At 37.9% G+C, this 72,089-nt stretch overlaps 5 protein-coding genes across 13 annotated transcripts in view; 1 reads left to right on the plus strand and 4 right to left on the minus strand.

Annotated features, from left to right (window-relative positions):
- The window catches only part of LOC143881081 (uncharacterized), a 3,093-nt gene extending 676 nt beyond the window's left edge, over positions 1-2,417 (minus strand). The window contains exons 1-2 of the mRNA XM_077384078.1: positions 2,249-2,417; positions 1-142 (exon numbers count right to left, since the gene is read on the minus strand). The exon at positions 1-142 is cut by the window's left edge and continues 676 nt beyond it. Coding sequence (XP_077240193.1) covers positions 1-142; positions 2,249-2,398 — 292 coding nt within the window. The 5' untranslated portion in view covers positions 2,399-2,417. The remainder of the gene's footprint in view (positions 143-2,248) is intronic.
- Positions 2,418-15,949: 13,532 nt separating this feature from the next.
- LOC143882123 (mitochondrial fission 1 protein A-like) lies at positions 15,950-32,001 on the minus strand. 2 transcript variants are annotated; one of them, XR_013252115.1, is made up of 6 exons: positions 31,816-32,001; positions 22,882-23,020; positions 22,576-22,697; positions 18,465-18,528; positions 16,254-16,409; positions 15,950-16,143 (listed from the first exon to the last, which is right to left on the minus strand). XR_013252115.1 is itself a non-coding variant. In XM_077385546.1 (5 exons), the coding sequence occupies exons 1-5, from the start codon at positions 31,906-31,908 to the stop codon at positions 16,315-16,317; spliced, it is 513 nt and encodes a 170-aa protein (XP_077241661.1). In that variant the 5' UTR covers positions 31,909-32,001; the 3' UTR covers positions 15,950-16,314. The 2 variants fall into 2 exon arrangements, 1 of the variants encoding a protein (XP_077241661.1); XM_077385546.1 differs by having other exon boundaries at positions 15,950-16,409.
- A 3,684-nt stretch (positions 32,002-35,685) lies between these two features.
- LOC143882124 (integrator complex subunit) lies at positions 35,686-52,815 on the minus strand. Its single transcript, XM_077385547.1, has 11 exons — positions 52,699-52,815; positions 52,083-52,469; positions 51,541-51,755; positions 45,483-45,839; positions 44,800-45,010; positions 43,131-43,223; positions 42,682-42,773; positions 39,699-39,816; positions 39,460-39,545; positions 36,627-36,678; positions 35,686-36,525 (listed from the first exon to the last, which is right to left on the minus strand). Exons 1-11 carry the CDS (start codon positions 52,705-52,707, stop codon positions 36,016-36,018), a joined length of 2,130 nt encoding a protein of 709 aa, XP_077241662.1. The 5' UTR covers positions 52,708-52,815; the 3' UTR covers positions 35,686-36,015.
- A 6,221-nt stretch (positions 52,816-59,036) lies between these two features.
- Positions 59,037-61,747, minus strand: LOC143881082 (annexin-like protein RJ4). Its single transcript, XM_077384080.1, has 6 exons — positions 61,590-61,747; positions 60,595-60,740; positions 60,269-60,487; positions 59,758-59,970; positions 59,514-59,603; positions 59,037-59,407 (listed from the first exon to the last, which is right to left on the minus strand). Exons 1-6 carry the CDS (start codon positions 61,663-61,665, stop codon positions 59,210-59,212), a joined length of 942 nt encoding a protein of 313 aa, XP_077240195.1. The 5' UTR covers positions 61,666-61,747; the 3' UTR covers positions 59,037-59,209.
- A 4,056-nt stretch (positions 61,748-65,803) lies between these two features.
- LOC143882125 (protein LNK2-like) overlaps positions 65,804-72,089 on the plus strand; it is a 20,841-nt gene continuing 14,555 nt past the window's right edge. For 7 of the 8 annotated variants that reach the window (XR_013252116.1, XM_077385549.1, XM_077385550.1 and 4 more), the window contains exons 1-3: positions 65,804-65,986; positions 66,128-66,265; positions 68,570-68,915. Coding sequence is in view for 7 of the 8 variants with exons in the window: in XM_077385549.1 (XP_077241664.1) it covers positions 68,780-68,915 (136 nt within the window). In the remaining variant the exon portion in view is untranslated. The remainder of the gene's footprint in view (positions 65,987-66,127; positions 66,266-68,569; positions 68,916-72,089) is intronic. The other variant, XM_077385551.1, reaches the window with a different exon arrangement.

Here is a 72,089-nt window from a genome sequence, read left to right on the forward strand (position 1 = left end):
GTGGAGCTATGTCATGTTCGACCTCTTCTATAGTCATGGTGGAAGGAGTGTGATGGTACCGAATGCTCGGGAGCTTAGATGCATGAGCCAGTTGCTCGGCGCTTGCGTCTGTGGCTATCACGTTCTTGTAAATCTTGGCGAGCTGCAAATTTGAGCCAGGAAAGAAGAAATAATCAATGGGAATGGAGACTGATTTTTTCAAACTTGCAACCAATTACTCCAAAAGCTTAAGCTGTTAAGAGTAGTGTTATTTAATCATATTTATACTTCAACACTCCTCCTTACGTGTGGCCCCTCTTTTTTAGGTTGACCGTACACATGGATTTTTATTATTGAGTTGTTGGGTTTTGAACCCATTACCTGTCATGAGGCAACAGCTCTGATACCAAGTGAAACAACCAATTACTCTAAAAGATTACACCAATAAATTGCTTTGCACTACTACTTGTGAAACAACCAGTAACTCGAAAAGCTTAAGCTGTTGGAGATGGCGTTAGTTGATCTTTTATACTTTCACACACCCCTCATGCGTGGCCCCACTTTTTAGGACTGGCCTACACATGTCACATGTGGCCCCTCTTTTAGGTTGGCCATTACATGTGGATTTTTAATATCAAGGAGTTTTGAACCCATGACCTTTAATCTAGTTGCTTAATCTAACTAGGTTACCTCATTTAAACCACTTCCCTAATCTACCACCAAGATGATCCAACGGTGAATCTCAACCCAATCCAACGGTGAGATCTCACATATGCTGATACTACTAATTAATACATAATTAATACATCCGAGTATATGATGTCTTATGATTCAAGCAAAAATCACAAGAAAATCAAGAAAAGCCTCACATGGTATCCTCATGGCATTTAGGCAAGAAATCAAAAGAAACCCCAAGGGGAAATGATATTTCTACCCTTGTATGTCTTTTCTTGAAAATGACTACATATTTAGAAAAAGACAAACAAAAGAGGGAAGAAATGCAATTATTGTTAGGAAAAGGAAAGCAAAATAGGTGGAGATGCTTGAAAAGGGGGTGAAATGTCATTCCCAGTCCGAAAAGTATAAAGGAAACGTATCTCTACAGGTGTTCGTTTCAAAAGAAAATTTCCATCAAGCTTTTATTGAGTCATTGGTAACTTAGAGTTAATTGACTCACCTTCAATACAAGTTTTGAGTTGTCTAGTTTTCAAGTTGCTTGGCAGAATCTTACAAAGACGGTTAGGCTCAGGTTAGGAGGATCCTAAAATATCTTTCAAGTACTTTCGAATTAGTGGCCTTGTATTTATGTTGATTACTTCATTGGAGCAGTAATTTCTCAATGGTTTGTAGCTTTGCCGTGTGTTTAGTTGCACAAATTAAAGCCAAGATGGCTTAGGGGTTTTGCTTGGCATTTAGGTGCCATATCATCAAAATCCCTTATAGCATATAAATTCCGGGAGACTACCAGGGATGTCTCCTAGTAAATAATTGCATGTCTGCTGATGTGTTATCCTTGTCTCCTTCCTATAAAATCCAAGCCAAATTCCACAAAAAAAGGTGGAATTTTACTTGGATTTCTTAGGAATGGTGATTTTCCTCTCTTTTCTCTCTTCCCTCTCTATATATTTATAATGACATCCACTGCCACTACTAGGCTGATAACCAAACACTACCACTATTCTACTTGACTACTTATACCATTACTCTACAAGGTAAATTCTTGAAACCAAAACAGATTGAAAAGCAATCCGAAGAAAAACTTGGCCATCTGCTTATTTCCATTCTCGTAGCTCCTTAATTTTTGTTAAAGTATAAAAAATTAAATAACACCATCTCCAATTGCTTAAGCTTTTGGAGTAATTGGTTTTTTCACATGGTATTAGAGCTAAGGTCCTGAGTTCAAAACTCATTGATATTAAAAATACAGATGTAATGGCCAACCCAAAAGAGGAGCCACATGTGCCATGTGTAGACGAACCCTAAAATGAGGGGCCACACGCAGGGGGGGATGGAGACTAATTTACACTTGCCTGAACTGGTCATTGGGGGGCCATGGCCACTAAGCATGCATGTAAAGCCACTAAACTAGCTAAACATGCATGTAGGGTCATAAGCCATGATAGGGATTTTACAATTCATTAGGGGGCATAGCCCCCTCATGCTATATGTGCCTCCTCCTACACGTGAGGGGAGTGTTAAAGAATAAAAGATTAAATAACGGAACAATTTTATCATCATGAAAGATAGCATAAATAGAGAGGGCGCTTACGGATAGTGCAGCTTGGCCGCTTCCAGTGCCAACATCCCAAGCAAGATCATGGTTGGGCGTCTTCGAGGCTATGAACTCGAACAGTTCTGGTGTGTAACTCGGCCGAGCTTTTACATACAACTCAGCTTGTTTTTTGAATAACTCAGCCATTCCTCTCTCTCTCTCTCTCTCTCTCTCTCTCTCAACTGGTTTTCGTTTCTCATTTTGTAAGTCTTATATAGAGAGCAATTTGTGTAGGGAGCTGATATTTTACGCATTTGCCTCCTTGTAACGTGATTTGACGTAAAAAAGCGTTAAAGTTGCCCACTGTTCACGTTATAAGGGGGCGAATGCCTACTGGAGAGGGGTGAAAATATCATCTCCCCTGCATAGTGTCTACATTTACGTGGGACCCAGCTAAAAGATGGCCCAACAACAAGCCCAAAAGTGGTACTGATTGGAGAATCATAGCCGTCTATTTGTAGATCAAGCATAGCTATGAGGAACATGAGACACATGTACGGTGATCAAGTTCATCTATCAAGCTATTAAGTATTCTAATCCTTTCGTGATCAGAAAAGCAATCTCTTTAGACGGCTTCTTTAAAAGAAAAAAGTACGGAATGTGCTTAAAATTTTCAAGAAATTACAGATTTCGGTACTTTTTAAAACTAGCATCAAATATGGGCGATTCTTCAAAATCGGGTGGTAAAAAGACCTTGATACCCTTCAGACATGATCAGAGTCCTCGTATGTTGCCCTTCCTGATGGATGAGAACGTCAATCATTATCTATAAAAAAAATTTAAAATGAGAACGTCAATATAGGGGGAGTGAAAATATCATCAAAAAGCATTAAAGTTGCCCACTTTTTCACGTCAAATCAGGTACTTCTCTTTTAGCTTAGAACAGCGACATTACAGAACATTTTATTATTTTCCACGTCTCTTTTGGCTTAGAACACCATCGGATTCTTGAGTATGCCGCCAGATTCAAAAAAACATCCATCGTTCAAATATATCAAGTACGCCGCTGAAATATCGAGTACGCTGCCGGATTTCTGAGTTCAAACATGTGTTCCAAACGTATCAAGTACGCCGCCGGAACATCGAATACGCTGCCGGTTCTAGAGTACACCGCTGGAATATCAAGAGGTACGCCGCGGTAATTGGGTGTATGCGGAAATAGAGTGTACGCTGGCGGGGATTCTAGATAATGCCACCGGAATATCAAGGGGTGCGCCGGAGTGTAAGCGAAAATAGAGTGTATGCCGGCGGAAATAATGGGTACGCCGGCAGAATCTCATACAGAAAGACGGTATTATTAGAAGATGCCATCGTTCAATGTTGATGTCCACGTGTCGTAGATCCGACCGTCTATGCATATTGGCGACGGCCAAGATTTAAACGAACCCAAGGAACTCTGGGTTCAAAGAAAGATTTCAAATCCAAACCAAACCGGCTGTGTATAGAGGCGCCAGCGTTCCAAAAGGTTTTTCAACACGTGTTAAGCATCCATCCGTCTCTAATTACTTCTTATGGCTAAGATAGAAACGAACCCAAGCTTCTGTCGGTTCAAAAACACATTCAGACGAACCAAAAGAAGCCTTGTGAAGCGCGCCAATTTAATGCGCAGTAATGAAAAAGGAGATTTATATTGATGTCAGAAGGGTATCAGGGTTTTTTTCCACTAGATTTTGAAAAATCACCCATATTTTATGCTAGTTTTAAAATTACCCGAAATCTGTAATTTCTCGAAACTTTTACCCACATTCAGTACTTTTCTCTAATCTCTAGGGATTTCATTCCTCTAATGCCGAGGTTTTTGATGATGTGACACTTAAAACCCAATCAAGGTTTTTAATTTGGACCAAAATTCGAATTTTTGAGTTTTGGTATGGTCAACCCAGAAACAGAAATTGGGTAAACTCGAAACCTTAAAAAAATTTGGTTGAAAATTTATTTTTCCCTGATTTAAAGAAAATCTTCAAAATATCTGGATTTTATTCTTTATTTAATATTTTCCCGAAATTTCAGCCAAAATTTATTTTGTGTTTTGGCAAAGCTTGAACCAAGTAAAACCCCAACAAAAGACTGGCTTTTGTGCAACCAAACAAATCTAAGAGTGAGAACAAGGAATGCTAGCACCAGTCTCAAAGAATAGTTGGTGTTGTGTATACACTGCCTAATGTATGGTGGGACCCATCTAATTATCTCTCCAATGTGAGCTTAAGTCATATAAGAACGTGCCACATTTATTAAATGAGATTAAATAATTAAATACAGAATAGTACACCGAAGCTTGGGTGTAAAGCTAAAGAATCAGATATTTATTTCAAGGCGTGTGGGGTCCACATCAAAAAGCTTCTAGAATGTTACTATAAAATTAAGTGTTTTGCTAACGAGTGCCCTAAACTTGAATTTATACATACTTTTAGACTTTTACATATGTTTTGAGATTTCCCCCCCAAAGTATGTATAAATTCAAGATCCACTGGCAATTAAATTATGCTTAACAAGTACCCTAAGGGCACCCGTTAGCAAAACCCTAAAATTAAATAAAATCACCAGACAGCTGGAACATTTATTTTGAGTTGTCAAAAGAGGCGACTCATCTGACGGTCAAGATCTATTGACTTTATTAATTGGGTTTCGTTAAGGTTAAGGAGCATTTAAAACCTAAGGGCACGTTCGGCAAGGCTTCTCATTCTCCCGCGATTAAACGGGCGAGAAACGGAGTGATGAGAAACTTTAGAAACGGTTATTTATCACTTTAGAAACGGTTATTTATCACTTCGTAGAATCCCAGCCGAACAAGTTTTTTTGCTTTCTTCATTCTACACCCGTAAAAAGGGAGAAAATCCAGGAAAAGAATAGTTGTCGAACACGCCCTAAATCTACATATTCTTCGAGAAAAAAGACTCAAAAATTATGTAAAACTCTTACATTTTGTGTAAATTTATGGTTTATTTAAGTTTTCAGTACACCTTAACGAGTGCCCCTGGGGCACTGACCTTGCATAATATTTTTGTCCAAAAATTTATACTTTTTATCTTCTTTCAAAAACTTCAACCATTTAAGAGAATCATTAAAGCTAACGCCGGATGGGCGTGCGATCGATAATGGCGATGACAATCCGAAAAAATAAAATAACAAAAGATAACTGTGGTGCTCAAAAGCTAACCCACGTTGGAGGGAAACTCCAAGGAAGAAGTGTAAAAAACACCTTTTCTCCACAAGAAAAGAACACTTTTCATTCAATACTTTAATTGTCAAAAAACCAAGCTCTTCTCCATTACATTGAGTTTAAATAGGGTAATGAGATTCTTATTCTAACTTCGGAAACTAAAAACAAACAAAGTAGCAACTCTAATCTAGGTGTAAAGATCTTACACAATTTTGCATTGAAAAAATAAATAGAAAATAAAAGCTGTTTTAGGTCTCATTCGGGTACTAATTAAAAAGTAATTTATTACTATTTAGCTAGACTTAAGAAAGGAATCTACTAAATTATTAAACTAAGAAAGGCTAGTTTCCTAAATCTATATCCCACGGAATGGAACTTGTCGCCATGGTTGGTAACTTGGTAAAATGAAACTGATATCCTTTAGGTAATAATTCAAATGGTAACTTCCTAATACCGAATGGTAAAATTGGAAAGCAAGATGCCCTGCACCAAAGGCCCTATTTGTTTTGGATTTTAAGAACCGATGGTGAGTACAAAATTGATTAATGGACTCAAAATTACATTTAGAACTAGTTTGTTTCAGATTTTGATAATCAATTTTGTAATCTTGAGTCCAACAATCAAATGTTACACTCAAAATCGGTCCTCAAAATCCAAAACAAGTAGACCTTAATTTTGAGTTCAATAGTCAGTTTGGGCTCAAAATAGGTTCTCAAAATCCAAAACAAATAGGGCCTTAATATTTACTACTATAATCAGTTTTGAGCTGACAATCAATTCTCAAAGTCCAAAACAAACAATGCCTGAGACCCAAAAAAAAAAAGGACAAAAAACCTTGATTTTGGAAATCCTTAGAAAGGCCTTTCATCAACCATTTAGGATCGTCTTAGAAATATATTTAGGGATTTGCTAGGGACCATCGCAGAAGGGATTTTTTTTGTTTGTGCCTGTGTATTTGTTGGGGTGAAGTCCTACGCAAAAGATCATGGTTACTCGGAGGGTTGATATTGTTTGTATGACATGGGACAAGCTTACGTGCAACTAGTAGCTGGGCCACCAATTCAATCAAAAGCTTATATGCAGGAAAACAGAGGGGTAAGGTCCTTCAAATTGAACAACCAGAGGTGGGTTGTGGTGAGTTCTCATGGAATTCATTTCTTCATTTTTGTTATACGAATAAAATGAAGCATTGCTAATCGCTCAAGATATCATCTCGCTAATGTGAAAAACAAGCATGGTTTGTGCATGACATTGGCTATCAATAAAACATGATTTTAGACAATTGGTCGAATTGATCTGTTCTCATGGTGTAAACCATTTATCCATATATGATGGGAAAAATTGAAGGATCTAGACCATTCAATATGAGAAAAAATGAAATAAAAATTCGGCCTACCATGTGCCATGGATTTTGATGAACGTTTCGTGAGTTTGGAACTTCCACTTCTAGCCATTTCAAATTCCAGAAGAAGCAGTGGAAGCAGTGTCTTGGCCTTCTCTTCCCTCACACAACTCTTGGTGATGGATCTCCTTTAAGTTATTGTGCAAACAAAACTTTATCAAGCTTGTTTTTCAGATGGTGGAAGCAGAACCTTATGAGCTTGAATAGACTGAATAGAAGAGGTTTCCATCGTCCCTCTTCAACCCAAAACTACCTCTTAATCCACATCTCCATGCACTTAAACTCAGCACGTGCCTAAGCTTGAAACTGATAAAAAAATGGCATACAAATTCAACGATCTTACATTAGTACTATCTCTGCAAGGGAATCTAAGAAAGTAAATACCTATCTTACATTCTCTCGTTTAGCATGCATGGGTCTGCCTCAATCCAATACGGTCAGCACGCAATAATGTGACCAGTCAATATCCAATTATCTCAATAACTATTTCGTTGAATGAAGTTACAACAGAATTTAGGGCTGCAACTCGGGTCGGGTCGGGCGGGTCGGGTTTTGGAGAACCCAACCCTACCCGAGAACGAGAAATATCTCGGGTCGGGTCGGGTTTTTTTTCGGAAAACCCACGATTCCCAAACCCGGCCCTACCCATGATAAATCTCGGTCGGGTCGGGTTTTTTCATGTTGACGCAATTTTTTAAGGAAAACTCTTGTTTGGCAAGGCAACTCAACTCATAGAAGTAGAAATTACACTCACATCAAACAATGATGTAATTACACTCACATTACACTTGAATCAAACAATGCTGTAATCAAACAATGTTGTAATTACAATCAAACAATGCTGAATCAAACACTTGAATCAACTCAACTCATAGAAGCAGAAATTACACTCACATATAATAACAGTGGGTGCGTGGGTTTTCACTTTTAACTTTTAACTAACAATAGAAAAAAATGCACATACTATAACTTATGTAACTCGGGTCGGGTCGGATCGGGCCCCTTCAAACCCGGCTCGACCCGAGATTCATGCAGGCTTTTGAATGCTCAACCCGGCTCGACCCGAAACCCATGAAACCTAAACCCAACCCAGGCTATTTTCGGGTCGGGTCGATGCAGGTCAGGTAAAACCCGGCTCGAGTTGCAGCCCTACAACAGATCGTGTAGTCATTGGGTTATTGATTCACTTAATGCCTTTTAATGATATTATGCTTCTTACAAACATTCATTCGTGTGCACAAAATAATAATTGAACATCAAATAAAAATAAACATACTATAATGTAATCACAATACAAATGACTGAACCTTATGCAAATTCCCACTATTCAACATAAGGAGATTGATCCACCAATCCATCTGCACAACATACTTGTGTTGCGTATGCCTTCTCCAGACGCAGCTTGATTATATTGAATCATTTGCCTCACAACAACAAACTCAATATCGATATTCTTTAAACCTTCACTTGATTTATTGTTCTTAGCAAAGGAAAGCACATTGGAATTGTCACAATAAATTCTGAGTGTTTTTTTTTTTTTTTAATTGACAAATATATTCATACTAGCAAAATTTACAGTGGGACCAGTAGTCCCACCAAATTTACATAGTATGAATTGCTCATGAGCAATCTCCTTGGCCCAAAAGAAAAGCCCATTACCCCTCATACTACCCCTTATATTACCCGATAGCCTCCATTGTAACGAATCCAACAAAAAATGCCATATTGTGGGGCCCACCAAGTCAAGATCGTGACCTACCACGTCACACAAACTTCTCCAGCACATTCCGAATTCGATTTTCAAAAATCCTGCTCGAAGCCCAAGAGTTATTGTGCGCCCCTAACCGTGCACGATAGCCAACCACCCAACATCACCGTCGGTTCTCCGGCGGCCTCCACCTCGTACCACCACCAAAATCCGACGGGTCATCTTCCAATCCCTTCTACGTCTCCTCCACAAAAGTCAACTCCGCCGGGGGAGTCTCAGCTACCACCATCGTCATCAAGCTATAGTTGGCCTTCCACGGCTCCAGTTCCAGCACCCCACGGCCTTTCACGGCCTCCAGCAACCTCCATGGTTTTCCTCGGTTCCAGATCCAGCTTCACGGCCTCCACGGCTCCCAATCTAGCCTCCACAACCCTAGATCTAGCCACTACGGAAGAGCCATGCTCCAGATCTAACCTCCACAGTTCCCAAGAAGGCCTCCACTAGCCATCGCACCCGTCCTCAGGCCACCCACGATCTTGATTCAGAAGACCACACCCTCCTACGGTCAAACCCAGCAACCCCATTGCTAAGTCCGTCGATCCACAGCCTCCCAGGTCCCCCATGTCCTCCAGATCCGATAATCCACGGCCTCTACGGCCTCGCACCGCCTATAGCTGGTCTTCCACTGCTCCAGGTCCAGCACCCCACGGCCTTTCATGGCCTCCAGCAACCTCCACGGTTTTTTCCGGCTCCAGATCCAGCTTCACGGCTTCCATGCCTTCAGATCCAACCTCCACGGCTCCCAATCCAGCCTCCACGGCTCCCAATCCAGCCTCCACGGCTCCCAATCCAGCCTCCACGGCCCCAGGTCCTACCTCCACAGCCCTAGATCTAGCCACCACGGAAGATCCATGCTCCAGATCTGGCCTCCACGGTTCCTGATTCGCCCTCTGCGGCTCATCTTTTGCCAACAATGGGAAAGACGGGAAAAAGATGGCAAGACTAAAAAAAACAGCAATGGGGAGAAAAGAGAGGGCGAGATTCCAAAAAGAGCATGGGAAAGGGAGACGAGAGAGAGAGAGGGGATGAGAGAGAGAGAGGGAGACGAGAGGGAGAAACAGCCTCTCTCCCTAGGCGGAAGCCCTGGGGAGAGAGCTTTTTTTGTTGCTTTTTTCCAGAGACAATCCCAAGATCTTTGGTTTCACTCTTTCTCCATAAATTCTGAGTGTTTTGTTAACAGTACAAACAATCTAAAGCCCTGAGATAACATTTCACAACCATAGTACATGAGTTGAAGCCTAGAACATACTATAAATTTGGCCTCCATAGTGGAAGAAGCTATCATCCTTGCTTCGCATTTGTCCACAATAACAAACCTCATACAATCATGAAAAATATATCACGATATAGGCCTCCTAGTGTCCCAACAACTAGCATAGTCAGAATCACTAATGAAGCATTCCTGCGATTGTCTAAGAATACCTATATTCTAAAAAAGTCATATCTAAGCAAATCTCAATTCTTATCATGTAGGATGCTTTACCAAGATCATTCATATCAAAATTCCTATATAGAAATTATTTGGTCTCAAACATCATGCCCAAATTACTACTAGCAAGCAGTATGTCATCTAGTATCTACTATGACATATAGTACTAGGAAGATGAATTTGGTCTCACTGACCTTAAGATATAAACATTTATCTACAACAATTTCTTTAAAATTAAAGTCAAGAGATTTTTCAAAAAAAAATTTAAGTACTATAGCCATTAGACCTCCTGTAAATCATATGTAATCCTTTTGAGTCTACAAATTATATGTTCCTTGTCTTCAACCTAAAAAACCATAGGTTTTGTCATATAGAGAAATCCATGCATGTCAACATTCAGAAAAGCAGTTTTGACATATATCTCGCACAACTCAAGTCAAAATGAGCTACTAATGCCATGATTTTTCAAAAGGATTCTTTGAAACTACAGAGAAAATTGTAATCAGTCTCTCTTTACACTATATGCCCTCTTTTGGAGAGAAACCTTTGTAATCAGTCTTACCTTATATCTCTCAATACCACCATTGGAGTTGCGTTTGATTTTGAATACCCATTTACATCCAACTGGCTTGATTTCCTTTGATAACTCACCAAGTTCCCAAACATGAGTTATTTCTATTAAGAGTAATGCTTCATTCATGCCTTCAGACCACTAAGTAGATTGATTGCTCATTATGACTTGATTGAAGGAAATGAGATCGATATTCATTTCTTCATCATAATTATAGTAATTCTGATAGACAAACATAGTCATAGAGAATGGCCAAGCTTCTTTCTCTATGACCTTTGTAGATGTTGCTCAGTAGTGGTTTTCACAGAAACATCTTTAATGTCAGGTGCCATATCAGATGTGCCATTTAGTTTTGGTGCACTAATGTGCTCAGGAACGGATATTGGTGCCACTCTCTCTCTTAGATTACCAGTATTGGAACCATAACTTGATTATCACTACAGACAAAATTTTTTTCTAGGATTTGCACTCCCACTAAGGTTGCCATCCTCTAGAAACTCGGAATTCCTATTCTCGATAATACAAGTATTACGAGTAGGACAATAGTACCTAAACCTTTTAGACCTTTTAAGATAACAAATAATGAACTGGCTAATCATTTTTTGGTCTAATTTCCTTATTGGCGAGTTATAAATGTTGCTTCAACTAAACAACTCCATATGAACAAGTATGTCAGCTTCACTTCTTTACAACTCAAGGGGTCATAAGTACAGCCTTACTTGGGACACGATTCAAAATATGCATTGTCGTTTTTAAGGTTTCATCACGCAAGAACTCAAGCAACGATGAGATTCATAACATGCTCCTTGCCATATCCATGAGAGTACAATTTTGCCTCTTAGTTATACCAATATTCTCAAGTATAGCCGACATTGTATACTAAGCTATGATAACGTTCTTCAACAGATATCAGGCGAATGACCCTATATTCTCAAGTATAGCCAACATTGTATACTAAGCTATGATAACGTTCTTCAACAGACATCAGGCGAATGACCCTATATTGTGTCTTACTTCAGAGTATTTGGCATAATACTCCCTGCCTCTATTGGACCTCACAGTTTTAATCTTCAAGTTGAGTTAGTTTTTGGCTTCATCTTTATAAATTTTAAATATATCCAAGGAGTTAGAATTTTCATAAAGAAGATACATATAGCTGTAGTATAAAAATTAATTGATAAAGGTAATCAAATATTTTGGCCGAGCTAACCGTCAGAGTAAAAAAAATGTCCATAGATGTTAGTGGGAATAGCTTTCAAAAGACTTGTACTCCTAGCTAGTGACACACCTTATCTTAGTTAAAAAATATTTGCAAATATTATAGATTAAAAAATATTTGCAATCTATGCAAATATTATAGTTAAAAAACAGTGGAGGCATCCCAACCCTACGATTTGTGGAGGTAAAATGGATGTCTTTAAACCTTCACAAATTAGTCCATTTTTTGCCTCCACAGTTCGAATGGTTAGGATGATCCTATGGATCTGATTTTTTGTGGACACCCTATCTATGTGAGGGCCTTAAAAATGAATGGTTTGGATCACCCAAATAATGTGGTCCCCAGTGTATTTTAAGCTAGTGTGCAGTAGGAACCGTTTTCTCTAAAAAATATTAAGTAAATCTAGAACTTTATCCTTAACCAATCATTAGTCATTTATGCTCTAGATTGAAAGAGTTCTCATCTACTCAATTTCGTTAACTATCAATATTTTGACTAGATCATCAGCATGCAAAGAAAGTAAAGTCTAAGCATAAGAGGGGTCTAATTTTTACTCATATAGACTGCCCTATGGTATACAGGACTCAACATATGAGATTGATGGCCCCAACTTAAATTTATATCGATAGGAAGCAAGTTTTGAAACTAAAATTCGTATTATAGTAGGAATAAAAATAGTATGTACTTAATCTAACAAGAAAGCAGTATCCAAAATACTACAAAGTATCCCATGGCCTCAACATCAACCTTTATTCCATCCCCGACATTAAATAGTTGAATAGCTAAATAAGTATCCAGCCATCTAGTGTTTCTAGGAACATCTACTAAATTTGATTTGTAGCACACAAGGGTTTTGGGTTTACCTTTCTTGTCAAATCATTTCTTGTATTTGGAGCATTATTTCTTTATGTGTTCACTTTCCTTGCAACAGTAGCACTCGATGCCAACCTTTAACTCACTCGACTGAACCTGCTGGGTTGACATGTCTGTAGTTCTCCATTTATTTCTTTTATTAAAATCCTTCCCTCTTTTTTCTTGAAGTATCCCTTCGATGGATCATGGGTGGTGAAATGAGCTTTCTCTGGTATTTCATTCATCCTCTCTTCTTCCTAGACATGCATGGCAATCAACTCGCTCATTTGCCACTTCTCTTTCTAGGTGTTGTAATTTTTCTTGAATGGATTGAACTATATGGGAAGAGAAATCATAATGAAATGAACAAAAGAAATCTCATGGATCTCCATGTCCATCCTTTTTCAGTTGAGAGACTATGTCATTCATAATTATAATGTGCTGCTCCAAACCATTGTCCGTTATAATTCATGGTTATCATTTTCATCGTCAGGCTACTAGCAAGTGCTTTTGAAGATCCTCTAAATTATTCTTCACAGGGTACTTTGTTATCCAAATCTGTAATCACACATTGGATAGCGTTCAAAATAATACTTTTTAAGATCATTAGACTCATGTGATTAGATAGCTCCGCCACTTCTCATACACATGGGGTGAGTTTTCAACTATAGCTTTAATAGGTTCATCTTTGAAAAATGCAGTGTAAGTCATGCGGCTAACAACTATATAGATTTGTTCCTCCCACTTGTCAAAGTTCGACCCACTCAACTACTCTATACTCCTCGATTATAAAATCTATCTATCGAACCCAAAACGGCCTAATAGGTATCTAAAAAGAGAAATAGGGTCCATTGTTGTAATCATAACCTTGCAGTAACCATTACAATCCCTCAGTTGGGTCGAGCCAGTAACATACTAAATAGTTCTCCTGGATTACACCATGCAAAACTAGACAACCCAGTACCATACGTGTTCATCAGTTTTGGGTTAAAAACCCCTCAAACCAAATCATCTCTATCAAACTTCCTCATTCCGTCAATTTACACAGAGCAACGGTGCCCCGTTGCGTCAATCATTATCATGCGTAAATAAACGCCAATAGGATGCTGTTCGAACAATGAATAGGGTGCATGCAAACAAACATGTACTGTGAATAAAAAAAACAGTTCATTATCAAATACCATAATCACAAATGATCCTATTTACCCAGATGAGATCTGAGGAAATTTTTGTTACATTAATGTAGTGTGTTCTTAATTTAATAGCTTCTATCTTGGAAAATAGAGGAAAAATATTTCAACTCTTGGCATGAACCTCCCTATATTCTGATAAAACCATGCTACTTCCTTAACAAAATAACCATTCAAAATTTTATGTTGTGGGCACATAGACACTAGTTAATAAGGGTAACTTAATGCATCATGGCTAGCATCTGAGTCTTTTAATTCTTCCAAACTCTTGCCAAACTTCTTTGATCAGAATATATCCTAACACACGATCTGGAACATCATGGAAACTCCCATAGAATCATTGATCATTTAGAATCTCCATTCATAGTGACAAGTCGATCGCCTTTGATAAATTTTACCTTCTAGTGAAGAGTTGATGGGATACAAGTTGCACCACGATTTTAAATCAAAAACTTTATGAATCACCCATATTTTTTATCAATATTTTTCATTAAGAAGATACTTTCCTCTGTCCCAGCAAATCTGTTGGAAACTACGATATCAATGTGTATAAAATTGCTTTCACCGAAAGCATTTTTAGATTAAACATATATCCCAAAATATGAAGGTTCTGGGTTCAAGAAGTCAACCTACCCTAGAAAAAAATGATTGAAGAAAGCCATTACTCCAGAGAATCAGCGAAGTTTCAATGCACATTTTAACGTCTACTCAACACAGCTCAACTAAGCCTTTGTCCCAAACTAGTTGGGGTCGGCGCACAGTTAAACCTCTCAACTCAACTCAACAAAGCCTTTGTCCCAAACTAGTTGGGGCCGGCTAAATGAATCATTTATAAAATTTTCATGAAGAAGGTGAAAGGAATCTACCTGGCTCTAATCCGGGCTCTGGTGGGGTTCTTCTACGTGGATCATTTTCTTCCATTCTATCATATCCAAGGTCATGTTCTTTGTTATGTTCCTAGCTATCAAGTCTTTCCTCACTGTTTCTACCCAAGTTGTTTTCTGCCCCTACCTCTTTTTACTCCATCAACTTGGCAAGAGTCGCCTCTTCTCACTGGAGCATCTAAAGGCCTACATTGGATATGTCCAAACCATCTTAAGCGGTGCTCCCTCATCTTCCCCTCAATTGGTGCCACCCCCACCTTTTTACGAATGTCTTCATTTTTAATTCTATCTAACCTTGTGTGGCCGCACATCCATCTAAGCATTCACATCTCCACTACACTCATCTTATGCACATGCTGCTTCTTGGTGGCCCAACATTCTAAGCCGTACAGCATGGCTGGCCTCACAGCTGTCTTCTAAAACTTTCCCTTCAACTTGGTAGGGATTTTACAGTCGCACATAACCCTTGAGGCAAGTTTCCACTTCAAGCAACCTGATCTTATTCTGTGGTTAAGATCCTCCTCAATCTCTCCTTCCTTATGAAGAATTGAACCAAGCTAGCGAAAGATATCCCTCTTAGGTACCTCCTGTCTAGTCATATTTACTACATCCTCGTCCCGCCTCCTTACATTACTAAAGTTGCACTCCCTTCAATTTAGTAGGGATTTTATGTAGAATTTAACCTTTAATCCTGAAAATTCGCACTGCTTTTATTCCTTCCCCATGTAAACTGATATGACAGGAATTGTCGTCGAATATTAAAGCAACTAAACCTAATTCAGGAATAGTTGTCGAGTATTGAAGCAACTAAGCCTAATTCAGGAATAGTTGTCAAGTATTAAAGCAACTAAACCTAATTCACAAGTATATTTCTCAAAAGGTAAATGTCCAAAACAATGATTGAAATTAAATGAAGCTAAAAGGCTTGCATATTCTTCTAATTTGTGTATTTTTTCTAAATTTATTAGTATATTTTTTTTTGTATGGATCACAAAAACTCTGTATCAAACTCCATTGGTAGACTCTATATAAGAACGGGATGTATCTTGTTTTACTTGAGTAAGAGACTGAAATTGAGATTCTACATCAATTTAAAGAGTACTTTTCATTGAAATATCTAAATAATTCTAGGATGCATCTTGTTTGGCTTAACAGATTGAAATTGAGCTTATAGATCATTTTAAAGAGTCTTTGTCCTCTAAATATTCCAATAACAATTTCCATTGCCCGAGAGCAATACTCTCACATCCATTTCTTGCCAGTAAAAACAGAGCACCCAAGGGTGAAAAACATGTTTAAGTGATCCACAGAGCTCATTAAACTCATTACATTCGGGTGAGGTAGCTTTAGAAGTACAGAAAATGCATCTCTAACAATCACTTCACAAACCACAATAAGCCATCCAAAACAGCCCAACCTGGGTATTGTTTGAAAACCATATTACTAAAACATCTTTCACGATGAGAAAATTTTAAATCCTAGATAAAGAAAGCTAAAAAACTATGCAACAGCATTCAAGGGGTGGACCTGTTTAAAGAAAAGGGGATGAAATTTGGCATCTGTATTATTATTCACAAGACGGGCTTCGTCATTTCTTACGCACCAATGCAGCAACTATCCCACCAGCCAGAAGACCTACAGCAGTTACAGCGGTTGCAGCAATGCCTATCCCAATTACACCATCTGTTTCCAGCAATATGTTAGTATCAAGTATTTAAATTTCAGTTTGGTTTCGGACATATCCGAAACCAAAATTTCGGAAGAAATTCAGTAGGGAAAAAAAAAGCAAATTTCATTAATGTGCCGAAATTTTGGGAAAAAACTTAAAAAATCACATTTTCCCGAAATTTCTGCCGAAATTACCGAAATTTCAGATTTTGGTTATTTCGGTTTCGGTCCCAACTCCCAACCGAAATCCGAAATTTCCGTATTTAGGCCAAAATTTAAAACCATAGTTAGTAGCTACAGCTAAGTACTATGAAAGACACATCATCTTTCTAGTTAGAGAAAATGACCAACATACTTGCTATTTCCAGTATATACTAAATGCTACTAAGGTAGTGCAAAAATGGGTCCAGGCCCCTGAGGGATTTTGTAAGTTAAATGTGGATGGAGCCTCCTTCGGAAACCCTGGATCCTCAGGCTTTGGGGGTCTGCTGAGAGCCCATGAAGGTGTTGTAAAGTGGGCTTTCTCAGGTCCAAATGGATTATCTGACTCTTCGGAGGCTGAGGTGAAAGCAGCTTACTTTGGTATCCTTTATGTGGAAAGAAATAGTTTGGATAAGGTGATAGTGGAGGGGGACTCTTTGAATGTTGTTAAATGGCTAGCTGGCTTAGCTCCCCCTCCTTGGAGATTTCTAAGCTTGTTTGACGAGATTGCTGATTTGGTTGCTGACTCTTCGATCTCTTTCAATAATGTTAGAAGATCAGCTAATGAAGAAGCCGATGTAATAGCTAAATCAGGAGCGAATAGGCAGTGTTTGGAGTGGTTTGATTATTTTCCACCCTGATTTTATTTTGATTGTATTTGTATTTTCCTTTTTCTTATGCTCTTTTGCTCCTCTGTATTTGGTGGACCATCTCGGTTCCGTTTTATTCAATATATTGCGCCATTCCAAAAAAAAGAATACTAAATGCTACTAAAAAAAATTGCATAAAGTCTACATCTGCTCAGAATCAACTGCCATCCCACTAAGACCCTGTTTATTTTTGTGGCCGAAATTTCCGAAATTTCAAATTTTGGATATTTCGGTTTCGGTCCCAACCGAAATCTGAAATTTGTATTTAGGCCGAAATTTAAAACCATAGTTAGTAGCTGCAGCTAAGTACTATGAAAGACACATCATCTTTCTAGTTAGAGAAAATGACCAGCATACTTGCTATTTACAGTAAATACTAAATGCTACTAAAAAAATTGCATAAAGTCTACACCTGCTCAAAATCAACTGCCATCCCACTAAGACCCTGTTTATTTTTCGATTTTGAGAACCGATTGTGAGTCCAAAACTGATTACCGGACTACACTTTACGTTTAATCTTGAGTCCAATAATCAGTTTTGGACTCACAATCGGTTGTCAAAATCCAAAACAAACAGGGTCTAAAAGAGTTATTTAAGATAGTGGTATCACTCCATACGCGGGCATATCCATAGAAGCAAAAAGTAAATGTTGGGGGGCTCTATCTGTTCGTGACCCCCAAACCATCCATCCTGCTGGCCCTCATCTGAAGGGTCATATATTGAAAATTTCGTACAATGAACAACACTGATCTTGCCATTGTAATGTTCTGACTTTCTTATTTTTGAACTGACCATTTTATCAGCAACAATTTGAAGGGTTAAGATCATTCAAATGGGGTGTTTCCTGAAGTGTGGTTCATTGATGACGTGGTCCCCACTTATTTTCACTGATGTATTTCAATGAACTTGATATAAAATAATTCTCAAAAGAAATTTTGCATGATTTCAAATTTTTTTTATTTGGTGAAATTGGGCTGAGAATTCCAAAATTGATAGGGTAAAATTTTCAAGGACAACCCAAATTACCTAGAATTTTTTTAAAATTTTAAAGCTTAAATCACCTTATGAACTAATGTTTAAAGCTTAAATCACCTTATGAACTCTTTTACCAGAACTTACCTAAAATCAGCTACCGTCAGGTAGTATTACCAGCTGCAGCTAAGCACCACGGAAATATACTATTGACGTTTGAAACAAGACGAAAAACATAATCAATTACCTTTTGCTATTTTATCTTCAATCAATTTCTTCAGTGACTGGGCCTGCCTCCAATCTGGTGCAATCTGCAAAATCAAGTCATAAATAGGTAAATACCTTTGTATACATAGACTGATCAATGGCCTGAGAGTTTGGAAATTTTAAAAACATTGATATTGTGAATTTTTTTTTTTTGAGAGAATAACATTGATATTGTGAATTGCTCATAAATGTCACTATGTCAGGCAGAAAACAGCAAATTTCAGGGAGGTGGATGCAGCACATGGCTTTATCTAAAGAACTGGTTCCAGCCATCAATAACAGCCTGTGTTTCTCTTACTTTTTGCAGTCAACAAAGGCCCCGTTTGTTACAAAGTAAAACAAAAGGGAGCACAAAATTCTATGGGTGTAAAAAGTGAACTGGGCGATATTTTATGTTGGAGTTAATTCCAGTTGTTTCTTTGACCATAGTAAAAGAAAAGAAGTTGAAAATGAAAAAAAAATAGAAAAGAACATTTTGTTGTCGAGGAAAGGTAAAGAAGATAGCGCGGAGGACGAAGATTTGGTTTTCTCCACCAGCAAAAGAATTGCAAACAAAGAACCCAAACCCGAGCAAAAACCAGCAAAGGAAAACCCATGTTTCATTCAGCTCTCTCGTCATCTTCAACGCTCGTTCTGTTGTCTTTTAGTTCTCTCTTTGAAGCGGACAGAAAATCAGCAAAGGAAAACCCATGTTTAGTCACCTCTTCAATGCTACCATTTCTTGGACCTCTCTCCATGTTCTTCTCATCATCCATTTGAATCTTTTCACCCCACCAGAAAGAAATGCAAACGAGAGAGAAAAAAAAAACAAGTAATCTACTAAAAGAAAAACGGATAGGATTTCCAACTCTCTCCAAGTCCAGACGTTCAATGTTTACTCTTGTGAAACGACCAGTTACTCCAAACACTTAAGCAGTTGGAGAAGGCATTATTTAATCCTTTTATACTTTAACACTCCCCCTCGTGTGGCCCCTCTTTATAGGGTTAGTTTACACGTGGCACAAGTGGCCCCTCTTTTGGGTTTGGGCATTCCATGTGGATTTTTACTATCAAGGAGGTTTGAACTCAGGACCTTTTGCTCTGATACAATGTGAAACCACCAGTAATTCCAAAAGCTTAAGCCGTTGGAGAAGGCGCTATTTAATCTTTATATACTTTAACAACTCTCAAATCAGAGAAACAGAAACACTAGAAAAGAAGTAGAATAGAAAAAGAAAAGAAAACGAACATCAATGGTTGGGCTTGGGCTTTAACAAAGATCAGAGCTTCAACCATGAACTAGCAAACTCCAGATCGATGATGACAGTGTTGTACATCCACCGGGGCTTAGGCTTGAACAATGACCAGATCGTGCACCATGAACTTGCAAAGTCCGGCTCCTGCTTCTACTTCTACTTCTACTTCTACTCTGGCCCCGGATTTGTCAGTTGTCGCATGTTTTCTTTTGTAAAAGAACTCTATTTCAAGCACACAAGATAAGGAAGAGGAGAGGGGCGGCGAGCAGAAGCGGATAGAGGGGCAGAGAGAGAGAGAGAGAAGGGAGACAAGTGCACAAAACTCCTGAACCCAAAAATCTGGCTGAAATCCCTTGATTTTAGACGAAATCCTAGTTGATTTCATTTCGTTTCGGTCAAAATGGCTGAAACATTCCGTTTCGGTCGAAACAGCCGATATATTCCATTCCGTCCGAAAAACTACGACGGAACAAGGGTATATTCCATTTCATCTGGCGTTTCAGTATGTTTCGGCCTGTTTCGTCCAATGATTCGTTCAGTTTCGCCTTAACAAGGCGGACGACACCCCCCCCCCCCCCCCCCCCAAAAAAAAAAACTTGCTCTTCTCTTCTTGCCTCTTCTTCTAGCCTCTTCTTATAATTGGGTATTTACATGTAAATAGGGGAATACCCCCATTTGGATTTATTAAAAATAGTTTCAAGACCCAATCCTAAAAGGATAAAAACTCAACTTTCTAGTTCTTGTACAAAATTCAACCTTTTTGGGTCATTTCTGGCTGGGTTAAAATCTTAACTTCCAAACGAAGGAGTATTTTTCTAATTTTAAAAATTCATAAATTATATCATGTCTAAATATTATTAAATCCCAAACGTCTGATTATAATTTGGTCTCTAAAATTTTTGTTATCTACTCGGGCACCGGTCAACATAAGTATTTCAGCTGATAGTGATTTTTCTTCAAGTAAATGTTTGATCTTCACAACCTTGATGCTATGATGGATTGCAAATGATGGATTTCCTTAAAAAAAAATTAACTCAACTCAACAAAGCCTTTGTCCCAAACTAGTTGGGGTCGGCTAAATGAATCCTTTAGAAAAATTTCATGAAGTAGGAATCTACCCGGCTCTAATCTTGGCTCTAGTTGGGTTCTTCTACGTGGATCATTTTCTTCCATTCTATCCTATCCAAGGTCATGTTCTCTATTATGTTCTTAGCTATCAAGTCTTTCGTCACTGTTTCTACCCAAGTTGTACTCGGTCTGCCCCTACCTCTTTTTACTCCATCAATTTGGCATGAGTCGCCTCTTCTCACAGGAGCATCCAAAGGCCTACGTTGGATATGTCCAGACCATCTTAAGCGGTGCTCTCTCATCTTCTCAATTGGTGGCTTGGTGCCACCCCCACCTTTTTACGAATGTCTTCATTTTTAATTCTATCTAACCTTGTGTGGCCGTACATCCATCTAAGCATTCGCATCTCCGCTACACTCATCTTATGCACATGCTGCTTCTTGGTGGTCCCAACATTCTGAGCCGTAGAGCATGGCTGGCCTCACAGCTGTCTTATAAAAAAATAACTATTAAAAAAAAATTCCATCGCAATGTCTTTTCCGAAACGAAACACCGAAATGTTCCGTTCCACCGACCAAAACGAAACAACGACCAAAGCGGAATCAACAACCAGTGACAGAATGGAGGAGGTGAAAATGGGGTGGCCATGGGGCCAACAAGTCATTTTCATTTTGCTGTTTTCATGGCAACAGAATTCTTGGTAGTCAACGCATTGTAACGGAAAAAACATGCTTTCTGCCAAAAATTCATGGCAAGTGGTTCAACTGAACGGAGCTCTAGGATTAATTGTGCATATAAGATTAGAGACTTCTAAGAAGAAAATATCTTGGTTCATGTAACTCATATGATGAATAGTAATATTTTTGAGTAAGTAAATGAAGATGCGGATGCGTAGGTTTACCGGACAAGAATAAAGACAATGGTTACAAATAAAATCCTTGCATAGATTCTACTAGAGTGATAACATGTATAACAGAATTAATCCCCACTGTTCCCCCTTCCACAAGACTTGGAAACTCCAAGTTTACCTGTGTTTTCAATTATAGACCTACTGGTTATTTAGGATAAGGTTTACAATGGAACCCATCCCAAATTCTTAAGGACATGGGTACAGAAGGGATCTGACCTACTAGCTATTTAGTATATAGGAATTTTCTTATATCCCAGCCAACTCTGAATTTTCACAAAAATAAACTCACATATAACACCAATATTTGTGCAAAATTTTTTAATACTTTTGCCTCAAGGGTTGGGCCAATCCTTGTTATACATGATCACTTCCATTACCATGTCCTGAGAATTTGTGATCCAGAGGATCCCCAGCTCACAAGCTACTCAAAACCCACTCCCAACCCCCCAAAACAGACACATGTGCACCCATTGAAAAAAAGGAGAGTAACTAAATAGGTCAAACCAATCTCCTACATATTCTAGTGGTAGAGGCAATAAGTACTCTGTTGCCATGAGGTGTAGGGTTCAAGACTGGTTCAGGAAGGGATGAAAGCCTTTCAAAAAGTAACTAAATAGGTCATGAATCATGATTGCTTCAGGAGGGAAAGTACATGGTTTTAAATTTCGGCAGAAATACCAAAATTTTGACGAAATTTCGGATTTTGGCTGGGACCGAAATTGAAATTTAAAATTTTCAGCCGAAATTATAAGATTTTCAAAGAAACTTCCACCAATACGAAAATTGCCGCCGAAATTTCAATCCTTGGGAACGTAAATAAAATTGTCATTGAGACAAAACAACTATATATGGAAGTTATGCACAGATAAAGATCAAACCTGCAAACATTCTTCTGCAAGCTGCCTACTCCTTGAATAGTCTCCGCCTCTGTAATGTCCAACTGCCAGGAGATAAAGCTTCTCTCTAGTCTGCAGTGGGCTATTAGAAGTGTCCAAAGAAGCTGCTAACACCAAGTTTTTCAGTGTTAAAAAGATGTGCCGGTTCATACAGATATGAAGAAAAATAGAATTAAGCATATAAACCAGTTTTTCACATCAGGAGCTCTACAGGATAAAGGCATTTCAGAACATGTAACAAATCACCAAAAGCAATAAAGTATTATTCTTAGTGCTGGCAGTATTTACCTTCAAGCATAGCTATCCCACGTTGCACATCTTCCGGTTGTCTTGAGTGAACTAGAGCCCAAGATAACCTCATGATGCTCTCATTTTTATTTTCATCAGAGACACCACTTCCGCCTTCTGCAACTTCTCTCTCACAACCCTGCCAACAATAGTAAACTTCAGAACACGAGCAAGAGAATGACGCACTACAATAAGGATACCATTTGTGCACATGCTAGGACAATGCAATTAATACCATGGTGAGGGTTTCGTAGGGTGGAATTAGCAAATAGCTGATGGAGATGAGAAGGGGAGAATGGTTTTTCAGACAGCTTTGATTATTTTGGACAAAGAGAAAAGTTAGGCTCCAGTTTGGATTGCATGAAAAACATTTCTGAGGAAAAAAAATTTCTCAGAAAAAGGTTTTCTTTCAACAAGTTAGGAGGAGGTAATATGATTAAGATTAATTTAGAGGGATACCTTCAAGCGAAGTCCGTCTAAATAAAAATTGACCAGGGTTGGCTTAAGTTATTTTTTCTGGTCTTTACAAAAAATAGGAAATTCTAGAAATATGTTCCCGGTGTCTTTAATCCATTGATTATTTTCACGCATCAATCTTGCAAATGGGATCTCCATTTTTCCACCGGATTTGGATTTGTTTGGCCACCCTGTGATGATCTATCAGCTAAACACTCCAGATCACTAAATACATTTGTCAATCTGGGCATTGAGTGATTGTCCGTTTTTGCTCTTCAAAATGAGATGAACTTGCTTTCTCCTTTCACCATTGAAATGCCAGAAGATTTTAATTTTAGGCTGTTTCCTAATAACCCCTTTCTGTTTTTTTCGAACGGTAGCAGAACTTTTATTGAAAAAAGAAAGGACGACTAAGACGGTCAACCCTAAAAGATACATGGGGAAAGAAAGAAAGGAACAAGAGAAAAAAAGGCCCAAATTACGAGGGCAAAAAATCAAACCACATAAGAGCAAGCCTATCTACCCCATCTCTAGCCAAACCATTTGCCATGCCATTAGCCGATCTCTTTACACTATGTTGCATGGATTCGGATTCGGATTCGTGTATCGGGATCCGACACGGATTCGATGTGTCAGATTCGACAAACCCCAAAAAGTATGATTCGTGGATTCAGTAATTTTTAAATAAAATAAAATTTTAATATATATATATATATATATATATATATATATATATATATATATATATATATATATATATATATATATAACATTCATGAAAATTTTGGGGGTGGAGGTGTAGACACCCAATCGGCTCCCACAGGAGGGTCGAGGCGTTAGAGTTTTTATTAAGTCGAATGAGGAGGCAGTTGATGTTCGAGGGTAGGGTCGAGGCACTAGGGTTTTTATTTTTATTTTTTTTGAAATGGTGAAAAATATCATAAAAAGAACAGGGGGGGACCGAGATGGACCACACCCGAGAATACAGGAAACAAGAAAAAGAAAGAAAAATTACAAAATAATACTCACGGAGGGAGAAAATCAAACCATTCCAATTCCGAACGACTAACTCCACCCCTAGCCAAACCATCCGCCTCTCCATTAGCGGACCTCCGCACATGATTAAACACAATACTCGAACCCGAGATTAAATCCTCTATTTCATCAAAAATAGAATAGAATCTCCATGGAGGCAACACCGCCCTACTTAACCACCGAATCACATTGAGTGAATCACCCTCCACAATAGTTTTGTCCATGTTCTCTCTATCAATTCTTTTGATACCTTGATAAGCCGCCTTTATTTCGGCCTCCGAAGCATCACATATTCCAAGAGGGCCAGAATAAGCCCACACAACTCCACCACAATCATTGCGAAACACACCTCCAACCCGCCGGTCCCGGGTTTCCAAGACTCGAACCATCAAAATTCATTTTAAGCATTCCACAAGGAGGAGTCTCCCACCGTTGAGCAATCCGAGGCCTATTATCCGAACTAAAACAAACTTCCTTCCACCCCTCCCAAAGGTCATAAGCCGATACAAAACGGAAAGCCGAAAGACATCTCGCCCAAGATATTGATAGTGCAATGATTTTTATGTAAAGCCAATACGGAGATTTGGCTATCCCTTCAAAAACTCGAGAGTTTCTCTCTTTCCAAATCACCCACCACGTCGCAAGCAAACAAATATTCCATAATATTTTTCCTTTCTTCCTCCAAGGCACAAAACCCCATTGATCAACCAAATTCGGAATAGATGATGGAAAGACCCAAGCAATACCAAACCTCGAAAGTATGAGACTCCATAGCTGACGAGTGAAGGAACAATGCATGAAAAGATGACCCACAGATTCCCCATCATTCAAGCATAGAGGGCAATGGTCAATGAGCAACATACCACGCTTTCGTAGAAAGTTAATGAGTACAAGTTGTGCTTTCATATAAAAAAAAGTAAAGGAAAAAACACGTTTAAAGGGAAAATATACATGATTCACATTTCAAAAGAGACCGCAATGAGTTAGATTCGCCGGAAAAATGGGATTCGTGCGGGACACACCTACGACAAGAATCCAAGTGTGTCCCACGCGAATCCATGTCCGATTCGCGTGCGGAGACGTGTCGACACGGATTCGGCATTTTGGGGTTGCCCGGGGGGGGGGCAAAGAATCCATGCAACATAGTCTTTACATTATTGAAAATAACTAATGATCCTTCAATTTTATCAAAGATTTCATCAAAAAGATGAGCAAACTTCCAAGGGGGAACCGAAAGGCCTCTAAGCCACCTGTTAACATTCAAGGAGTCGCCTCCCACAATCACTCGATCAAGAATATCCTTATCCAGTAGAATAATCCCTTGGTGAACAGTTCTGACTCCAGCTTCACTAGCGTCAACCCAACCTATTGGCCCTGAAAATGCCCATAAAACATTTTCCTTGTGATCCCTAAGGACTCCTCTTATGCCACCAAGACCAAGATTCCCCATACTAGAGCCACCAAAATTTAATTTCCACCACCCATCACCCATCATATGGGGGTTGCTACTTTTGCACAACAGAGGCCCTATGTTCATCCTCTAAGCAAATTACCCTCCAACCTTCCCACAGATCATATGTAGAGATGAAATGAAAAAGAGGAAGACTTCTTGCCCAAGCTATAGAAAGCGCTATAACTCGGATGAAAAGAAAATGGGGCGATTTGGCTAACCCCTCAAAGACTCTAGCATTCATTTCCTTTCATATAACCCAGAGAGTAGCAAGGAGGCAAATAGACCAAAGAACTTTCCCTTTCTTCTTCCAAGGAACCAACGGCCAACTTTCAAGAAGAGCTGAGAAGTTGGAAGGAAGTACCGAAGATATCCCAAACCTGGCAAAAATACCATTCCACACTTCCCTTGCTACTCTAAAATGAATGAAAATGCGATCGACTATCTCACCTGCCTCTAAACACAAAGAGCAATGGTCCACTATCATCATATTTCGCTATCTGAGGAAGTCCGCTGCTTGAATCCTATCTCAAATAGCAGCCCAGCTAAACACAGCAACCCTTGGAGGGACTTCAATTCGCCACACTTTTGCTTCAATAGGGGAAGCAGAACAAGGCACCGGTTTGTTGTAAAAAAGATCAAATCCACACCCTCTTGTCCTGACCAGATCGGCAAATAAAGCAACCTTCAAGAATCTCAAGAAATCTGGCCACCTCAAGAAGTTCTCTATCAAAGAAGTTTCTTCTGAATCCCAATTTCCAAATAACCCAATCTTCCCTTCTTTCAAAGCAGTCTTTCACCAAAGCGACCTTATCTGATGATGCTAAATATAGAGAAGGAAAAAGATCTTTCAATGGAGAGGAATCACACCAGATTGAATGCCATAAGCCAATTCTATCCCCTGGGAATACTTTGAACCGAGTAAAGCTATGTTTCATTCGCATGATGACACGCCACACAATAAGATGTTTTTTGCCATAAACGTCATTAGGTTCCCAAGATCCAGGAAGAGCCCCATATTTACTCACAATTACCTTGGCCCATAATTGAGATTGTTCCTCCCCAAACCTCCATAGCCACTTTCCCAGTGGAGAATGATTTACTTCTTTAATTTTCCTCATACTCAAACCACCACTTTTTAAGGATTTACACATCCTTCCAAGCTACAAGCGGAATTCCTTTCTTACACTAGATCCACCCCACAAGAATCTCCTCTCAATAGCTTCAATACGATTGACAATACTAACAGGACATTTGAAAAGGGATAAATGAAAAATGGGAATGTTAGCCAAAACCGCCTTTATAAGAGTGAGTCTGCCACCCCTAAATACCAAATTCCGTTTCCGTTTCCACATATCCAATCTCTTTGCAATTCTTTCAACTATGGGATCCCAAGAAAGTTTATTCAGCCTCCTATCCTCAAAGGAAAACCCAGATATGAGGTTGGGAACCTATCCATAGGGCACCCCATAATGCCAGATAAGATTTTTGCCAAAGAATCATCAACATTGACCGCAAACATTCTTGATTTGTTAAAATTAGATCTTTGACCTGTAGTCAATTCATAGCATCTAAGAATAGCTTTGAGATTCATAACCTGGCTGCAATTGGGCAAGTAAAACCTATCATCAGCAAACTTGGATACACATAGCAGGTGTCGTCAGCAAATTTAACCATCAAGCGGCTCAAAGACTCGGCAACTATGACAAACAGGAAAGGGGAGAGAGGGTCACCCTGACGAAGCCCCTGGAGGATTTGAAGAATCCTTTAGGAGAGCCATTTATGAGAATAGAGAACCAGGTAAATGAAACACAGCATCTAATCCATCCCCTCCATTTACAACCAAAACCAATCTTCTCTAACAGATAATCAAGGCATTTCCCTTCCACCCTATCATAGGCTTTTTTCCATGTCTAATTTACATACCAAGCCCCCCACGCCAGATTTAGATATAAAGTCCACCACTTCGTTTGCTATCAGAGAGCAATCCATAATCTGTCGCCGGCTAACAAAGGCACACTGAGCATCAGATAATACTTTGGGAGAACAATCTTTATTCTCTCCGCCAATACCATTGCTAATAATTTATACAAACAGCCCACCAAAATGATCGGACGAAAATTAGATGCCTTTAGAGCTTCATGCACTTTAGGGACAAGGGCAATGAAAGTAGCTCCGGTACTCTTGTCTAAGGTCATCCCCTCATAGAACTCCGAGGGGATGACCTCACAAAAAGGGACAACACCTAATAACCCCTTTTTGTGCCCACCATGAATCGCATGGGGAGGCCCAGTGCACGAGGCTCCCGCCATTGCGAAGTCTGGGGAGGGTACGCAGTCTTAACCCTGCTTTGCAGAGAGGCTGTTTCCGTGACTCGAACCCGTGACTATCAGGTCACAATGAATCGCATGTATGCTAAAAAAGCAGATTAAAATAATTTCCACATGTTATTTTCTGTTTGAAATATAACAAGGAATTTGTTAGAAGATGAAAGAAGAATACAAAGGGGACCAGATGGCCTCCAAAAAAAGTAGAAAAGCAAAAGAAGAGGAAAAATCAAAAGAACGGCAAATGTCATACACAATTTGATACAAGGTTTTAAATTTCGGTTTCGGCTATAATTTCGGGATTCACCGGAACCAAAATTTCAGCCAAAATCCCGAAATTTCACTTGAAATTCGGTAGAAGTTAACGACACAACGGATTTTTCTGTCGAAATTTCTGTAATTTTGGCTGAAATTCCATAAAGGAATAAAATAATATTGTTATATTGAAATTTCGACCGAATTTCCGAAACTTTGACCGAAATTTGGTACCTTTCAGGAATTTCAGTTTCAAAACGTTTCGGTTTCAGTGTTGACCGAAATTTCGGATTTCGGTTGAAATTTAAAACCTTGATTTGATAGAACTACTCGACAACCTTCCCTAACCAAAGATTATACAATGCTATTAGAAATTCAGGTGATATCCTTGGAATGCGAACTGAGATCCTTTCTAAAATTAATAATTTCTACGATGAAGTTAGCTCAATATTGAATCTTGAGCAAAGTTTTAAATTTCGGCTTCGGCTATAATTTTGGGCCTCACCAACACCGAAATTTCAGCCGAAATCCCAAAATTTCGGTCGAAATTCAGTAGAAGCTATCGAAATAACGGATTTTTCTCCCAAAAATTCGACCGAAATTGCTGAAATTCTGTAAGGAAGTAAAATAATAATATAATATTGAAATTTCAACCGAAATTTCAAAAATTTCCTCTCGAAATTTCGACCGATACGTTTCGGGAATTTCAGTTTGCGTTTCAGTTCTCCGATGTATCTAAGGCAGATATTGTTCGAAAAAATGGAGAAAAGAACCTAGATCAATGCCGAGCAAAGATTTGATTGTGGTTCTGATGAATCTGAATTGCCAACCATGTCGATCTACACCATGTTCACCGTCGAGATCGATGGTTCTCTCTCTTCCAATTTATAAAATCCAGAAGTTGTTATTTTATGCTCAAATGCCAGAGCGTGGGATCTCTTTGGCTTGTACAGGCTTCCCTTAAACCCTAAACCTAGTTTAGATTTTGGCAAGTAATTTTCCAATTTTTGGTGGGTAAATTGGGCATCCCATCACCAGAAATGTAGTTACCAATTTAACCAACTTCTAGTCGATAATTACAGTAAAAATCATTACGCGCACAATTTTCTGAAAAAAATTTCCCAATCAAGTATATTTATTAAACCCATTTTGAATTGAGTTCGGATTATGTGATTTAGTCATTTTCCAATACTCCATTAATTTCCAAATTTTCCCAATTCAAAACGTTCCTTAATATGATCAGCCAATAACATAAACCATTTTACAAATTCCTGCGACATAATTATTTTAAAAAATTAGGTATTCATAATTCAATAACATATTAATTTTGCAAAAAATACGTAGTTTTTTTTTTTTTTTTGTGGTGCAAAAATTACGTCATTAAGTTTCTGAAAGAATATTACGAAAACAGAAATTCTATTTTGGAATGATAGATCATCAAGTATTATTCAGGTAATAATATTAAATTATCAAGAATTTGTTAAGCGCTCCAAACACACTCGAATTAAATGTACTTAAATATAAAATAAATTGAGAATTACACAGTTAGTTCGTTAGCTTCAATCAGTGCATTACAATGAGTCTCAACATGGGCAATCGTCACTATGTATCATGTAGTGCCCTATGTCCTATGCCAAAGAGTTAAACAGGATGACTTATCTAGTCAAGTACATTGTATATCAACTATAGTTTTAAAACTCGCTCGCGCCATCTTGGACTCCCCCGAGCAGAGACGGAGCCAGGGGGGGCAATTGCGCCCCCCCCCGCCCCTCTCTCAAATCTTGAAAATTTCTCATAAAGCTTGGATTATTTCGTAGAGTTCATGTAATTAATACTTTTGCCCCCTTTAAATTCGGGATTTCCTCCCTTGAAATTCGTAGTAATTAATGCCTTTCTTTGTAAAGAATGCTAGTTTTTCTCATAAAGCTAGCCTTTTTCCCCTGATAAGTAGCTCTCAACAGCCCACCTAAAGTCTCTCTCTCTCTCTCTCTCTCTCTCTCTCTCTCTCTCTCTGGATAGAGGCTAACCGGCTAAGGGAGGGAATGTATGATTTAAGAGGCAAAAGCAGAAACAATAGGGGGAGGTCACTAGGATGATCCAAACTATTCATTTCCTGGACCACAATGTAAATAGGCCGCTTCTCATAAAATATCTCCATAGTATTATGCTAACTATCCGATCTAGAATGGGTTACCCATTAAGAAACCTCTCGAATTTGTTAAATCACTGGCATTCTTGAGCCATGCTATGCATAGATGTAAAATAGTGGGCCCCACTCATTAGAACATGAGGTGTAAATACTGGGCTGCACTGCCTCAAAATATGCGGTATAAATTATGGGCTCCTCCCTAATGCATGCGTGAGGGGGGGTGATGGTGGGCCTCACCTATCGAAACTTGAAGTGTAAAAGTGTGGGCCCCAATATGCGTGCTATAACAACCATTCTTTGCGCGCCCCCCCAGACCAAATTCTTGGCTCCGTCCCTGCCCCCGAGTCAAGTCCCTTTAACCTTGGTTGTGTACTGCCTTTTGCCGCCGTGTTTTGCTTTTTGCCCTACACAGTCAATAAAAACTCATTTGACTCTCCCAAATTATGATCACATCAACCAAGTACTCGACCGCGTCGTACCAAGTCAACTAGGATTTTCTTCGGACGCATTCCGCGCTGCATCCGCGTTTTTAAACACAATATCAACTATCATACATAGGTTGCATATATTTCAACGTATTTGGAAAAAATCTTACATGAGACCAACTTCCTTTGAATTACAATTCAATCCCACGCACGTGCGTATTTTTACATGTTGTGAATGAGTGTAGTCCAATGTGACACACATACACAAAATCCATGTGTTTCCTCAAACACATAGGGTCATTGTTCTTCAAAAGCTGATCCTTTCAGAAAAACCCTAGCAGAACATTCCAAGTACCAACTACAGGGGCTGAAATTCCATCGGCATATCTCACAGTCCTGACACCATTGTTCGATGATTTTCGTAAACTTTTCACGGCCCTAAAGAGGTCAATTTTGATTCTTGACACCAAGATCACCATGGAAATACAGTAACTAACTGGCTAAGAAGATTTTCAAGCATTCCATCATACAAGGACTAGATTAGATAAAGATTATCCTTTCTCAGGTTTATCTTATCTTCTCATGCTTACCCTAAGTGCTCCATATAAGCACAGTTTAGGGTTAATTGTAATCAATCACCGAATATTAATGGAAATTTCATTGGAGATTTGGTAGTTTCTTAGTCTGATATTTGTTAGTGCGAGAGATTTAGTAGTCATAACATCATATCGGAAACGAAAACACAGAAACCCTAATTCCTTTTACTATAATCCTTTAGGAACCATTAAAGAAAAAATTACAAAGAAAAATATGGGGAAATTAACAGGGAGAACTTACGGCGATGACATCACGATCGCACCAGGGGAGATGATCTCCGCCGTTGAAAAAGGCGCCGATAGAGTCGAAGAACTTGCCCATTTTAGCGTCCATGGCTTAATGCAAGATGAAGAAACAACGAGAGAGGCACAGATCAGGAGTTACTGAGTTAGGGTTTATGCTTCTAGGGTTCTAGCTTTTATTTTCGATCGATCGATCGAGCCAAATCGAATATACGGGAAAAGAGAGGTGGGTTTCTCCTTATATTGAGAGATTTAATAGTTGCACAAACTCAGCTTGTCTTTTCTCTTTTAATTTGTCTTCTGAAAGCTTTTTGAGAACTATAATAATAACCTTTGATAGCGGTTTAGATAATAAAAGACAAAATATGTTAGTGCAATTATGAAAACATCGTAGTGGAGCAAAATGACGAAGATACCCTTATATGGTTAAATTTTCAATTAATATTGATGGATCTACGGCAAGGAAAAGTGGTCCGTTGCCGGTAGGAGTATCAAGGATCCACCTATGTCTCAGTCATGATCCATTCAAATCCCTTATCGGTCGGGTCGGATTCGAAGTGGTCTTCAGATCCTACTTGTGTCTCAGTCATGATCCATTTCAAATCGGAGTGTCCTAATAGGTCTTACTCACATTGTACATTGTTAAATTTCATAGAAGGCAAGGGGGAGGGTAAGTGTGAATTGCAATGTTGCAATGCAGTGGGTTAAGGACTTAGGGTCCATCGTTATAGAAGTAAGTAGGGGTGCACTCGGGTCGGGTCTAATTTTTTACAGGAAAATCCGAGATTCTTAAACCCGACCCTACCCAAGATAGTTTTCTCGGATTGGGTCGGGTTTTCATTTTTTTTAGCGTAGGATAGTGACTAATTTTAAAGATTGAAGGGAAAAAAATCCTCAAACCAAAAATCACTAAATTCATGTAAACAAGTGTATCAATTTAATGACACTATATTTTCACATAACAGACATGATTGCCTTAATAAAAACAATTGTATCAATATATTGGAAAATAATTTACTATGTTATTCAAGAGATATTTAAGAAAGCCACAGTACACTCACATGAGTCGAGTCGGGTTTCGTATTACTGGTTTCTTTCCCTTTAAACCCGGCCCTACACAAGATTGAGTCGGGTTTTCCAATTTAAAACCCGACCCTAGCCAAGACCCATGATTTCTACGTGACCCATGTTATTTTCAGGTCGGGTAAAACCCGACCCAAGTTGCAGCCCTAGAAGTAAGACGAGAGGTTAACTCATGAAGAGAGATGAATGACAAGATATTGAAAATATGAATAGTTTGAAAAAATGCATTACTTCTTTTAACAAAAATACCCCTGAAATAATAGTAAGTTATAAAAGGTGGAAGGGTATTTTTGTAAAATAGTATAATAAATTCGGATTTCGGACTGTCCTGTTGGCATTTGTTAGTTGTCTGGATCTGATCGGAAAAAATTTCAAATCCTATGGTAAGGATCCTAAATCTATCCATGGATCCTAATAATGTGTTCAGATCCTATTCATTTGAGATCGGGATAAGTTCCCAATTCTCTAGCTCTTCCTCAACTTATGTTGGTTTGTTCTCGGTGATTTGTCCTCTATTTTTGGGCTATTCTTGACATATTGGCTATTAGGAGGAGATCCTCGTTGAGGAATGGGGGAGTAATTCTTTCTTCTCACCTCCTGCCATGCTTCATCTGAAGAGTAATTGACATTGGAGTCCTGAGGTTGCTTTGTGCTTATGTTTTTGTTGATCTCGGAACTGGGCTTTGGTTTAATTCATTATTAGTAGATAAATTCTCCGAGGATACATTGGAATCTTGGTCCTCCCGGTCACCTCCACCATCCTATATATCTTCAAGGACGGAATAACTGTTATAATGAATCACCTGTGGTTCTTCAGTCCCTTGGGCAGGGGCTTCTTTTGTCTGGGCTTCTTTCTCTGTTGTTGCGACGTGTTTATGAGTTTTGAATCACCATTCTTGATGCTGCTTCTTACCTCTCATTGTTTGCTTTTTAGTGAAAGCATCCGATGAGTGGCTGAAGCTGCAGTTGTTCTGGTACGAGGATGGTCGCCATTAATACTCGACTCTATGGTTAATCATTCTTCCTGGGGGTAGGAATCTGCTCCCACTTCTATGCATAAAACGGGTATAGCACAATCTTAAAGCTTCTGCAGTTTGTGTTTCTTTGCAAAGCGGATTACCCAGCCCACTAGCGATTGTATTAAGGCCTTTTGGGTTCTAAAGTTGAAATGGGGAGGGCTGGTAATCGGATCCAAACTGAGGCATGTGAAATTTGATTTTTCCACTGGGCATCTCCGGTGACCATTTTTGCAAGATGAGCAGTCTGCCTCCATACTAGTTGTTAGGCCTAAAATCGGTAACAGATATGAAAGTGACGTAAGAGCCGAGCTGGAGTACTCGAGGAGTCGAAGTGAAGGAAATGAGTCTTGTGGAACTGAGTTCTGCTGCGTTCTGCACAGAAGCAAACGAGGTCAGAATGGCCGTGTGTTACTCCGGACAGGTCCTTCGACACTCAAGTCAGTATGAGCAAGAGTGCAGAGCTAGTTTTTAGAGTGGTGGGTGAAGAAGTTATTACCCTGTTCATGAGCTCTGGGAGCCCTTTTATAGAGGAAAAATGGGGTAGTTGGGGAGTTAATGCTTCAAGACAGGTGCCGACCAGCTAGGTTCAAGCTTACCTATTCTGCTGTAATTACCAAACTACCCCTGCTAACGCGGGGTCTGCGGCGGGCCCCCCTCGAGACACGTGTCGGCAGCTAATAGACTGGTCTGTGGTGGGCACTCCCCGAGACACGTGTCGGCAGCTGATAGGCTGGTCTTTTTACACCCCATCACTAGTGATTTGTTTCAAAAACTTAAGCACAATCTTTTGAGCAAGTGAATTTAAACAGAAAAAAAACCCATTACTTATGGTGAACAGTTGGAGTTCTCTCTTGAGATACAATTTCTTAGAGAGGTTGTCCCTTAAGGCCAAGAAGAGAAGGTGAATGAGAGACTAGAGAGAGAACGGGTGAAGAGAAGGTGAGAAAAGGGTGGAAAACAAGGGAAAGAAAAACTCTAATAAAAATAAAATTTATTTTTGGCTATTGATATGAGCACTATCATGTTTTGATAATTGCACTAACTCATCTTGTCTTTTTATCATGTTTTGATAACTGCACTAACTCATCTTGTCTTTTATTATTTAAACAGCTGTCAAAGGTTATTACAGTTCCTAAAAAAGCTCTCAGCATCCAATTAAAAAATAGAAGACGAGCTGAGTTGGTGCAATTATTAAAACATGTGGCAATAAAGTAGCCTTTACTGTTTCCTTGCATTTTATCACATGTTACCTTCTCCTCAGTCATGCCATCTCAACTCTACTAACGTGCCATGGGGTCAATTAATTTTTATATCATTTTTCAATGAAAAAAGATAGAGCAATAACATAGCAAGCTCATTGACTTTGGCAAAACCATGTGAGGACTAAAAAGTGTTGATGAGTGGGATAAGGAAAAGAACAAGGAAAAGAATGAAAGAAAAGTGGCTAGTAAGATCATGGGTGGATAGTAGAGAACAAATTTTTTTGGCAACCATGAAAATATATTTCATGAAATAATAGTGGGGCTGCTTGTGAGAGATAAGATATTTATGACGAATATGATATAAATTTAGGGAAGTGATATATCCACCCCTTTTGATCATCAGGAACACCCCCTGTCAGTGTTTCTGGCAATCAAGGGCATTGAATCCTTCAGACATAAGTACAGCAGCCCTCTTTTGTCATTGATACACTGACAGGGGGTGCTCCTGGTGATCAAAAGGGGCGGATATATCATTTCCCTAAATTTATCTATCTTATAGAATCATGATTTCCAAAATTCACTTTAAAGTACTCATTCTGTACATAATTTTCTATATGATGTGTTCCTCATGTGCACAACATCCCACCCCTTGAAACAAAGTGATTGGAATAAAATAACAAATTAATACATCTTGGCAGCAGAGCTTAAGGGATGACAGCAGAATTCAGTGTCCCTTCAATTGCCAGAATTCCGATTTTAAGGTCTGAATCTCCAACCCAAGAGCACATCACCAACCTTTGACAGGATATGTTAAACCAACTAGACAACAATCACAAAGAACATGGATTGGAACATAAGAGGCTAGTTATGAAAATGATAAGTCCCCATTTTCAGTCATATGCCATCCAAAACACCGCTGACGGTTTCGAAGATATCAGCAGCCAAGGTTTCGTCCGCTGTGCTAATTACAGTACGCGTTGAGCTGATTTCTATTATCGCCCTCTTGGTTCCATCTATATGTATCAAACAAGCATTTTCTGCAACACTCCCATCTTTGTCTACAAATGCTTTTATACCCTTTTTGTTTAAGTCTGTAATTAAGCGATTTGGATCAACAGTACCCCAATAAAGAAGCTGGGTATGAGAATAGTCAATAGGTTCCTTTGAAGAGACCAAGAAATGCTTTCCAAGGCTTAAACGAAGCTCCCCTTTCAACCTCGCGAGGGCCATATTTTCCTGTTGCATCCTTCTAGGCTGTAACTGAAATGCCAAGTCTGTTCCAAGGCCAGCTTCAAAGTCATCCATCAAGCTAGGCACACGCAGTGTTTCATTTTCGGAGTAGTATAAGAATGAGCTTGAATTAATGTTTGTAGCAAGATGCTGCAACCTCCAATCTTCAGGAAGCTATCATTAACAAAAAAAACCGAAATTACATGAATAGTAACTTTTCCATTGAAAAAAAATAAAGGTGCGGTGAACAAAAAGTAGCCGTAGGATCAAATTACCAGAACAAGCTTTGGCTGCAACATTTCAAGCAAAGGTTGAACTTTTTGTATTCTACAAACAAGACAAAAAGCATTATTTGTCACTGGCAAGGTGGAGTGACCCAAGATTAAATGAACCTTTTAGTTCTTCCATAATGAATCAAAGAGAATAAGCAGAGCTAATTGAATGGTGTCAGAATTCAGTCTATATAACCATTGGAACAAACATTCGAGTACACAGGGAATATGTTCTTCTTACTTGTGCCCCTGATTTTGTACTATTTTTCCGTGATGCATCTTTATTAAGCATATACAAATGGGCAGTCAGATTAGTCTTTTGTTACGGGGGATACAGCAAGGTTTAGAAAAGGAGCCCCATTGATCATGTTAGTTATTTCGCTAAATCATTAGAAGTTACCAATGATATTCAATAAAAAAAAGCAATGCAATTTATTGGTAATAGTTGCAGTTCTTTCAGAAGTAACAAGTGATGTAATATAAGAAACTCCGATTTCTTATGTGTCAATCAGTCTTATTTGAATCACACTTACATTTGATCCCAAAGTATCACCAGTCCTTACTAATGTCAGAGCATTGATTATGAGATATAAATACAGATACAAAATCAAAATTAAGTGCCATAACCAACTGGTACGGAGCTCTGGGTGTTGAGAGTCATCTTAAGAACAAAATACAACCAAAAGAAAAATGAAAAATAAAATCGACATTTTTCATAACCTCTGATATCAGAGAGAAAAGATTAATGAGATACAAAACATCTTTCCGCGCATTCGAGACAACAGATAAATGAATATAGAAGCAAAAAAGAGAGTTTGAAATTCTGCAAGATATCAAATTTTAGGAAGTTGTCATGAAAACAAAATACAGAAGTAACAGAACCTCTTTACTTTTTCTACTTCAATAAAGATGTTCTTCAAAGTTCCCACAACTCTTTTGCAACAATAGTAGTTTAGGAATACCGATCATAATGTTTGTCTGATAGAGAAATGAATATGGTACGATGATAGCTTTATCATCCAAACCAGACTCAAATCTAATCTCAAGATCTGGTGCACTACCAATATGAGATGTATGTACTTTAGTAAGGATGCCTCCAAAATTGAAATTTTTTAAGTCCCCATGGATTGATCACAAAGAAGCCACTGAGTTAACAATAACTTGGAAATAAATTTAGGGGACTGATATCTGCACGACCATGTTTTGATAATGGGACGACTCACCTTATACACTTCTCTAATTGGCTTCTGAGAGCTTTTTGGGAATTGTACTAGCTTTTGACAGCTGGCCAAAAAGTGTTTAACAAGGTGAGTCGTCCCATTATCAAAACATGATCGTGCAGATATCAGTCCTCTAAATTTATTTCACTGATTTAACAGTAGAGAAATCAACTTATTTTTCACCAAGGAGAGATCATTGAGTTACCAAAATAACTCAATAAAATTGATTTAGGAGAACATTTACAGTGAAATCTTACAATTAAATACCACACAAACTCTTTAAAGAGAAGCTAGAGAGATTTACAACAAATCGACACAGTTGGATGGATCTACTCGAACTTCAGTAGTATTTATAGGTTTTCTCATTGAAGCCAAGTTCTTTTCAACCTCAAGGAGTTGATGCATGAGCACCATTACGACCAGGGGAAAGAACTAGCAGCCATTTTAATACTTTCGTTTTTGGGGTTTTAGCAACTTAAGATGGTGGGAAGCATCCACTTAAGTCATATCATAAATAACTTAAGTCAGTTTTTAATAACTTACGTGGTGACGACTATGAACTTAAAGTATTACTTAGTAGTCATCTATGTTTTTCACTTAACGGGGGATTTGTGTGGTTGAGATTGGATTATCTCAATGGTTGTGATTGCATTTAGGTTACCTAAGAACAAAAGAAGGTTATGGATGTAAAAGAGGAGCATCAACTTAAGTCATATCATAAATAACTTAAGTCAGGTTTTTAATAACTTACGTGGTGACGACTATGAACTTAAAGTATTACTTAGTAGTCATCTATGTTTTTCACTTAACGGGGGATTTGTCAGGTTGAGATTGGATTATCTCAATGGTTGTGATTGCATTTAGGATTACTTAAGAACAAAAGAAGGTTATGGATGTAAAAGAGAACAATCTTGGAGATTAAAGAAATTGAAGAGGAGGTTGTCTCCCTTGAACCGGTCAAGCAAACAGCAAGAACCGTCCTAGGTCTCTTATGATCCCTCTTGCTCTTTTATTTGGGTTTTCTCTCCTATATCTTTTAGATCACATCTGTTTTGGATCTGTTTCTTTTAATGTTGTTGTGTCATGTATACCATGCTATGCTTTATTATTAATAAAGTTTAGATGCCACTATGGTGAGGAACATAATCTATGAGACCGGATGTTGTCTCATTTTCAATCCCAAGTAGTGAAATACAGGTTACGAGGAGCCACAGGAATGTCTAATATAGAATCTGTAGTGAACTGCACTTGTTAGTCAGCCCTGATCAACCTACTTTAATAATTTATTTATTTTTTGTTCTTTGTTCTTTGTTTTCTTGAAAGGTTAAAATATTATTGGAAGAAATATTGAATACAAAAGTCACAGAAGCCCATCCATGGTATTTCATTATATCCCGATTGTGTGGTGTTCATGTACAGGTGTGTGCTGTTGTGTCTATATAAATACACGTGCACACACAAACAAATGCATGTGCTCATAAGCGAGACATATCAAAAATTAAATGCACATACGATTAGTGGAACAAAGAGAATTGCATAATAGATTCTACCTACAAACGGAGTAGAATAAAATGTAAAAGTAACGTAAGAAAGTAAAATAGAGAATCACTGCATACTTTATTCCAGAGAGCAATTGACACTGAAGGACCTTCATTGCCATAGGCTTGAAAGGTAAGAGAGCAAGATCAACATCAACTCCTTGCTGCAAGTCACCCATCCATTACAACATTAAGTGGGGCCATCCAATTAGATCGTAGGGTGACTAATTATGAAGGGAAAATACTTCTATGGAATGTAATCTGATATTCAAACCATGATCTATGTGCCGTAAACAGAGGATAAAACAACCATATACCTCTAGGACAAGCAAACAGTTATGATCCCCACACCAACGCTGGAGCAAGTGAACAACAGGACCAAGCCGCAGGCTCCAATGAGGAGAAAACACTATGCAAGGCTCCTGCCACATTGTTCTGAACACAAAACTTCACTTTAATCAAGGTAGAAAATAGATGCTAAATGACATAATCAGGCAGCTATAAGTTGGTAACCAAGGTTTTAAATTTCGATTTGGCAAATTTCGGCCGAAATCCTGGAAAATAAAAAAGAATAAATTTTTTATTTTGAAATTTCGGCCGAAATTTCAACAAATTTAGGTTCGGGGGATTTCGGTTTCGGTCCCAACTGAAATCCAAAATTTCGGCCAGAATTTCGGTCTTTCGGCCGAAATTTAAAACCTTGTTGGTAACAACTCCAGCAATATCTACTTTAGTTTTACTTCTAATCTAGTTCTATCTAACATTACAGGCCAAGAGAATCGTTAATCTTTGACCATTATTAGAGCCATCAATCTACTACTGGTTTTACTAATCAAAACAAAATCTACTACTGGTTTGAAGTACATCAAGAATGACATCTTTGTTTTACCGAATCACAAAGAATTTACATGCTCGTGAAAAATTACTAGGAAAATATTAATGAGAAAATAATGAGAAAACCTCGAATGGTCCCTAATCTGATTCTTATGATTGAAGGCACTACTCATAAAAATGTTGATGAAAAAGACCAAAGCAATATTATTCCTTCCAATTAGAGCATAAAAGAGAAAAAATATGCCATTTGTCTTTCAAAGGGCACATATTTACAGTTAACATTATCATGAGATACACAGAACTTGAACAACCCATAGTAAAAAGATTTGGCCCATAATGATATTTAAAATTATGCTTTTTTATTAGAAATAACAATATGGCCAATATAACGCCAAGTCAAGTGATTTTCCTGAGTTATTACATTCCTATTTTCACATGAAGCCAAGACATCAGCCAAATCTTCACAACAAACATTGAAAAAAAGAAGAAGAGAATTCTAGATAAGTGGAGGACTTCCTTGACGGTGTAACTGTGTAAGATGATAAAAACCAGGCTTTCACGCAAAGACAACGATGTACTGTTTGGCGCATCACCCTCCACCCAAAGCCTTCCAAGTTCCAACTCATTATTAAAGATAGAAGCCAGCAGAGAACAGCCCGCACTTCTCACTTATTCAGATCTAAAATACCTAACAGATGAGAAACAACTTTATGTCTTCACAGTCTCGTTCTTGAGACTCCCCATGCACCCAATTGGCCCAGGTTGCCCAAAGAAGAACTATCAAAGTTTAATTTAATAACGTTTGAGGAGGGGAAACCCATATTGCTTAAATTTTATACCTAACCGCGGGATTAATTACCCATAGAATCACAACTTCCATAAAGATCTTGAATAGAAAAAATCCCCAATCATCTCCTTTCAAGCAATGGACAATTAGACACTTGATGACCATTGCTGTCTGTCTCCAATAATCTAAAAAATTGAAGTGTTTTTTTCCTCAAAATGTCAACCAATGAGCTAGGTTAATATGATACTTACAATCCAATAGTGAAGATGAATACGGATCATGTGATTTTGGCCTTGGCTAACTTAACTGGCTTTTACACAAAAGGGATGCCAAAAATGTCAGTTTTTGCAGGGAAATTTAAAAGAGTAAGTGTATATGGAGCAACCAACAAGCATCAAAAGGCTAATAGCAGAACTTTGTCAGATAAAGAAGACCACCTATGGACTAAAACAAATGCCAAGGGAGTGGTTTCACAAGTTGAGCCTAGCATTAAGGAACAAAAGTTCAATAAAGGGATTCAAAGAATTCTCTGTTCTTTTGACATATAGAAACAAGTAAAGTAATTGGTCGTGCCGAAGGCTATGTGGATGATATAGACCTTGATGAGATCAAAAGCCTGAAAGAGAAGCACAAGCAAGATTTTGACATGAAAGATCTTGGACAAATAAGATAAACCATAAGTATGGAAGATAAAACATAAAATGCAATTTTCATTAACTCGAGCAAGCCAACGGAGTTTTGATTGACTTGGTAGGGGCAAACTTGGACTCAGACAGAACTCGACCAAGATAAAACCAAGTTGACTAAGGCAAATAGGTGATCGACTCAGTAAGTTTTGAAACAGTGATAAATACAAACAGTCAACCATCATAAATGAATGAACAGAATATAGTCCCTTTTCTTCCCTGTTTCAAAAGTTGTAAGTTGTAACTCCCGACCATCTTTACTTTGTGTTCATCATATCATGAAATTAAGGCGTCAGGCCAAACTTGGGAACTTTCATTCCCAGTAGAAGTCCTTGAGCAACTACCAGGAGATGGCTATATTTCCATTCTACAACTCAATATTTTTTTAGGAGTATTTTCACATGAGGCCCTAAAGAGAAAGGTAAACGCCATTATTAGCCTTTAAAAGTGGGCATGCGTTAACTTTATCTAACCCCGCCACTAGCTCCCTCACGAATAGCACTCCCTCCCACTTCCCTCCGAGCCTATTAATATAATAAAATATGTATGTTTTTCCTGAATTGTTGTCAAGTGAAAATGGAGAGCTTCTACCCTCCTCAATCTCTCAAAGCAGGGACAGACTTTGATTTGATAAACAAACCACCATCCTTCCAAGCCCCTGCCTCAGGAAAACTCCCCACAGCCCACGCCTACAACCCTCCCCTACAACCCTTTCCCATATCCCAATAATTATTCTACATAGTAGAGCCTATTTTTCCTCCATTAACCTCCAATGCCACTGTCTCAACAGAACTTCATTATTTAAGGCACAAGCCTCCCCTATCCCAACACAAGTTTGATATATTTAAAACTTAAAAGTATGATACCCATAAACAATGGTAACAATTGTGAAATCATAACAGAACTTTAAGACATTTTTTTAGTTTATTTCTCATAAATATACAGTACAACAGATGAACGTTACAGAGAAATTATCAAAAGAAAATGCCTTACAATAAATCGGGCGAATGAACAAAGGAAAATAAATGAAGCTTTTTCCCATTTATGAGCTCTGAATGTCTAAATAGTGCATCCCCGGAGAACAACTGCAAAACCAATGAAGAAACATATTTGTATCTTTTCCTACCAATAAAATAGTATAAGGCTCAAAACTTTTTTCCTACCAATAGCAGAGTTTTTATATGGTGGAAGGCCTTACAACTATATGGTAGAGGATCCACCCTTGATATTTAATCCAACAGCAGCTCATTTTTTGAGAAGCTGCTGTTGGATCAAATATCAAGTATGGTATCTCCACCATACAAGGGCCTTATTGTTGTAAGGCCTTACACCAAATAATTTCTCCCACTAACATAGTATAAGATTACCATTTCAATAAAAAAACATAGTATAAGATTCAAAATTTGAAAGAATTGGAGGAATAAAAAAGAAAAAGAAAGTACCCTTTCTTGGCGTTTTTTACAAAGCCACTCTGGCACAATATTGGTGAATGCCAATGTTTCTTCTGCCACACTGGAGATTATAAATATGGGAACCTAGAATACAAACAAATAGGATGTTGTAACTATTGTAGGTGTAACTCAACTATGGCCATCAAACATAATGAACCCAAAGAAAGATGGGAAATAGCAACAGTCTCACCACTGAATTATAAACCAGAAAATATAAGAAAAAAAATTCATGTAAAAATATAATTTGTTGATAAATGAGTTACTAGTTCGTACTTTTTTTTTTTTTTGAAAAGTAGTTCTTAGTTCATGCTTTACCCCTAAAGCGTTAGAAAATATAAAAAAACTAGATGATAAATACGAGAAAGGCATGATACTTAGCTGTCAATTTCATTCCATTATGGATGAAATTTCTGAAACAGAAATTGTATCAAAACATACTGACCTAAATTTCAATCAATTTTGAATATTCCAGACCATTCCCAAGCAGTACCTTTTTTCCGTTTATAAATTTCTAACCAGTTTCCCTAGCATGGTTAGATGCCTTTAAGGGCCTATTCAGATGACAGTCATTCCCAATCAAATGGTGTTCAAAAATAACAAAAAACTTTCTTTATACGAATTAAATCGATAGTAATTAGTAATTACGTAGTGTTCATTTTAGATTAAATAAAATATGTAGTTATGTTTTTTTTTAGTTTTTGTTATTGTTCTTCTCGTCTTTTTCCATTTATGTTCCAATTTTATATTTTTAGCTTCTTACAATTTCAGTTGTGTCTTTTCCTAAATGGAACACAGAAACTAGCGAACATTGAAACATTCCATTCTAGAAGAAAAATGAAACGTCCATTGGAACGGAGCTGACAAGTGACAACTAATCCTCATAGTTAGAATGAATAGGAGTAGTGCCTACATGCCAAGGTTTTAAATTTTGGTTCCGGTTTCTGTTTTGGCCTAGGCCGAATTCGGAAAAAAAAAATTGAATTACATTTTTAATCCGAAATTTCGGGTTTTGTGGATTTCGGTTTCGGTCCCAGCCGAAATCCGAAATCCGAAATTTCGGTATTTCGGCAGAAATTTATAGCCATGGTGCATGCATAGCACACTCATCAATTGTCATCCTCCTCTTGGTATGACCAATGCAACTCAAGGTATTTAAAATTTTAAATCATAAGAAAACTACTTGTTACATGAACATCTCACAAGTTTCTCCAAAAAATGTTAGAACCCATCTTTTGGTGTTGAGTACTTTTATAAGATAGATGTAAAGCTTTCATCCTTAGAGAAGCAATCAACAGTTAAATAACTATATTTTGATTTGAACCAATAAAATTTCATTAGCACTACTATAGATTTTTTCTTTTCCCTATCCAAAGTTACAAATCTAAATACCTCTAAATACCTCATGAGTATTCAATCCAAACAAGCTATTAAAGTGACTACTGGTTAAAGCCAACAGTCAGCAGTCATAATTGGTTTCTCACATTTGAGTTGTCAGCATTGATTTTCATTTTGAGAAGGAAGATCTTTTCTATGTACATAAAAAACTGGAAAAGGATTAAAAGAGCAATCAATTCAGAGTGATAGAACTTCAAGTTCATAGACTGTAGGTTCATGGTAGTCATCTACATATTGCAAACAACAAAAGAAAACAGAAAATGACCTTCAAATTTGAAGATTCTAGGGATAGTGATATCTGCTCCAACAACTGGAGAATGGTTCCAAGTCGACCTATCGGAATTAGAACAGAACCCCCTCCTTTAACAGAATTTACAGCACAAGAACATATGAAAGTAAGCTTGTCAAGCTCCTCTGAACTTTCATCGGTACTAACTAATGACTTGACAACCTCCTCCCCGTTATTAGCAGTGTCCCTGCAACATGTTGATCACTAATGAGTGGGCTTAAATTTACAGAAATTCCTATGCATAATGAAATTCTCATATGTAAAATAAATAAAAACTTCACTCTAAACTATGTCACAAATATCGTTCTCGGGAATTTCTCGGCAAGGGAAAATCTCCGGATATATTGATCTTTTTTGTAAGGATATAAGGTTTATATCGGAAAAAAACGACAAAATAAAATTATTAAAAATATATAAATTAAGAAAAAATAAAAATAAAAGTTTCATGAAAATATCCTGATATTGTGGAGGTAAATGAAAATATCGTGATATTATGGAGGTAAATGAAAATATCGCTATATTTTTTTAATTCTTAGGATTTTTTCGGGATTTTGTCGTTTTATCAAAATATCAAGTTAAAATCGCTATATTTTGAAAATATTGGAGATATTTGTGACATAGACTCTAAATACTATTCCAGATACATAGAGACAATATACCTGAGGACTGAGCAACTAGAAGAAGTTGAGCATTTGACCGCTGATTTAATGAGTTTGGCAGTGCCATCAGCATTTTTAGAAACACTGATTGTTTTATGCAAGGAAGAGAAATCTGAAAACAAAATCAGATCACTCCCTTGAAGAGTATGATAATCAAAATCCATTGCGTGAGCTGACTCAAATATGGAGCTTGAAAGGTATGTAAGGTTTCTTCTTGGACCACGTATTGTCCAATTAGAAGCACCTATTTCCAAGCCTGAGCTGAATGCTTTAATGATCAAGGTGCCATTGTAGCAGGCTTCTTCTGCGTAGTTAAGAGGGTGGACTTTTTGGATGCAATCCTTAACATCTCCTGCACTGACAAATTTATTATTATTCAATATTTTAAAAAATGAAGAGTATAACTAATTCTTTTTTATTTTATTTTTTTGTATTTTTAAGAGTATAATTAATTTTCAATCAACTAAAATAAAATCCATCAAACAGTTCCAACCTGTCATAGGGAAACATCTCGTACATCAAGGAGAATTTTATATATTAATATGAGAACATGTGTACCGGTTATGTTTCTACAATGCATTAACACAAAAAATGACATGCATTTAAAAAAAATGACCACCATGCACCCAATAGAGAAGAATTTTGGAGATTAATTCCTCGTATATTTTTCAAAATATCATCTTATCATCAGATTGGCAAACAGCAAATGCTAAACCTACATGTTTTCAGTAGGTCAAATACAGTAACAAGCAAAGAGGCTTGAAAAATGTTTATCTCCCACTGCTCAGAAGATTATTTGAATTCCGGAACAACTATCCATTAAAGACTCCACCAAGCAAGTATAATGCAAAAGGAGATTGCAGTCGAGTAAATATATCTATGTAAATAAGATCACTGATTAACTATCTGTGCATCCAAATAAAATATTGTCATTTGAAAACATATAACCTGGTGTGACAGCTAATTTCGTGGTCTGCTGGCGTACTCATTTGGATCAAAGTTCCCAGTTCTTAGTTTATCACTTGTGGAATGATCCTTGTTTGTTGGGGTAAAGCATAATTGGTCCATCTTTGGATCATTTTGCGCAAGCCTAAACATGAACAAGGCCAAACAATGACATAGGGGCATATTGTACCAATTCCCTAATAAATTACATTCTCTAAAATGCCTATGTAAATAAGTCTAACGTTCTGCGAAATTGATGAGAAGACGTAGAGCATATGGAAATAGAGAGTAAGAGGTTTGTTGGAGCTAATATTAGTGTGAAGTGCAACTGGAAGACCGTGGGTGAGTACATCAAAGAGTATGGAAATAGACAGTAAGAGGTTTGGTTGGAGCTAATATTAGTGTCAGGTCCAACTGGAATACCTTTGGTGGGTATATCAACAAGTTGACTAGGGGAGAAAAATAAAGTGGCTATAGCTATTAATAAATATTCAATCTTGTCAAGAACAAAAAGATGATGAATTTCTTTATGTTTACTGCATGAATGAAAACAGGAATGATCAACAAGAGAATTATTGTATTCATAATATCAAAATGATGACGAATTTATTCATGTTTACTTTATGCATTAAACCGAAATTTCAGACAAAATTCGGTAAAAAAAACAAATTTCAAGCTTGTGCCGAAATTACCGAAATTTCAGTTTCAGGTAGTTTCGGTTTCGGTCTTGACCGAAATCCGAATTTTCAGACTGAAATTTCGGGTTTCGGTCGAAATTTAAAACCATGGTCATAATATCTTGTTGTTGATCCACAAGAGCAAGAGTCTAGAGCCCCTGCCTAATCAGCATCAAGAAACCTGATAATGTAGTGGAGCAATCATCATAGTAAGACCAGAATAAACCATGATTGTGATGGTGCTTTCGAAATGTCCTAGAGTAAACCATAACTGTGATGGTGCTTTTGATATGTCTCACAATGCATTTGGCAGCTTTCAAATGGAAAACGCAGGCATCATAAAGAAAACGACAATACCCATTTATAGAAAATACTAATCAACGTGAGTACAAGACATAGTCCTCAACCATGCTTTGACAGAAAAGAGGATTATGTGGGTGGAGGCCTTTATTTCTACTTAAACTCTTGTTATGAATAGTGATGATTTAACAATAGCCAGTGAGAGTCTCTGGCCAGTGAACTCCTAGAATTTTTTTAATTTTTTATTTTTTTAGGAAAAGGCAAGCTTTAGAGAAGAAATGTGGCCAGAATTGGCAGTGAGAACTATATGGCGACTACACTTGTGTCTTGGAGCTGATTTTAACATAATCTTGTCTTCCCATGAAAAGAACGGGCTCTCAAGGACACCACAAGTATGCAAGGATTCTCTGAGTTTGTAGGCAGAAATAGGTTCATTGATCTACAGTTACTGGAGCTAGGTATGTATGGTCAACCACAAAGAGACCCTGATCCTTTGTAGAATTGGCAAGTCCTTGGTGGAGCATGCCTGGATAGCATAATTCCTGGAAACAAACCAGCGAGCACCCAAGGCTCACTTCAGATCATTGTCCAGTAATGGAAATGGAGTTGGGGTGGGCTTGGGGACATATCCCCATAAAAGGTTTGAATTATTGTAGATGGTAACACAAACTAGGAGAGAAAAATATATGGAGAAATAAGGGCATTTTTGTAAATGTATTTGAGTCCCTTAAGCGAATTTTATAGGTTGATTTGGGTTTCACGAGTGATAAGTAAAAGATGTTTGCTATTTGGGTTATCTAATCTCACGAACATAATTTCCCTCTCTTCTTTTCTCATCCACGTCTTCTTTCTTTCTTTATCCCTTCTCCAAATCCTATTGCTTTGCATGTTACTTTGCAATTCCGCATCAGAAAAAAAGAAAGTTGACTTCCCTTTCTTTCTGAAGTAAGCAAGAGAAGATTTGGAAATGTGCTGATGTCACCTGACCGTACTGCCAATTTCAGCAGTTGTACAGTCGGGATGGCCCCACTAAAGCTTGATTCATCCTAATTTGTCGTATTTTGGGAGATTTTTAGAAGTTCTTTGAGATGGTTTAAGGCTGGTCAATTGAATCATACAACAAATCAGATTTCTGTAAATCATGTGGCTGCATCGTTTTTTCTATTCTTTCCGATTGTGGACTGGATCTAGTCAGCTCTTTTTCTTTTCTTTTTTGCCCTTTTCTGCAACAATCGCAATGGAGGTTGTTTCATGGTGGTCTATTAAGTATTGAAGGAGATTTGTTGATTTTCAGTATCTTTCTTGCTGCCTGGGAGACCTTTCTATGCTGTGGACATACATTTTTTGGAGAAAATTTGATACTGTTGTGTAAATTGTAAAACAGCCGGCAGTTGTCACTCGCGTGGACTGGTTTGCACTTGGGGTGTAGTAGGCAGGCCCCAGGAGAAGTTACAAAAGTGTTTTTTATTTTTTCGAAGGATGAGTGTTTGTTTGGTTATTCGGAATTCTTTTGTTGGCTGAAGAGATGTCCGCAAACAGAAAGACAAAAGGAACTTCCAATACTAGTGGAGGTTCACGAAGTTTAACTATCCTAGGATTTTCTCTGGAGAATCTAGAGTGCAGGTAACAACAGTTAAGCTGAACGAACCTAATTATATTCAATGGTCACAGTTCGTGAACATGCTTATTGATATAAGGGGTAAACCTGGATATTTGATTAGGAAGATGAAGGAACCAACCGCAAATGAAACTCATGACAACTGGGAACTTAAGAATTTCACAATTGTCCTTTCTCATCAATTATATGCAGTTGGACACCAGTAGTGGCTTTTTTATTCCTGAAGACAGCTAAGGATATAAGGGATGCAGCAACACAAACAAACTCTCAGGTGAAGAATTTTGCACGTACATAGTCAAGACATTGCTCCAAGGGCGAGCCTTGGCGCAGGGGTAAGGTTGCTCCATTGTGACCTGGTGGCAAGGTTTTAAATTTCGTTTTAACCGAAACGTTTCGGTTTCGGGCCAAAATTTCGGCCGAAATCATGTAAAAATATGATTATGATTTCGTTTTTTTTATTTCGACCGAAATGTTTAAAATTTCGGTGTAAATTTCGGCGATTTTAGTGGGAATTTGGCTATTTCGGTGGGAATTATAACATTTCAGTGGACTTTTTTAAATTCTGGTTGATCCCAAAATTTTGTAAAAAAGGCTGAAAACGAAATTTCGGTGACATTTCATCGAAATCTTGTAAAGAAAAGACTTCATGTAAATTTCGTTTCGGTCGCGGCCGAAACCGAAATATTTAGGCCGAAACGAATCGAAACGTTTCGCCCAAAATTTAAAACCATGCCTGGTGGTCACGGGTTCGAGTCACAAAAACAGCTTCTTTCCTACTTTTCTCTATAGGATATTGCGGCATCATATACTCAGAAGAGATGCAAAGTAGCTGGCCAAAGATTTCTCCCCATTTCGATGATGAGCAATGTATAGATTATAAAGGGCGGCCCAGTGCACGAGGCTCCCGCCATTGCGGGGTCTGGGGAGGGCTAGATACTTGAAAGGGAAGACTTACCTATGCTCAAACAAGTCTATGCACATGCTCAAAGTGAGGAGAGTAGGATGGCAACAATGCAACACTATAATGCTTCAAAAATAGAGAGATTTGCTCTTAACATTGCTCCTCAAAGAGGGGACAGAATGGGGGAAAGAAGTTCAACAAGGAAAAAAATAAGTTGAAGTGCACTCGTTATGGGAAGTTGGGACATGATAGGGTGCACTATTGGGACATTGTTGGTCTTCCAACTAGAAAAACCGAGAAATACCTTCTCGACAAGGATCAACCACGATGTGCAACAAAAACACCAAAATAACGATGCAAAAAAACACAATCACACAAGAAACACAAGATTTATGTGGTTCGGCAATGCCTACGTCCACGGGGGAAGATTTCCCACTATTTCTGTCTAGGGTTACAAACTCTCTTCTTCTTGGCCAAGAAAACACAAAAGAAAAACCTAATCCCGTAACCCTAACATGTGGCTTATATATCAACGTCACTACATGGAGAAATTTACCGAAATACCCTTTAGTGAAGAATCCAAAAGTTAAAATTTTCTAATGGGACGCTGCCCCCGGCACCCCCGGCGAGCTAATTGCTCCTGACTCTCGTCTCCAATCATTTCTTCTCTCCTTAGGATGTTTTCCTATCCCATCTTTAGATTACCCCTTTGGCCCTTTCCACAAAAAGTTACCTTTCTAGTGGCCTCTCATGTTATTATCAATGATTATTTGGCTCTCGAATCTTTTCTTCAATCACCTCCTCTCTCCTTAGGATGCTTTCGTATTCCATCTTTAGATTACCTCTTTCTACAAAAAGTTACCTCTGTAATGGCCTCTGATGTTATTATCAATAATTTCCAATCTCCTTGGAATTTACTCCTCTCTTTGAATCATCACAAGAATCTTTTTCCATTCTTTCAAATTTTATTTTATAGCCTTAAGTTTACAGCACAATCAAAATCTTCTGATCCTTTCCTCACTTCTTTTACAAAATCCGGTATTCCCAACCATGCTAGATTCATTTTAAACGGATATGATTCCCTTCCCATCGTTTCAACTCCAAAAGAAGCGAATAGTGATTGAAAATTGGTTCTAGTAATGCCATTTGTGAGATTTGGGGAAAATTTCCTCTTAATCCTTTGATATCAAAATATGATATAGTCTACCTGCAATGAGGTATGGTTGGTTGTTTGACCTGGATATTTACTTCAAGTTCATTGAATCTCCGGCGTGAAATCTGTGAATTTGCCAAACATTGTTGAGTTTCTTATCCTTTGAGTTCTAATTAAAGTGATATTATGTTTCCTATTATATGTTTAGGAACCAGCTCCCACTAATTGTCTGTTTGGTCATAATTACTTCGTTTCTTTTGTGGATGATTGCTCTCGAAGGACTTGGATTATATATCTTCACAACTAGGATAAACCACCATTATAGAAATAATGTATCTTTATTGCAAACATAGCTGACAGTTTTTGCATCATGTTTCTCTGTCTAAAGCATTATATAACAGTCAATACGACAATTCCAAGAAATCAAGGAAAATCTAACATGGGTGCACCAACAGCAAAATTACCTATACAAGGCTTGCCAGTTCCACAATTCCATGCCATCTTCCCCCATCACAGTCTCTCTCAATGACAAAGGAAGCATGTCAAGCTCTTCCAATTTCATCCACTGGGGAAAACACGAATCCTCGGGGCCATAGAATTTAACGAATTCAGCATGCATTGAAACAAGATCCTCCATCATGAGCTGCCCAAGTCTTCGTGTTGCTTCTGTTGCATAAATCTGCACACAAATTGACAAAATTCAACCAACACACCCAATAAAACAGCGTAATTGAAATTGGGTCTTGTTCCACCGTATTACCTTGGCAGAAAACTAACCAAATTAAACCAACACACCCAATAAAACCGCATAATTGAAATTGGGTTTTGTTCCACCGTATTACCTTGGCAGAAAACTAACCAAATTAAACGAACACACCCAATAAAACTGCGTTGATGAAATTGGGTCTAGTTCCCCCATATTACCTTGGCAGAAAACTAACCAAATTAAACTAACACACCCAATAAAACCGCGTAATTGAAATTGGGTCTTGCTCCATCATATTACCATGGCAGAAAACTTGCTATTCCGAGTAAGAAACGGCAATCCGAGAATACCCATTGCGCTCGATATCAAGACAATGTCAATGGAAGAAAGATCCCATAGGTGCAAATTTCCAACAGTCTTGTAACAAGGCTCTGCGCTAATTAAATCAGCGGCTTCTAGGGTTTTCTCAATTTTTCTCTTCTTACCAGACCCAGATGCCAAATTCGAAGATTTTTCGTCCTGATCAGAATTTTCAGCAGTTGGGTTTGGATGAGAATGGGTAGGAATGGGTGAAAAGATGGTGAGAGCTGAAAGATCGACGGGGCATTCGAGCAGGATTCGAAAGCCGCATATGTTCATCATGTGGCATGGCGGGAAATGAAAGCCTCCCCCTTTGCTCAAACATCTCTGCAAAAGAGAGTTATATGAAACCCTAATAGAAGAAATTAAAATCTGACAACAGCAAGTTACATGAAACCCTAATAGAAGAAATGAAACCCTAATAGAAGAAATGAAAATAGACAAAAGAGGGTTACATGAAACCCTAATTGAAGAAATGAGAATAGACAAAAGAGATTTGGATGAAACCCTAATTGAAGAAATGAAAATAGACAGAGAGAGTGTGTGTGATACGAACGAGCTTCATAATGACAGTTGCAGAAAATCGGATTCTCTGTGTTGCCCTGAAAACCCTAAAGCTGAAGTGAGAAATTGTCCGGCAAAGGTTCAAACTTCAAAAAAAAGTAGCGGTAACTAATATATATCTACTCAGGTGTGTAGAAATATGAGAGAACGGTACCTACACAGATGTGTAGATAAGTTATCTACACACTAGCTTAAAATACAGTGGGGGTCACATTATTTGGGTGATCCAAACCATTCATTTTTAAGGCCCTCACATAGATAGGGTGTCCACAAAAAATCAGATCCATAGGATCATCCTAACCATTCGAACTGTGGAGGCAAAAAATGGACTAATTTGTAAAGGTTTAAAGACATCCATTTTACCTCCACAAATCGTAGGGTTGGGATGATCCTATGGATCTGATTTTTTGTAGACACCCTATCTATGTGAGGGCCTTTAAAATGGATGGCTTGGATCACCCAAACAATGTGGGCCCCCACTGTATTTTAAGCTAGTGTGTAGAGAACTCTCTACACATATGTGTAGGAACCGTTTTCTCATATATAGTGGGGCCCACATATATGTGTAGATAGTTCTCTACACACTAGCTTAAAATACAGTGGGGACCCACATTGTTTGGGTGATCCAAGCCATCCATTTTGAAGGCCCTCACATAGATAGGTTGTCTACAAAAAATTAGATCCATAGGATCATCCCAACCCTACGATTTGTGGAGGTAAAATGGATGTCTTTAAACCTTCACAATTTAGTCCATTTGTTGCCTCCACAGTTCGAATGGTTAGGATGATCCTATGGATCTGATTTTTTGTAGATACTCTATCTATGTGACGGCCTTAAAAATGAATGGTTTGGATCACCCAAATAATGTGGCCCCCACTGTATTTTAAGCTAGTGTGTAGATAACTTATCTACACATGTGTGTATGAACCGTTTTCTCATATATATATATATATATATATATATATATATAGAGAAAACGGTTCCTACACATATGTGTAGAGAGTTCTCTACACACTAGCTTAAAATACAGTGGGGGCCCACATTGTTTGGGTGATCCAAGCCATCAATTTTAAAGGCCCTCACATAGATAGGGTGTCCACAAAAAATCAGATCCGTAGGATCATCCTAACCATTCAAATTGTGGAGGCAAAAAGTGGACTAATTTGTGAAGGTTTAAAGACATCCATTTTACCTTTACAAATCGTAGGGTTGGGATGATCCTATGGATCTGATTTTTTGTAGACACCCAATCTATGTGAGGGCCTTTAAAATGGATGGCTTGGATCACCCAAACAATGTGGGCCCCCACTGTATTTTAAGCTAGTGTGTAGAGAACTCTCTACACATATGTGTAGGAACCGTTTTTCTCATATATATATATATATATATATATATATATATATAGAGAGAGAGAGAGAGAGAGAGAGAGAGAGAGAAAACGGTTCCTACACATATGTGTAGAGAGTTCTCTACACACTAGCTTAAAATACAGTGGGGGCCCACATTGTTTGGGTGATCCAAGCCATCCATTTTAAAGGCCCTCACATAGATAGGGTGTCTACAAAAAATCAGATCCATAGGATCATCCCAACCCTACGATTTGTGGAGGTAAAATGGATGTCTTTAAACCTTTACAAATTAGTCCATTTTTTGCCTCCACAGTTCGAATGGTTAGGATGATCCTATGGATCTGATTTTTTGTGGACACCCTATCTATGTGAGGGCCTTAAAAATGAATGGTTTGGATCACTCAAATAACGTAGCCCCCACTGTATTTTAAGCTAGTGTGTAGATAACTTATCTACACATATGTGTAGGAACCATTTTCTCATATATATATATATATATATATATATATATATATATATATATATATATATATATATATATATATATATATATACACAGAGGAAAAGGATTGTAAGCTCGACCGTACCTAAAGTTAGGTACGGTAGAGTGCCAAATCACATGGGTCCTACATTTTTTGTGAGCATCTAAACTATTCATTTGCAAGGCCCCATCATAGATAGGGTGCATACCAAAAATCTGCTCCATAGGATGATCCTAACCCATCCATTTGTGGAGGCCAAAATGGACAGACAGTGTTTGTCCACAAATCTGCCCATTTTGGCCTCCAGTTTTGGAGGGGTTAGGATGATTCAATGGTGCTGATTTTTGGTATGCACCCTATCTATGATGGGGCCTTACAAATGAATGGTTTAGATGCCCACCAAAAATGGGGGACCCATGTGATTTGGCACTCTACCGTACCTAACTTTAGGTACGGTCGAGCATACAATCTTATTCCTCATATATATATATATATATATATATATAGAGAGAGAGAGAGAGAGAGGAAACTGTTGGTGAGCTAGCTTGCCCAATCACATGGGGGCCCACTTTGTTAGGATGATCCAAACCATTCATTTGAAAGTCCCTTACATAAATGGGGGGTGTACCAAAAATCAGCTCCATAGGATCATCCTAACCCCTCCATTCCTTGCAAATGAATGGTTTGGATCACTCCCCAAAATGTGGGACTCATGTGATTGGGCAAGCTAGCTCACTATAAGTTTGGTGAGCTTCCTCATATATATATATATATATATATATATATATATATATATATATATATATATATATATATATATATATATATATATATATATATATATATAGAGAGAGAGAGAGAGAGAGAGAGAGAGAGCCTTTTTTTTAGAAAAAGGAGTATTTTTGTAATTTTGGTAATCATAGTAACGATGGTCTACAAGATCAATTTCACCGATTAGACATAGACCACGTTTTTTTTATTTTTTTGAAAATTGACAATTTCATTGATACTATGAAGATTACATTGGGACCAGGAGTCCCTACTTGCATTACACATAATCAATTAAGGGAAGCCAGTAAAAATTAAAAGAAGTGATCTTCTGGGTCAACCACTACAGTGAGGTCCACACTTCCATGCGCTGCTACCATGCCAAATAACTATTTCACTTTCCTTTTGAATTCTTCATCTACTACCGCAGCCTAGTAGTGCCTTCACCATTCCTCCTTCCTTTCTTTTACACTGTCCAATGTTCTCAATTGAATCAAATCCAACAAAAAGTGCCATATTTGTGGGCCCCATCAAGTCATGTGTGACCTGCCACGTCACGTTTGGCTGCCATGAAATTTTTTCCTTGGGAATTTTAGTTTAGAGCGCTCTTCATCTCCCACTCTCACTAGCACTCTCTCACCGTGTCATAAATCATAAACTACAGTTTCATGGAAAAAAAAGAGTCATGGTTACCAAACATGGCCGTATGCATCCTTGTTACCAAAAAAGGTTAATTGTTAGTCAATTCATAATAACAATTTAGAAAAGTAAAAAGTAAGGGCCCGTTTGGATACTTCATGGACTTCAATGTTCATGAAAGCTTTAGATTTCAATATTGTGGAGGTATAAACTTCTCCCTTGTTGACTGGTGACAACCTCCATTTGGTCAAATCTTTGTGGTTTTCTTTCCATTGAAGTTTCTCTCCAAGGTGGTCAGATAGACAGGTCTCCTAATCAGACCACTTCAAAACTGCTTTCCTCTGAATGGTCAGTTATTATGAAATTTGTTTCTGAATCAACATTGGTACTCTCCTCATTACTATTTGAAGAGTCGTCTTCTTCTGTTGGCGACTTTGGTTGCTTGGCTGCCTCTTTGCTGCAGACATTTATTTGCATAATGTCCTTCTTTATGGCATAGCCAACCCTTGCATTTTGTGGTGGTTTTCCCATTGGGCAAGGTGGTCTTTTTTTGGTGATCTTGAGGCGTTTTTTGGCCTAAGATACCGTCCTTGGATTTTATTAGTTTTTGTACCTGAACTTCTTTTTCCAATGGAATTTCCACTTGTTTCTCCTATTATTTTTATAGAATAGTTTTTTCACTACGGCGCTTCTTGTTATCGCCCTCGTAACTTCCTGGGATATCAGGAACGAAGGTAGCCCCGGTGTACCCTTGGGGAAGATCTTGTGGTTCCCATGTTGCTTCCACGTGGAGGGGGGGATTGTTGGGGCTTCCAAACAAAAAACAAAGATCCCATGTTGGAAAAGTGAATGGATGCGGAAGGGCCTATAAAGACTTGGTCACCCTCCCCTCAATGACTAGCTTTCAAGGGTGAGTTCTACCCGGGTCCCAAAGCTGGTGAGCTAAAAGGTGATGTGCTTGGTCTTATTCGCCCAGCCTCCAATAGTTCACTGATTTGGATACTGAATTCCTCGATATCCTTCGGACTATATATGTTGGATGTTTTATTGACAACCTTTGTGGAGTCTTTTAATATGATCTCAATTTTGGTTGAGTTTTGTCGAGTTTTGATGGGTTTTCACTTAAATTTTCCAAAAGAAACTCTTTTATTTTTTCTAAAGAGGGCTCTAAAGGTGACATATCTTTTTTGGATTTTGCTGAAGGACTTGTTCTAGTATTGGTACTTGTACAAACATTGATTGGATTCTTTCTACAGCAGTACATTCTTCATGGACTTCAATGTTCATGAAAGATTTGGGTTTGAATACTGTGGAGGTATAGACTCCTACCTTATTGGCTGGTGGCAACTTGCATTTGGCCAACTCTTTGTGGTCTTATTCTCATTGGAGTTTCTCTCCAAGATGGTCAGACAGCTCTCCTTGTTGGACCATCTCAGAACTGCTTTCCTAGAAGGAGAGATTTTCAAGTGTGTAATAATTTCTTCTTTCACGAGAGTCCTGTATTCACTGTGATTAGTTCTAGTGTGATTTTGAGTGAGAGTCACCCATGCATTAGAGATGTCTATAGTTTGCCTTGATCCTTTACTATAACTGTTTTTGAGCTGCGATATGAGTGTTCTTGTTCCTTTTGCAATTCCATCTGATATCTTGCATGGTGTGTCGAGTCTCGCCGTGACTAGTAAGGCATAGGAAGGAGTGTGCCGTCCTGAGATCAAAAGGTTCAAGGAGATCAACTGAGTTCTCTAAGGAGATCGGCAAACAGATTGATGGGACCCCTACAGGTAAGAACATTCAACTAGTATTATTGTTGTGCTCATTCCATTGTTCCTGGGGATTTGCTAGCGTCCATTGCAGAAGGCATTTCGCGGATGGCCTGTTACATGTGAGAACAGCCATATCGGTTCACTTTTAAGCAGATTTTGTCTTCATTCATGATGTGGCTGCTCTCACATGCAACAGGCCATCCACGAAATGCCTTCTGCGATGGACGCTAGCAAATCCCTTTTTCCTGTTGCCGTATCCATGTCCTAATATTCCAAGTCAATCCAAGTAAAGATGGAAAAGAAACTGCCAATGACAAAAGATGGAGAAGCAACGAAAGTATGAATGTTCTTCTATTTGTTCTTTTGAACCTCTCCTCCTCAATGTGTTTAAGCTTTCAGCTTCATAGAGGTTGAAGATGGTTGTCATGTCATCTGAAACTGGGGGTGCAACTTGGGTTTCTTTCTTAGTTCTTCAGTTTGGGTGTAAGCATCCCTACACTTCGAGAATCTGAGTTCAGAGTCTTCAGGCCATTTCAAGTTCTGAAATCAAGCTCTTTTTATGTTCAAGAGACTTCACTGATAATTTTTCTATAGTTAAGGAAAAGAGAAGCATCATTGCTGTGCATACCGGAGTCTGCTAACAAACAAGAGCATATGCTCTAAATCTACACAAAAACAAATAAATTATTTCACATCTGATGTGAAATTCTCCTTTAGTCATATAAAGGAATATGGCCAAAGCAAGTGGAAGATCTCATATTCCAAGTCAAGCCAAGTGGGATAAGGAAGTGCAAAAAACTAAAGGTGGAAAAGAACAACAATACAAATTTCTTACATTTGTTCGACTAAACCTCTCATCTCCAATGAGTTTACTCTTTCACTTTCATAGAGGTTGAAGAAGACAGTTGTTATGCTATCTGAAACCAATGTAATTAATTCATTTTCGTTCTTCAGGGGAAACACTAATCGATTAAACTCTCGATTTGAAATCACTGCTTATATACATGGTATTGGCCATGATTCTCAAGAACATTTTGTAGTCATAGTAAGAGGACGAAGAGTCAAGGTTTGACTCGGTGTGAAATATCACATAGTTCGAGGAGCACTAGATGCGTTCAGAGTAAAGGATAGTCATGCCTAAGATCTTGGGTTTAGTACCCAGCTCATTCGATGCTGGATACTTTTAAGTGTTAACTGATAATTTTTCCACAGTTGAGAAAAGAGAAGCACCATTTTTGTTCATATCAAAGTGTGTAGGATACCTGTCGTGTCGTTATTAATTTCTAACACAGTGATTTATGAAAGAACTAGAATTTGAAACACCATAATTCAGACAGTACCTCCAATGTAAACCATTAATAAGATCACAAAGTACTCAAATTTCGTAACAAACAAGAGCATAAGCTCCACACCTACAGACACACAAAAAAGACTAGGAACATTATTGCAGATCAGAGGGGGAAATCTGCAATAGTCAGACCAAGGAACAGAGCTACAACTCTTAATCTCCTAGTAATGTAAGGAGGAAGGTCTTGTAGTCCCCAGAAGTGTCATTGGCTACAGCTTGGTTGAGAGAAACACTGTTTCTTTTGTAATACGCTTCCTTGATCTCCTTCAAATCCTTCTCTGCGCGAGTGACGACCACACGTGTGAGTGTGTCTTCATCAGTGCCCAGTCCGTTAATCGCATTGCGCAACACCTGAACCCACCAAAACCTTCAAATTCAGTATATTATATATAGATTTGCAACTGTTTAACAGAATTACAGATTAAGATGCTTTCTTTCTTCTCCTATGACATCCCACCTTTTCAAAGTATTTATGAGGAGAACTAATGCACCGGATCGCTACCCGTACCGCTGATAAGAATTCATCCATCGGATCACCCATGAAACACTGATAATAGCATCCCAATGTATAAAAACTTTTTAGTTTAATGTGTAGATCAAACAAAACAAAATAAAATGCAATTTTATCATATCAAACTACGAATTTGGAAGAAAAACAAGGATTATTTGCTCAAAATTTAGACTCTAATCCACATCCATACCTTGGTGATGGAAGTGCCATACTCATCTCTATAACGATTGAAGGTCGCGTTGAGTTGTGGCTTGCTCCTAGTACTCAAAATTCGAATGATCTCTTCATGACTAAACGCCTTCTCTTGGATAGCTTCATGAAGAATATTGGCCTCCGACAGAGCAAGGCCGGCGTTTACCTCCTCACCATCGTACCGATATGAACTCACAAGAGCAACCAAAAGCTGTGACAAAACCAAGACCATTAAGAACAGAAGTTGACAAAAAAAATTCTTTAATTTTTTTCCAAGCTTTTGGCCAACTATGCCTGTGTGATATGAGATCTAATAATAAATTTAGGCACTGGAGGGATCTTCCTACTAAAGTTTGGGGTTCTTTAAGATGTGATGTCTTCGGTCTTCCAAGTATTCGATTTAAGTAATTCAAATATAGCTATGGGTTTTGAGGTTTAAAAAAAAAAGTTCACAACAAATTCACACAAAAAAAAGTAGCATAAACAGAGTGTTCTGTTCAACAACATGCCTTGCGAAAGTCGCCTTTGGTATGTGAGGCAACATCTTCTTCGAATGAGCGCTTGAAGCTTGAATGGTAGGCTTGTTTCACTGCAAGTAACTCACTAGGAGATCTAATGCAAGCTATTTCTACAATTACCCGATTATCGGGAATGACCTTCTTAATTGCATCATTAGCTAAGATGGCATCTCTCTCCACTGGGTCCAATATCCAACGATAGATTGCTTTCTGCATTAGTTTAGATCAATTTTTTAATAACACTCCTCATCTAAAAATGAAAAACATGGTAAAAATGGCGTAAGGCGTAAGTTGTATTGATTTTGAGATCATAATACCTCAAAGCATCCGGAGAGTTCGGATTCGAGGCGCTTGATGAGATTTTCTTGATAAAGCTCTTCATAAGTTAGCCTAATCAGAGTTCTTTGAGCTGCATTTCTATGCCCTAGTATTGAAATGATCGCCTTTTCATCCGTACCCCATCCTAGAATAACAAACCATGATTTAGCAAAAGATCACAGAAATGGAATGATTGTCATTGAGTTATCTCAGATTAAGTCTATTTTTGTGGTAATTTCTCATTCAAAAAATCTCTAGCCCTGCTTAGATTGCGAGAAAAACATTTCTGATGGAAAACTTTTCTTGGGAAATTTTTTCTTTACAAAATTTTGAGGGAAATGATATGATTATGGTTAATTTGGACGGATATTATCATAAATTGTAAGTCCCTCTAAATAAAATTTGAATAGGGTCGATTCCAATTATCTTTTTCTTGTGTAAAACAGTACGAAATTTAAGAAATATTTATCCTTTCCAAACTTTTTCCCCAAAATTCTTGCCATCCAAAGAGGGTCTAATACTCTAATTGGATGATTTTAACTGTTTGGTGAATTAAAAATGGAAGAAATTATAGGCAAGAGTGAAGAGAAAAGAAGAGAAAATCATGTCTGATGCACTAAAATGCAACAAGAATTATTAAACTTGGGGTGAAATTTTTCCAAAAATCAGAACATGTGAATTTAGTAAGATAAACACATTACTAATCTGATTCATGATTTAGAAAAGCACAATCAAAACAATGTATAAGTCATCAGAGAACAAATTAATGAATAAAGAAGGGAAAAGTTGGGTGAAAAGTTGCCAAAAACAAGAGCATGTGAATTTATTAAGATAAACCCATGACTAATCTGATTCAAGATTTAGAAAAGCACAATCAAAATAATGTATAAGCTATCAAGAGAACAAATGAATTAATAAAAGGAGAGAAAAAGAAAAACATTTATTTTAATACAATTAAAAGAACTTATAAAGAAAGAAGAAAGAAAAGGGAAACCTTGACAGGCCTTCCTGAGAATCTCAGCGTCTTCAGTTGGAGAAGGAAGAGAGTCAGGAAATGTAAGGGTAGCCATTTTCTTCTTTGCCTTGAAGAGAAAAGAGCTTGATATTTATAGAACAGAAGTAAAGGAAGAGAGAACCAATAGTTTGTAAAGAAATATGAAATGCATGTGTTCTGACACAGCCGTTTCGATATTATTACGTTAAACGGTCTCAATGTGTAACGTTTTATGAATATCCAATGAAAAAAGAACCTTGACAGACATGTATTACGTTTCTTAATAAGTGTTTGATTGCATGCGTTTACCTACGAGAGTAGTGGTATAATAAGTAGTCAAGAAGGTGGAGACCAGCCTTGGATTTACCTTGAACTTACCAGGTAGAATAGTGGTAAGTAGTGTTTGGTTGCCGACCTTGTAGAGTAGTGGTACGGAGTGTCATTACCGATATAGAGAGAGAAAAGAGAGAAAGCGAGAGAGAGAAAAAAAGAAGCATTACTCCCAAGATACCTAAGCAAAATTTCACCTTTATATGGTTTTATGTATGAATTTCTTTACGAGGAGGAGGAGGAGGAGACAAGGGTGACACATCAGCATACATGTAGCGATTAAGCAGGAGACATCCTTGGTAGTATCAAGGGATTTCATTGCTATATTAGCAACCAAACAAGGAGTTTTGTTGATGTGACACTCAAATGCCAAGCGAAACCCCTAACCCATAAGGTGCAACCAAACCCCTAAGCCATTCAGATTTTTTTTATTCTTTTTTTGGAGAAAAATGAAAAATGCTAAAAAAAAGACTGTGATCATTAACGTTCATTTTTGGGTCCCACTTATGCCATGTTGACTTGGTCAGTACCATTCATCCGACCGTTGAATGCATTTACAACCCATTTGATAACATCCTAATTGGATGGTCCATACCATAATCTTACAAAATCTAATATTCAATAACACGTAGTTTAATTTGCTCATTGAATATAGATCGTTGCTTATATATAATTTTTGACCGCCCACATCCTACCATAAAGGTATGCATATCATTGGATTGATGTTAGAATTATCTGTGATTTTCGGCCATTGGTATTACATGTGAGGTACATTTTAGCAGATCGCACTACAAGGAAAGTGATATTCACCGACGGTCATGATCATCGGTGCATATGCGAATGAATGTCGGTGTAACTTACACCGACGCTTTCAGTGAGCGTTGATGATACTACCGTGCCTAAAGGTATTTACCAACGTTTCTTTCTAATGAATGTCACCTGGAATTTATATGCAGCGACGTTTATATAATGAATGTCGGTAACTAGTACCAATTAGGGACGATTTTACTGAACGTCGGTGAAGGACCGCCGGTGAAATGCAAGTTTCTTGTAGTGAGAGCATTTTGTCCATCTTAATTATATTTAAATATACATTTCCACCCTCTTTTCCAGCATTTAATTTCTTCCCCTTTGTCTCTATTTTCCTGAAAATTTGTTCTTACTTTCCTGGAATTATCCTTATTTTAAAGAAAAGACAACTACAAAGAGGAGGATATCCGGTTGTTTGTTTTCAGGAAATGACAAACCAAAGAGGATAAAAATAATGTATGGAAAATTTCTAGACGGAGTAGACAAGAAACAGGAGACCTGATTTTGATATTTTATTTTACTTAGATAGAACATTGGGCATGAACGTTTTTCCTCTGCCCAAAGAGAAAAAGAAACAAAGTGAGCAGGTAGTGGATATTTAAGAACCTCTAACCCAACTTCTATCTACCAATACAAAAAGCTTATCTAGTTATCTTCCCTTCTCATCTTTTCTTTTAATAATAATCTTAATGGGGTTGTTCCTTTCCATCCATATCAAAGAGTCTAATGCTGATCTTCAAAGGTTGCAGCAGCATAATAAGAAAATAAATATGAAGATGTACCATGCAATATAATGAGGAATGATAGATGCAAGGGCGCCCTTGCATGATGTGCCAGAAAAAAGGCCCTTGATTGGATCCATGTCATTGAGTAAATTCAGTTGAGAAAGTAAATTCGGCTGCATTTAATTACGTGGATCTAATCAGGGGCCCTTTCTGGCACTGCATGCAAGGGCGCCCTTGCATCTATCATTCCAAATAATATAATATCTTCTTTTCTTATTTCTTTAGGTTTGTTCCATTAGAGGTAAGTAAGAGGGGGTAAACCATGAAGGAGTAGACCACTTCAGAGGGCAGTTTCTTCTGAAGTGATTTACACACGGTGTGATTTATGTTGTTTCAATGTACAAAGTGAATTGGGGGTGGTATTTCATTTCCAATGGCCCACTGACCGCTAGTTGTAGAGGGTAAATGTATAACTTTTTTCAATCCTCTATAGTCTATATCACCAAACATATTAGAAGGCTATGATCATCTTTGTGAGGGGATTTTTCTATCACTACCTGTCCAGGGTAATGACCATTGAATGAATGGGTTGGACCATCAAAATAATATATTTCTCATTTCATAGTAGTATTGATGACCGAAATGAATGATTTTGCCATTAAAATAGAAACAATATGAAAAAGTATAAAAAAGAGAAATTTCCTAAAAATAAGAAATAACCTAGAAAAGAGAAATTTCCTATATATGATTCTCTTTTTTAGGAGATATATCTATCACTAGCTATCCAGGGTAATGTCCATTAAATGAATACGTTGGACCATCAAAATAATAAATTACTCATTTCATAGTAGTATTTAAGACCGAAATGAATGATTTTTCCATCAAAATAGAAAAAAAATATGAAAAAAATATAAAAAAGAGAAATTTCCTGAAAATAGGAAATAACCTAGAAAAATAGTGTATATGTAAAAAATGGCCAAATGCCCTTATCTCATTGAAAATGACCAAAATGCTCTAACCTCAAAAAATAACTAAAATATCCCTACCTTCTCAAAAATTAACTAAAAAATCTAGGGGTGAGAATTATTCGGTTAAAACCGAATAACCGAACCGAACCGAATTGGTCGGTTCTGTTCGGTTTTTCTTTTCTTTTCGGTTCTATTTCGGTTTTTTTTTTTTTTTGGAAATTCGGTTATTCGGTTTCGGTTTCGGTTTTCTCAACAACAACAAAATTCGGTTAATCGAATAACCGAAATTATGGATGAAAACCATTTTTTTCCAAAAAAAGGTGCCATATGTGACTCCGTAGGATGATCAAAACCTTCCATTTGATTGATCACAACTTAATTAGGTTGTGCTCAAAAAATCATTTCGATCGGATGATCCTAGCCCTCCGATCCAAACTGAGATTTTGATTTTTTCCCTCTTTTTCTCTCACAATTCGGTTAAGCTTCGGTTCGGTTTCGGTTACCGAAATTTGGTAACCGAAATTATTTCGGTTACCAAATTTCGGTCTATTCGTTCCGTTTAAACCGAATAACCACCCCTAAAAAAATCCCTCATTCATTGCTCGGCACATAACTGCCCGAATCCCTCTCCTTTGTGTCTACTCGCCACCATGATCATCTTCCACTCAGGGGGCGCAGCCAGGAATTTTCTGGGTGTGTGTAGAGAATGGTTGCTATATAATAATTAATAAATTACAAACAGTCAAAAAATTACAGTGGTCCACTGAAACCATGCATAGCGTGGGACCAACCATTTTACATCACATGCATTGCATGTTGGGGGGCCACCACTTTACATTTCATGTTTTAATGGTTTGGGCCCACCATCTCCGCCTAACCCATGCATAAGGTGAATCCCAAAATTTACACCTCATATTTTGCTGTACTGGCCCATTATTTACACCTCATGTTTTGATGATTGGGGTCCACTATTTCACCCCATGGCCAATAATGCTAGTGATTAATTTAATAAATTCCAAGCCGCCAAAAAAGATTATGCTTTGAAAATCCCAATAATTCTACAGTTGATGTCCTCTCTATCATTCAACATCCTCTCTTTTATGCCAGTTTGGTCCTTTATAACCTCACGAGCATTGGCTTCTGATTATGCTAACCTCATCACCACTCTCTCCTTTCACCAACCACCTCCATCAATTCAAAAAAATTTCTCCTTACTCTTCATTCACGAACTCTTTCTGGAGCACACTTAGCATCAGAACGACGTCTCTTCCTCGTGAGTTCAAAATGCATACAATCACGGTCAATACTTTCATAGAAGTCGAGCACCACCACCCCCTAAGTTGCAGCCAATACACTGAAAAAGCTACAAACATAGAGGTCATGAGGCTGGCTACTACTATCAATGATTCAATTAGGATTTGTAGTGGGATGATCTTTCCCAATCCTTCTTCGCCCTCAACATAGTGGTATCCCGACAATGGAGTAGCCAATCACATGACATCTGATCTCAACTCCATTCAAAATCGCGTTGACTAACGGATAAATATATCTTCTATTCAAGTTGGTAATGGACATACTTTCTCTAATTTTTTGCCTCACTTTAAGAAATGTTCTCTGTGTTCTTGAGATAAAAGGAATATAATTTCAGTTGCCCAATTGAACTATGACATTTTTTTGTATCTATCTTTGATTGTGGTGGATTTAGGATCGACTGACGAGGAGACTGATTCACAGAGGAATAACAAAGGGAGGGCAATATTACTACTTTTTCAACAGTTGCATCCCCTCACTCTCCACACATTTTTATGGCTACTCAAGTTCCTAGAACTAATTGACCGCAACGGTTAGGACACCCCTCTCACAAGCTGATTTGTCTATTGATCCCTCATAAAAGGATAACTATTAGTTCCGTTCATTCATATATTTTAGTTTTTATAATTTTCTTGCTAGAAAACATTACAAACTTCTATTTTAATTATTTGATCTGCGAATTATTACTCCATTAGATATGTTGCATTAGGATCTGGGGGGACCTTCTCCTTTTCCTAGCAACTATGACCATCATTTTTCAGTTATTGCTTATTGATGATTATATTGTTTCTCTTGGCAATTTCGACTCTACTCAAGAAGTGTCGGTTTTTTTGTCTAGTACTTTTTAAGACACTGATGAAGAATACACTCTCTAGAAAATTAAGGCCATCCAAATAGATGGTAGTGGAGAGTATATTGGCCGGCGATCATTTTCATCCAATTTATCTCACAATGGGAACTGACACATGATCTCCTGCGCTCATACATCGGAGTAAAACGACATTGTTGAACGCAAGCACTACCGCATTGTTGAAATAGGATTGGTAATATTAGATCACACCCACCTCTCAAAGAGATTTTGGCTAGAAGCTTTTCATAAGCATCTACATCATTAATCGGTCCCCAAATCCGGTATTAAATGGAGTCTCCTTATGAAGTTCTATTTAATGCCACCCCTCCGGGACAGGATGACACTTCACTGACTAATCTCACCCTCTCCGCCTTCAACACCATTTTCACCACCCAATATAGCTGTCGTATCTCCATCATATCTACCAGACTTTATTCCAGCTACATCTTCCACTTCTCTGGTCATTCCCCCTCCATTGAACGCGTCCACCCGCTCTCCTGTTTTCATTTCATATCCTTTACCCCAGGAAGGATTACAGTCTATGGTTATTGGGTGAAGAATGGGATTCAAAAACCAAACTCTTTGCTTACTTCTAGGCATCCTCTCCCTAGACCTTTCTCTCCATCACTCCTACTGCACTTGACCCCACATGCCTCTTTCGTGCATCAAAACATGAACACTTGCACTTTGCTATGAATGAGTTCATGCTTCTTTCATGCCTCGAAACATGAACACTTGCACTTTGCTAATTGCTATGAATGAACTCGATGTACTTCAAAATGAGACTTGGTCTCTTATCTTGGCCGCTCTGCATGTCTATCTCATTTGATGTAACTGAGTTTTTTAAAACCAAACACAAGGTTGATATTTAAAGGCCAAGACGCTCACCTTGTTGTCAAAGGCTTTCATCAACAACATGGTAATGATTTTCTAGACCTTTAGACCAATTTCCAAAACTCCTACCATATTCCACTCATACTTTCTCTAGCTTGCTCTCGTCAATGGCCAAATTTACAACTTGACGTATGTAATTCCTTCTTACATGGCCACCAAAATTAGACTGTCTACATGCAAAGTTCTACGTTTTTTTGTTCCGTTATATGATGGAGTATCTACATTTTTTTTTATCCGTTATATAATTGAGGATCCAGAAAAATCTACTCAAGAAGATGATCCTAGCCATCTAATATATTTGGTGACATATGGAGGGTTGAGAAAAGTTCTACATATGTTATGGAGAATGTGATTCCTCGTAAAATGAGTCATAGGGCACGTTTGGCTACCATGATTTTCTTTTCCTGTAATGGTAGCTTACCCAATGGTGAGGGAAGCTGGGAGAGAGATAGATACGAGAGGGACTCAGGGAGGATAAGGTAAGAAAAGCTTGAAAAAGAATGTGGTCTTTCAGGATAAGTCTGTGTGAGTTATTCATCCTTCTTGTCCAATCAATGTCATTCAGAAAATTGCTATTCAATTTGAAAATTATCCACCTACCACCTAATATTCTGTTAATTTGTTCATGCATTATGTATGCAGGCATATTAATCAAACTTTTCACTTTATAGAAACTATGAAAATTTGCAATCTAGTTGTCCAATTTTTGTTTGCACAAAGTCATCAAGGTATTTTCGTATTATATACTTCCAGTAGGTGATAATAACATAATTTTTTTTTGGAATTGCACAGATATATGCAATTTATTTGCTTCTGTTCTTTCCACAGAATCTCTTATAGTGTGGTTATCGCATGCCTTTGAATTACTACTTTCTCAATTTATTGAGGGTCAGACATCCTCATAGTACTTCTTTTTCTCTTTTATATATTAGCTGGTTGGTCTCACAATTATATTGCTAATTTAGTTTATTTGTTTCCTATCAATAATCCAAAGCCTGCTTATGTAAGATTGTAAAATTTTCACTTTCCTATCAACATCGCAATTTACAGTTATATTTAATCTACTTTCTTTATCTTTTTTCAAATTTTCAGCTTTTGGACATAGTATGGGGTGAAGCTGGCGATAATGACGATCATATTGTGCCTTACCTCAAGGGAAGTGCCGAGAATACACCTTTTGTTTTCAGGGATTTCAGCAAGAAGCAAATAAATAAAAAATCTACTGTTGATGTTAACCCCTCAGAACAGAAGATCGATTCTCATTTTGATGAAAACAAGGAGTGTCCGCCTCCAGGACTTGACATGGATCCGTGGCCTAATTTGCTTGTATCAACTACAAGCAGTAAAGGGTATGCTGATAGAAATGGTTGGGATCTTATGGGCTCTGAAGTTTCTAATGATTTTGCCAAAGCAACCAATTTAGACTCAGTAAAAGATGACATACTGTAGACACCCCATTTTGTTTTGTTTTAATCGACAAATAAATTAGTGTGTTAAATCCATGTGAGAACCCCCTCTATCATTGATTTATATGTTTTAGGTCATTAATATCTTGATCTGACTTTACGGATCATCAATCGGGACAAAATAAGCTAGGGTCACTTCATAGCCCGGACCCTGATTCTATTCCGAGACCCGATTTCCGTAAATCGTTAGATCAGTGGCAGATCATGACCTGGGTCTAACCATCCAAAACCACCTAACCTCTCCTCTCATCCTAACCATCCAAACCTCACCTAACCTCACCTAACCTCTCCTCTCATCATAACCATCCAAACCTCACCAAACCTCACCTAACCTCACCTAACCTCACCTAACCTTACCTAACCTCACCTAACCTTACCTAACCTCCTATCCCATTCTCCTATAAATACCCTCTCATCCCACCATCAAAAAAAAAGAAGAGAAGAAAAGAGGAGAGAACCCCTCTCTTAGAAAATTCAAGCCCTCTCTCTAGACCAAATCCCTCTTCTCCATAAGTTTGCATGGAATATCGTCTACAAAAAGGTATGCCTTTTGGAATTTTATTTTCTTTTCTATATTTGTAGGATTGAGTGTTGTTTTGCGTATATTTTGGTTGATGTCATGTTTAATTTCGTACTAGTTTGGCCTTGGTCATGTTCTCACTTATGCTAAATATAATTAATGTGATAGGGTCATTAGAACCTATTTGTGATGGGATTTTGAAATCATTGGCTTGTTAGGGAATTTAGATTTCTTTTGGGAAAACAATTCATTAAAAATTTTGAACATTTACAAGAAAGAAAACTTGAATTTTACGTGAATTATCAAAACCCATTTAATTTGGCTTACAAAATCTCCATCTTTCAATTGATAACAACAGCCCCCACTCCAATTTGATAACAACAGCCCCCACTCAATCTCAAGAACCCAATATCCATACCCCACCTTGCCAAGTAGATAAAAACAACCCCTTTTTCAAACATCCCATTTGAATCTAATCTCAGGCCCATTCAAGCCATTTTTCATATTCACCGTCTTTTAATCACTAAAAAAAATAAGAACTATCAAAAGAAAACATGGGGGTGCCAATATCATTCCCGTCATAGTGCTAGCTGTTAGACTTTAAACAGATTTTTCGACCTCTAAACAACAGAATCGTGGGAAATGGTTAACTACAAAGTCGTAGATATTTTCGTGCCGTTTCCAACGAGTATTCGTGCTAGATCAGACGGCGAGTGGTTAAAAAGTTAAGTCCAAAATGGTTGCGGCACACCTTTAGGCATTTCCAGTTTAATGTTGCTGTCCTTTTGTTTGCAACACAAATTCGAACCTCTAAATCACAGATTTACAAACAATGGAGAACTAAAAAGTTGTAGCCCTATAAAAGATCTTTCCAACGCATGTTCGTACGTTGAATTTGGCCAAGCGGTTAAAGAGTTACGACAGTTTTAGTGGGCTGCATTTGTTAGATCTTTTAATGGTCAATGGTTTGTCGAATTTGTGCAATTGTCAAAACTTGGTTGTGTTAACGTCATTTTCCAAACCAAAATCGAAAGACATTAATCTAAAGTACATCCAACCTAAAATTAACAAAACTAAAATTCACCCATTTAAAATCCACTGATAAAAATCCGTTAAAAGCCATTAACCAAAAGACCACTAAAAATTTCAAGTGAAACTAAAACCTTCTAAATAAACAACTTTAAAAGCTACCAAACACACTAAATACCTTCAGATAATAAAAGCTTCAAGAAAACTCTAAAAGTTTCCACAAGCCCAAAAGAATTCGAGATTTCCAAGAGCCGGTGGATTCAAAATTCCTTTAGGAACCCTTAGAGCCCAATTTAGGAACACCGGTGTCGTGTCGTGTCCTAAGTTTTAGGGAGTCTTAGGTTTTAGGGAGTCCTAGAGTTAGGAGTCCAGCCTCATCACGGACGTTTGCTATGTATAGCAACCGTGCCATAGGTCTAGTTACACTAGTCACCCAATCTTTCCCTAGGACAAGCCTAGTAAACTAGGATGTAGGCAAACCTGCATTAGTCTAAGGGACCATTTGCATTTAGATGAGAATCATATAGCATCTTAGATGAAATCTTAAGATAATAAAATCCTCAACTTGAATTAAATAACTTCTCCTAAAACTGTTGAAACAGTCAATCCCGTCTAGGTCGGTGTCCTAGTTGAGTTAGGCATAAGTAGCTTAGCTTAGGTGCACCGAACTACGTCGACTCTGATCCCAGTGAGGCTTGGGTACGTAGGCAGCTTGGATGTCTGATGGCATACCACCCGCGAGTCGGCACCACAAACAAATTGTGGTGTTTTGTATATTAATTTTCTTGTAAATGCTTAATCAAATCACTTAGGACTTTCCATGAAATTAGAATTTTAGGAGAACTGTCACTTAGATTGAATCCAGACAAATTAATAAATCAAGATACACATTTAGGATTCACATTGAAATTAGATCATAGGATGCATGTCACTTAGTTCGCACATTAACATAGAGTTGAATGAGCCATTTAAAATAAATTTAAAAGAGTTAGCTTTTGGAATCGAAGACCGATTATCGGGCAAGAATGGTGCATGTGGTGGATAACTCCCCATACCTTCCATTCTCGTAACCAGGTAGCGAGTCTAGATTTCTGGTTAATTACGGGTCCTAGATCCCACATCTAGGTGGCGACTCTGTCAGTCTCTTTCGTGTGGAATTCGGATTGCCTTAGTGATCCCAAGTTCACAGGAAAGATTAATTCAAATCAATAATAAAATGCACACGCCAATCGCGTGGATACGAGAGACCAAGAGAGAGAGCGCGGCGGCTCGCGCCCCACACCCCTCTCGCGGGATCGGGTACCACAGTCTGGCGACTCTGCTGGGGACCACCTAACTTCATTAAAATTTCAAAAGATAATTCATTTGAATTTAATTTAACTGGCTCATAAAAACTCTATACTTGTTAGATTAGTTTGTCTCGTTTTATTTTCTCATCATATTTTACTCGAACTTAATTTAACAAAACCTGAAGGCATCATAGATTGCGCGAACTTATTGCACACACTTACATCACTTGCATCTAAACCCTTGCATTTCACATGCACACACGTCCTATTTTAGGAACCCGGAGTGTTATCTAGCATGGTTGACTGGG

Source organism: Tasmannia lanceolata, unplaced genomic scaffold, assembly GCF_043159265.1.
Source record: "Tasmannia lanceolata isolate RefF3 unplaced genomic scaffold, GAP_Taslan_0.1 ptg000007l, whole genome shotgun sequence".
In the NCBI taxonomy this organism is placed as follows: Eukaryota; Viridiplantae; Streptophyta; class Magnoliopsida; order Canellales; family Winteraceae; genus Tasmannia; species Tasmannia lanceolata.

Coding starts and splice junctions, on each gene's coding strand:
- LOC143882124 (XM_077385547.1), bottom strand. Junction 39,546..39,698: donor ACTGTTTGCTTGTCCTAGAG/GTATATGGTTGT, acceptor GGTGACTTGCAG/CAAGGAGTTGATGTTGATCT. Junction 36,526..36,626: donor TGCAGCCAAAGCTTGTTCTG/GTAATTTGATCC, acceptor TGTTAATGATAG/CTTCCTGAAGATTGGAGGTT.
- LOC143882123 (XM_077385546.1), bottom strand. CDS start 31,908: ATGGACGCTAAAATGGGCAAGTTCTTCGACTCTATCGGCGCCTTTTTC. Junction 18,529..22,575: donor TTGCAGAAGAATGTTTGCAG/GTTTGATCTTTA, acceptor TTGATTTTGCAG/ATTGCACCAGATTGGAGGCA. Junction 16,410..18,464: donor TGAAGATAAAATAGCAAAAG/GTAATTGATTAT, acceptor TGCTGGAAACAG/ATGGTGTAATTGGGATAGGC.
- LOC143881082 (XM_077384080.1), bottom strand. CDS start 61,665: ATGGCTACCCTTACATTTCCTGACTCTCTTCCTTCTCCAACTGAAGAC. Junction 59,604..59,757: donor ATGGCACTTCCATCACCAAG/GTATGGATGTGG, acceptor TGCTATTATCAG/TGTTTCATGGGTGATCCGAT. Junction 59,408..59,513: donor CTCATAAATACTTTGAAAAG/GTGGGATGTCAT, acceptor TGGTGGGTTCAG/GTGTTGCGCAATGCGATTAA.